At 43.7% G+C, this 72,089-nt stretch overlaps 3 protein-coding genes across 8 annotated transcripts; all 3 read left to right on the top strand.

Annotated features, from left to right (window-relative positions):
* The first annotated feature begins 15,403 nt into the window (after positions 1-15,403).
* On the top strand, positions 15,404-22,520 carry LOC105946283 (fetuin-B). Its single transcript, XM_031895216.1, has 4 exons — positions 15,404-15,516; positions 18,992-19,105; positions 21,102-21,191; positions 22,023-22,520. The coding sequence occupies exons 1-4, from the start codon at positions 15,433-15,435 to the stop codon at positions 22,485-22,487; spliced, it is 753 nt and encodes a 250-aa protein (XP_031751076.1). The 5' UTR covers positions 15,404-15,432; the 3' UTR covers positions 22,488-22,520.
* Positions 15,555-61,808, top strand: MGC69493 (protein). 6 transcript variants are annotated; one of them, XM_031897495.1, is made up of 8 exons: positions 15,555-15,573; positions 44,835-45,069; positions 45,359-45,487; positions 45,831-45,918; positions 47,029-47,195; positions 48,490-48,603; positions 60,733-60,822; positions 61,317-61,808. In XM_031897495.1, the coding sequence occupies exons 2-8, from the start codon at positions 44,869-44,871 to the stop codon at positions 61,773-61,775; spliced, it is 1,248 nt and encodes a 415-aa protein (XP_031753355.1). In that variant the 5' UTR covers positions 15,555-15,573; positions 44,835-44,868; the 3' UTR covers positions 61,776-61,808. The 6 variants fall into 6 exon arrangements, with proteins under 6 accessions (XP_031753355.1, XP_031753352.1, NP_001004786.1 ...); XM_031897492.1 differs by lacking the exon at positions 15,555-15,573 and adding an exon at positions 30,288-30,377 and having other exon boundaries at positions 44,735-45,069; NM_001004786.1 differs by lacking the exon at positions 15,555-15,573 and adding an exon at positions 30,314-30,377.
* LOC116408409 lies at positions 40,511-42,097 on the top strand. Its single transcript, XM_031895215.1, has one exon. It carries the CDS (start codon positions 41,104-41,106, stop codon positions 42,061-42,063), a length of 960 nt encoding a protein of 319 aa, XP_031751075.1. The 5' UTR covers positions 40,511-41,103; the 3' UTR covers positions 42,064-42,097.
* Positions 61,809-72,089: the final 10,281 nt, after the last annotated feature.

Below are 72,089 nucleotides of genomic sequence, written 5' to 3'. Positions count from 1 at the left end.
TTTTGACGTGCGCTGAATATTTCAGCGACTAATTTTCTCGGAAGTTTCGCTAAATGATTCACCAATGGCAAAATGTGGAAATTTGCTGAGAATCTATGTCTGGTGAAAAAAATTGCTCATCCCTGTAGCTCAGATCTCATGTAGTCCTTGCCTATGTCACCTTGATGCACTTGTGAAATTGCGCTAACATTGCAAAACCGGTTCACGCAACAAATTGTGGTGATACAAAAGAAAATGTATTTTAAAAAAAAACATAATTTTGTATTATTCTGGCCCAGCCATGACTACTGGGGTAGTGATGTCTGACATTACAAACCAAGTGCCCTATTGTAGTTATATAACCCCATTATCCCATGCCCTTTTCCGCCTGCCTTTTCAGCCTATGGGCTGCAGTGATAGTTACTGACCTACATCCAATTGTCTCAGGAACCATGAATACCATATATACAGGGCATCCATAAATACATCTGCTCGGTCCTCATTTAGGGTTACTGTTGTTTAACCAAAATAGGCAATCCTTTCTGCCTCTATTATGCTTTGCCATTTATAAGAATAAGCAAATACAGGGGCCAAACAAGTTATTTTAGAAGCTTCCTCCCCAAATCACTAACCTTGCTGCCATATATGTGTTTACTGTTATTGCCCAGAAATGGCCATTAGCTGCATTTGGTTGGGTTACTTGAAGTCTCATTTATGCAACTACACACCCAAATTAGTCTTAGTAATAGTGTTCAAAGTCCCATTTCCCATATTAGAAGGGTGTCTTTCTCAAGACCTGGTTACTGTATATACTCGAGTATAAGCCTAGTTTTTCAGCACACAAAATGTGCTGAAAAAGTCACCCTCGGCTTATACTTGAGTTGGGTGCCATGGGTCCCTCCAGACTAGCACCCTCTCTCCTTTGTGTGCAAATTAGGCCACCCGCAACCAGACCCTCCAGTGCCCTGGCTCACTCTCAAATTCACCTTCATCTACCAACCTCACCTGTCCCATTCTGCACTATACATTGCACTTTATATTCTATAGAAACCATAGTTTTGAAGGATTTTAACTCTTTGTGTTTTAGCTTGGTTGCTGATTGAGTTAAGGGGGCAGTACTCTTAAGGCATCATTGTTGATACAATATTGATTTTGTTGACCTTCTTCTCCACTTACAGAGCTAGTTTAGTGTTTTTCTTTGTAAAAAATATTTAGAAACATATACCCCACTGATGCCTCATTTAATGTAATTTTATTGGAATTTATTTTGATTCTTGAAACTTAGAAGCTGCTGCATTTCCCACCCTAGGCTTATACTCGAGTCAATAAGTTTTTCCAGCTTTCTTAGGTAAAATTAGGTACCTCGGCTTATATTCGGATCGGCTTATACTCGAGTATATACATATATAAAACTGGTGACAGCTTGCTGGTCATGGACACATCATGAATTCTCAGTAATGTATCTTTTAACTTCAGGAAGGATTCAGGAAGGCGGCAAAAACTGGAACCAAGGCCTGTTGTTACGACTGTGTTTCATGTTCAGAAGGGGAGATCTCCCATGGAACTGGTACATATTATTGCATGCTTTGGGTATCTGGTAATTATAGTTGTAAATGGAAATGTTCTCTTTACTCAAGTAAGTGCACAGTATGTGTAAGAGTTACAAAGTGCCATTGTGATTGGATTAGTGGAAGAGTTACATAGTGCCATTGTGATTGGATTAGTGGAAGAGTATATATGCTGAGGACTTCCCATACCAGTCAGTTGTATTGGATTAGTGGGAGAGTATATATGCTGAGGGCTTCCCATACCAGTCAGTTGAACTGAAGAAGCTGCTCGGATGAGTAGTGAAACATCTTCAATGATTACTTAGCAAGTCCAGTTGCTTTAGATTTAGTTATACTAGATATATTGTGACCTGGATGAATGAAAATCTTCATAAGTGTAAGGATGTATTCCTTGCTGTGTTTCAAGATGTAGTCCCCCAACCGGACTCCAGTTTCTCTGTCTTCCACAATGTACTGCTCAACTTACATTATCATGCCAAAGTATCAAAACACCATTTTATTTGCTTTAGTAGCTACTGAGTGTTGCTGCCTAGACTTACACAACCTGTTATCCACAAATCCCCCAGATCCTTCTCAATTAAGGAGGTCCCAACACACTACCATTTATCATGTAACTAGCATTAATGTTATTTCTACCAAAACCTTCCACTTATTAACCTTATTGTATAATCTAATTTGCCAGTATGCTGCCCAGTGAGGTTCTATATTGATAATTGCAAAATAACCTGAATAACGTTCTTGACAAATCTGTGCTTCTTACTTTGTGGGAACAGTTGGGAGATGTCCCTTTCCTTCAGGAACATTATAACCCCGTGCACAAAGTAAGATTAATTCAGACCTGAACCCAAATGAACATTTGTGGATGAATAGTAATTCAAGCCAGGCCTTATCACCCAACATCAATGCCCAACCACTTGGCAAAAAAAAATGGTAACCATTATTACATGATTATATACATTACATATGTTATGGTTTGACTCAAGACCACATATCCTTTATTCATATTCCTCAGAGATCCAGAAGAAAGTCTATCTAGTTTATTCTGTGTAACCAATCAGAACTCTGGAAACTGTACCAATACTCTTGACTTGAAAAATGGCTAAATGGCTAATATGTATCAGTGCTGATTAGGTTTTATAATTATTTTTTGATTGGCTCTTTTATACTTTCAGCTCTTTCTTTGCCCCAATACAAAGTCTAGACCAGTCCAAAGCTAATTTTCAGCAATTAAGCTGAAAAGATGACCTTCTACATAAATCAATGAGAGATGTATCTTCAACATTTAATCTAAACGTTTTATTAAACTTGTAAAAATGAATGAAACCATACAATTTTCATATAGCACAGCATAAACCTCTGCCCATAGTTGCCCCTGCCTGGTGATTCTCTTCCCTCGGGATTTAGCTTTGTGCCAATACCACCTCAGCCATCATTCTTCATGGAACATCAGCTCAAGGCACATCAGCCAAAATACTGGGCCTTGAAATAGAAGTCCTCACTTACTGTTGGATGTCTGGGTATTAAGTCATTTATAGTAAAAGAAAAAATTATTTATCTTCAATGGCTGATATTTAAGTAAGAATCTGTGTTTTGGAGAACCTTTTCATGAGGGAATTTCATGATGTTACAATTTATGAAGCAGGAACGTAAGATATATAGTTTATACACATGTAGGAGATGTTCGGATTTACATTAAGATAGAATTCTGATGTGGACCTGTAAAATAAATTATTATTATTACTAGTAGTAGTAGTAGTATTGTTAGTAATAATAATAATTGTTATTATTATTTCTTGTCTATTTTACCTAAGAGTAAATTCTGTTTCCCTTGCTACAGACAGTGAAATCTGTATCCGATGCCCAGATATGGAATGGCCCAATGAGCAGAAGGACCAGTGTATTCCCAAAATAGAACAATTTCTTTCCTACACTAATGATGTGATTTCTGTGGTTTTATCATCCATCTCAGTTCTGTTTTTCCTTATAACCCTGCTGGTACTGGGGCTTTTCATCTCACACTGGGACACCCCCATAGTGAGAGCCAACAACCGGAGCCTGAGCTTCCTCCTCCTTGTCTCCATCAAGCTGAGCTTCCTCAGTGTGTTTCTGTTCCTCGGTCGCCCTGTGGATATAACCTGCATGCTGTGCATCATCACTTTTGGAATCACCTTCTCCATAGCTGTCTCTTCTCTCCTGGCCAAGACTATCATGGTTTGTGTTGCTTTCAAAGCCACCAAGCCAGGGAGCTCATGGAGAAAATGGCTGGGAGTCAAACTGTCCAATTCTGTAGTCTTGTTCTGCTCATCCATTCAAATAATCATCTGCATGACTTGGTTGGCCATTTCTCCTCCCTTTCAGGAACTGGACATTCACACTTCCCCTGGAACCATCATCATTCAGTGCAATGAGGGCTCAGCTATTGGCTTTTACTCAGTTATTGGGTATATGGGGCTTCTGGCAGATGTTAGTTTTGTTTTAGCATTTTTAGCTCGGAGCTAACCGGACAGTTTTAATGAGGCCAAGTACATCACTTTCAGCATGCTGCTCTTCTGCAGTGTTTGGATCACAATGATCCCGGCCTATCTGAGCACCAAAGGCAAAAACACTGTGTGTGTGGAGATATTTGCCATACTCACCTCAAGCGCGGGCCTTTTAGCCTGTTTATTTCTGCCCAAAAGTTATATCATTTTGTTGAAACCTGAAATGAATACAAAATCCAGTTTACTTTACAAAGTCTAATAATTTTAACCATGTAAACCATTGAAGTTTCTAAAAATACTCAAACATTACTCAGAATAATATAACTTTCTCCCAGCATTCAATCTCATGTTTAAATCACAAACTACTCAACTGCAGCTCATTTTAGCTACTTTCTGGAGCTTCAACCCCATTTCGTTTCTGGGCTGTATACAATCACTTGGACCTGCAGCCTTGTGCCTTTATATAGACATGGTACTCCTTTGTGGTCTCTAATAGTCTTATATGTTATACCATGGATTCATTTATATTATTTATGCCTCCACGGATTCAATATAATGGTTTAGTAGTTGGTCTTTATTCTCAGGTAGTATATAGAAAATGACAGTGTTTGGGTTTGATGAATGACAAACATTGTTTCATAGAAATAAACTTGCTTTGTCTTTATCAGTCCCATTCTCTAATGATAACCAGTGGACTGTTTTAAAAATACAATGGAAATCTGTGTATGTAAAGCTACACTTCTACTATAACATCATTGGATTCACATCAAAGTAAACTGCCTTTTAATAGCTATTCTTTATAGACCAATACCCTAAAACACTTAGGGGCCCATTTATTAAAGCACGATTTTTCGCTACTAAAAAGCACGATTAGAAAAATTCGGAGTAACCACAATAATTTCTGATGTGCGAAAATTGCACTAAAATTCTTTTCTTGGTCGTATGAAAATATTGTGGTTGCGATCCGAAAGTCACGAAATTTTCATATCTGAACTCTCATAAACGGCGCAAAAACCTTTCTGGCTTTGAAACAAAATGGAAGCCTTCCATAGGACTCAATGGCACTCTACAGACCCAACATGGCAAAATGATAGTCACTATATCAAAGTTTGAATCATTAACGAAATTTTCCTAGTCATTTTGACAAATACGACTTTGTCATGGAAATTAACGCCAACCACAAAAAAGTTGTGGACATAACGCAAAGGTCTATAAATTAGAAAAATTCTCAAAAAAAAAAATTGTTTGTTAACACTTTAAGTGCCAGCAGAATTTGACATTTCGGTTCACCTCAGTGCCAGACATTTTCTTAACATTTTGTGCTCTCTCATTTTAGTGGCATTTACTGGGGCAGGGTTAAGTTTAGGTAGGCAAACTATATATTTTTTTTTTAGGAGAACCTGAGCTTTCCAAATATGCCTGAGTTTTTGTTTATTTCCACTTCTGGAACAAGATTTAGAGCTTTAAATACAAAAAAAAATGCTATTTATACCAGAAACATATTTTATGGACAAATATTTAACTGATTCGGAAAGCCTCATGTCTCCCGAACGTGCCAATACCTGATATGTATAGTTTTATTTAGATTTCTGACTTCTATAGATCAAAAACTCCCAGAGGTAAATTACCAAATTTTCAAAGCATTACTTTAAATTCCAAAGCCAAAAATCCTGAAATATTAGGTTTACCCCAGGAGATCATATATTTTTGAAAATATATTTTTGAAAACTCCTAAGTACCAAACGGCAATGCTTTCCTGAATTTAGCAGTTTCTATTAAAAAAAATGAAAGTTCTAAAAAAAATCCTCAAATCTTTCACTTTCAAGCATCATATCTCCCACATTACATTAGGTACCAAGAAAATACATCTAAATATGAAAGCCAAGGGTCCGCTGAACAGTTTGATACCCATTGTGCATAGGATTACTAAAGTATCTGGAATTTAGAGACCACAAAATTGCCACGGAGATCTCTTTAGCTACTGAAAATTCAACTTTGACCCCCCAAAACCATACATTTTGGGAAAGTACACATTCGGGCAAATTCAAAATTGGTACCCATGTCTTTCTACTCCAAACTACAGAGTCACAATGCTTTCCCAAAATTGCTGGTTTTGATGAAATACCTGAAAATTACATCAAATCTTCCACTTTCAAGCACCTTATCTCCCACATAACATTTGGTACCAAGATAACACATCCTAAATATGAAAGCCAAGGGTCCACTGAACGGTTTGATGCCCATTGTGCATAGGATCACTAATGTATCTGGCACTTAGAGACCCCAAAAGGAAGTTAGTGCATACAAATTGCCCCAGAGATCTCTTTAGCTACTAGGTAGCTTTGCTGACTAGTAATCTACTTTCTACTGCTCTGTATTAGCACATAGGGAGAGAGCTGTGCAGGGATTTGAGGGACAGTTTAGGTAGCTTTGCTGACTAGTAATCTACTTTCTACTGCTCTGTATTAGCACATAGGGAGAGAGCTGTGCAGGGGTTTGAGGGACAGTTTAGGTAGCTTTGCTGACTAGTGATCTACTTTCTACTGCTCTGTATTAGCACATAGGGAGAGAGCTGTGCAGGGGTTTGAGGGACAGTTTAGGTAGCTTTGCTGACTAGTGATCTACTTTCTACTGCTCTGTATTAGCACATAGGGAGAGAGCTGTGCAGGGGTTTGAGGGACAGTTTAGGTAGCTTTGCTGACTAGTGATCTACATTCTACTGCTCTGTATGTAGCTGCTGTGGGCAGCTGTCCTGATCATTTGCAGTAACCCAATAGTCCTTGTAAGTAGTGATGGGCGAAAAGTTTTGCCAGGAAACAATAGCCGCGAGACAAAATAATAGCCGTGGGCGACGAAACAATAGCTGTGCGACAAAATAATAGCCGCGGGCGACAAATTTTTTTTGTCGCACAACATTTTCGGCGTTTCACAAATGTTTCGCCATTTCGCGGATCTTTTGAAAGATTCGCGAATTTTTCGGCGAAGCGAGCACAGAACAGATTCGCTCATCACTACTTGTAAGGACTGCTTTTATTTTCTGATTACTGTTACTCTTCTTTTCATTGTGTACTGCAGCTCCATCTGTGTGTGTTGGAGACAGGTGTGCTGCTCATAGTAGTGCACTAAGCACCAACCACACATTCACATCATTTTTTTTATTTGTGTTTTTTTACTTTGCTACTGTAATTTATAGAGCCCAGTGCTATTATTCTAGCTGCGTTGGGGACTGGTGTGCTGCTCCTAGTAGTTCACCCCCAGCACCAACCAGAGATCACTTTTTTTTATTATTATTTTTTTTTTTAATTTAACTTACTGTTCTTTAATGTGTCCAGTGGAGAAAACACTCTGATAATTCCCACAATCTCACATTGCATTTTTACTTGTTCTACATTACCATCAATAGACAAGGCACCAAGGACGTCTGTTTACAGGAGGTGCCCTGCGTGCAGCAGATTCTGGATAGTGAGAAGCAAAGGAACCTGTACGTAGAGTTATCTTTAGCTGGATCATTGTCATTGAACTAGAAGAATCTGAAGTAGTTCCTATGATCTTCTCTCAAAAGGAAGCTGTGGAACATTTGCTGGATGTCTGCTATGAAGGCAATAGGATCTCTATGGAAGTGTATGAGAGTTTGTTGTTGAGGTCAGCACCTGTTAAAAGTACCTCATTTAGGGAAACTCCATCATATTTGGAACTGGAATCAAACACAACTCTGATCTGACCTGGCCTCTTTGGCTGTATACACCAAAAATTGGCAAGTACCAGCATTCTTCTTTACTTTTAATACTAGGAGCAATTTCTACATGACCATTCTCAAATATTTGATCATGAATGTAAAGAAGTGTTCCATCATCTCTGGTTTCCTTTGTGCGAGTGAGGGAAGTAAAACATTTCAGTGCTTCTTCTCTGTTATTAGGAAGGGAATGTCTATGTGGTTTGAAGGGAAGTGGAGCTACCCAGCTGTTGGCATTGTCTTTACACATACCTTGATCCATGATCTCCAGGAAGATTTTGTCTTCTATGGAAAGGGAAAGTTGATTCTCTGGAAAAAGGTGCAACCTAAGTGATTTTCATGCTTAGTGCAGGCATAGTTCTCACAACAAGGAAGTTGCTTAGATGAGTGTTACTCTGAATTTCTTTAATAAGAAAATGAATTGGACATGGTTAAAAAAGAGAAGTGCGGCCATTTGGTAATGTCTAATATAAATAAATCTAAAGCAACTGGACTTGTTAGGTAATCATTGAAGATGTTTCACTACTCATCTGAGCAGCTTCTTCAGTTCAACTGACTGGTATAGTAACTATGCTGAGGACTTCCCATACCAGTCAGTTGAACTGAAGAAGCTGCTCGGATGAGTAGTGAAACATCTTCAATGATTACCAAACAAGTCCAGTTGCTTTAAATTTATTTATACTAGATATACCATGACCTGAATGAATGAAAATCTTCATAGACATTTGCTAATGTGTTAGTATACAGAGTGTTGATGTTGGTTGGCCTGTGAATATCTCCCAGGCATACATCACCTATGATGACCCATCCAAGGTCTGGCTTCTGAGCATAAGGTGCATAATGAGAGCCATTGCCTTACTTTGTTGACCAGTAGGGTATCCCTCCCAAGGAGAATCATTATCTGAGTCTTAGGGATTAAGTATATTATGCGTTTCAAGTGCTCGTGGTGTAGGGCTACATATGGTGTATTATGCAGTATCCTGCACAGGTATTTAGGGAGTAAGGAATGCTTGGGCCCTTAATATTAAATATATCAAAGAAGGCTGGACAGGCTACAGATCTGTTGCTTTGATGGTTCATGATTGCATCAAGTTTAATGGCTTTGTCCCTTTGGCCTGTCGGGTATACTTTGACTAAGCAAATTTTAGAGCAGGATCTGCCATGAATGGCTCCTCTGCATTGTGAAGTGACCTCTGGTGTAGTTGTAGCAGTGTCACCTTCCTCCCCGCCATACTCTCTAGTACCCTTGTTGTGTGGTAATGTCCATGGGGCTGGCCCAGGGTGTAAAGCTGTATTGTGGGTGTGTGCTGTCACATTCTGTGCATTTTGCACTGACCTTACAGTCCTGTTGATGAGCAGCACTTGTAACAGATGCTGTTTTCCTTTAAGAAGGCTCTGTGGTCCTTTATGGACTTTCTTCAGAAAGCTCTGCATTTCAGAAAAGAGTAAGGCTTTCAGTGTAAGGGACACTGCTTACCAGCATCTTTGTTCTTTGTCTCCTCCTGAGAGCTGTCAGCAGATCTGTGGAAAGAATCTGAAGAGGAGACATTCATTTTGTGAACTGTTACTGCTCTGCGAGTATTAGGTACTGAGTGAGATCAAAACTGGGGTCATTCCTCAGCTTGGCTTGCTGGTATACAAAGTCCGCAAATACAATGAAGGGAGGAAATGTGACATTGAATGATTGTTTGAATTTAGACCCATGTGCCATCCACCGTTCTTGCAAGTTGTAGGGCAGCTTTTGCACTATGGGGTTAACACCTCTGGCTGTGTCAAGGAATGCAAGTCCTGGTAAGTCCCTTTCAGCTTTAGTAACCTGAAGTTCCATTAACAGGTCACTCAGTTCCCTAAGTTTTTGGTAACCTTTATTAGATATTTTAGGGAAATCATCAATTCTTTTGAAGAGTGCATTCTCTACTACCTCAGCTGAGCCATAACACTCATTAAGTCTGTGCCAGATCATTATAAGACCAGTCTGTGGGTGGTTTATGTTGATCACCCTGATCCTTTTGGCATGCTCTGCAGACTCAGTGCCTAAGTATTTGATTAGGAGGTCTATCGCCTCACTGTATGATAGGTCTAAGTCTCTGATAGTGGTTTTAAAGGAGGATCACCAGGCTCTGAAGCCTTCTAGGTGGCCAATAAACTTTACAAGTCCTTTGGTGACTAGCTCATGCTGGGCAAAAAACTTGGCAAAGTCCATTGTGGCCTGGTTGGCACTAGGGTAGGTAGGAGGATGAGTGTTATAGTGAGAAGGTGTTGTGTAATCATACCTGTCTGGAGGTTCTCCTTTAGGCTGATTTGTGACATACCACTTTAACATAGCAGAAGAAGTGGTTGTAGGGTTACCTGTAGGCTTGGGTACTTGGCTGATGTGGGTATCATAAGCAGGATCACTTTGCTCTGTGGTGTCTCTTTGGTGTACTTGTGACTTGCCACTGATTTCTTGAGTCATATAGCGTTGTTGGTCTGGATCCCAGGTAGTGTGTTGATCTGGTTCTTGTGCTGAAGGAGAATCTGTGTCCTGCTTGGAGTGTTGGTGGACAAACTCAGAGGTGCGCTGCAGCAGGTCTTGACCCTCAATCTCTAGAACTGGCATCCTGCTGTGTCTTTCACTGTCAGAGTATCTAGAGCTTCTGCTTCAGCTATGGATGGTGCAGCTTCCCTCTCTATGGCCAGCTTTTCTAAAGATGCTTCTAAGCGTGCATTCTTTGCATCTAGGTGTGCTTTCTCTGCATCTAGACGTGCTTTCTCTGCATCTAGACGTGCTTTCTCTGCATCTAGGCGTGCTTTCTCTGCATCTAGACGTGCTTTCTCTGCATCTAGACGTGCTTTCTCTGCATCTAGACGTGCTTTCTCTGCATCTAGGCGTGCTTTCTCTGCATCTAGGCGTGCTTTCACTGCATCTAGGCATGCTTTCTCTGCATCTAGGCGTGCATTCTCTGCATCTAGGTGTGCTTTCTCTGCATCTAGGCATGCTTTCACTGCATCTAGGCATGCTTTCTCTGCATCTAGGCGTGCTTTCTCTGCATCTACGTGTGCTTTCTCTGCATCTAGGCGTGCTTTCTCTGCATCTAGGCGTGCTTTCACTGCATCTAGGCATGCTTTCTCTGCATCTAGGCGTGCTTTCTCTGCATCTACGTGTGCTTTCTCTGCATCTAGGCGTGCTTTCACTGCATCTAGGCATGCTTTCTCTGCATCTAGACGTGCTTTCTCTGCATCTAGGCATGCTTTCACTGCATCTAGGCGTGCTTTCTCTGCATCTAGGCGTGCTTTCTCTGCATCTACGTGTGCTTTCTCTGCATCTAGGCGTGCTTTCTCTGCATCTAGGCGTGCTTTCTCTGCATCTACGTGTGCTTTCTCTGCATCTAGACGTGCTTTCTCTGCATCTAGACGTGCTTTCTCTGCATCTAGGCGTGCTTTCTCTGCATCTAGGCGTGCTTTCTCTGCATCTAGGCGTGCTTTCTCTGCATCTAGGCGTGCTTTCTCTGCATCTAGGCATGCTTTCACTGCATCTAGGCATGCTTTCTCTGCATCTAGACGTGCTTTCTCTGCATCTAGGCATGCTTTCTCTGCATCTAGGCGTGCTTTCTCTGCATCTAGGCGTGCTTTCTCTGCATCTAGGCGTGCTTTCACTGCATCTAGGCGTGCTTTCTCTGCATCTAGGCGTGCTTTCACTGCATCTAGGTGTGCTTTCTCTGCATCTAGGCGTGCTTTCACTGCATCTAGGCGTGCTTTCTCTGCATCTAGGCGTGCTTTCACTGCATCTAGGTGTGCTTTCTCTGCATCTAGGCGTGCTTTCTCTGCATCTAGGTGTGCTTTCTCTGCATCTAGGCGTGCTTTCTCTGCATCTAGGCGTGCTTTCTCTGCATCTAGGCGTGCTTTCTCTGCATCTAGGCGTGCTTTCTCTGCATCTAGGTGTGCTTTCTCTGCATCTAGGCGTGCTTTCTCTGCATCTAGGCATGCTTTCTCTGCATCTAGACGTGCTTTCTCTGCATCTAGGCATGCTTTCACTGCATCTAGGTGTGCTTTCTCTGCATCTAGGCGTGCTTTCACTGCATCTAGGTGTGCTTTCTCTGCATCTAGGCGTGCTTTCTCTGCATCTAGGCATGCTTTCTCTGCATCTAGGCGTGCTTTCACTGCATCTAGGTGTGCTTTCTCTGCATCTAGGCGTGCTTTCACTGCATCTAGGCATGCTTTCTCTGCATCTAGACGTGCTTTCTCTGCATCTAGGCGTGCTTTCACTGCATCTAGGCGTGCTTTCTCTGCATCTAGGCGTGCTTTCTCTGCATCTAGGTGTGCTTTCTCTGCATCTAGGCGTGCTTTCTCTGCATCTAGGCGTGCTTTCTCTGCATCTAGGCGTGCTTTCTCTGCATCTACGTGTGCTTTCTCTGCATCTACGTGTGCTTTCTCTGCATCTAGACGTGCTTTCTCTGCATCTAGGCGTGCTTTCTCTGCATCTAGGCGTGCTTTCTCTGCATCTAGGCATGCTTTCACTGCATCTAGGCATGCTTTCTCTGCATCTAGACGTGCTTTCTCTGCATCTAGGCGTGCTTTCTCTGCATCTAGGCGTGCTTTCTCTGCATCTAGGCGTGCTTTCTCTGCATCTAGGCGTGCTTTCTCTGCATCTAGGCATGCTTTCTCTGCATCTAGACGTGCTTTCTCTGCATCTAGGTGTGCTTTCACTGCATCTAGGCGTGCTTTCTCTGCATCTAGGCGTGCTTTCACTGCATCTAGGTGTGCTTTCTCTGCATCTAGGCGTGCTTTCACTGCATCTAGGCGTGTTTTCTCTGCATCTAGGCATGCTTTCACTGCATCTAGGCGTGTTTTCTCTGCATCTAGGCGTGCTTTCTCTGCATCTAGGCGTGCTTTCTCTGCATCTAGGCGTGCTTTCTCTGCATCTAGGCGTGTTTTCTCTGCATCTAGGCATGCTTTCACTGCATCTAGGCGTGTTTTCTCTGCATCTAGGCGTGCTTTCTCTGCATCTAGGCGTGCTTTCTCTGCATCTAGGCGTGTTTTCTCTGCATCTAGGCGTGCTTTCTCTGCATCTAGACGTGTTTTCTCTGCATCTAGGCATGCTTTCTCTGCATCTAGACGTGTTTTCTCTGCATCTAGGCATGCTTTCTCTGCATCTAGACGTGTTTTCTCTGCATCTAGGCATGCTTTCTCTGCATCTAGGTGTGTTTTCTCTGCATCTAGGTGTGCTTTCTCTGCATCTAGACGTGTTTTCTCTGCATCTAGGCATGCTTTCTCTGCATCTAGGCGTGTTTTCTCTGCATCTAGGCATGCTTTCTCTGCATCTAGACGTGTTTTCTCTGCATCTCGGCATGCTTTCACTATTTTTGCTTCCATCTCCCTTTCTGCAAAGGAGACTAGGCCTTGGCTGCTTCTGCCTTTGCACGGGCAATTGCAGCTGCATTGATGACAGAAGAACACTGGGAGGAACCCAAAACTTGGGACCTTGTTATTAGTAAAGGTGTCTGCTTCTGTGGCATTATGCTGTGTGGACAAGCATTTACTATACAGCATAACAACACAGCAAATTACAGTAAACATTGTGGTTCATATAATGTACAATCATACATGAAGGAAAAGAGGCACCTGAGTAGGAGGCCTAGATACCTGGCATAAACAAGGCATAAACAAGAATATATCTGCTTGTATTAATAACCTAGGGGCTAGGGATGGATAATACCTACCAACGATGCTTCCACAGGGCTGGATGGGGTAGGATTAATCCAGATTCAATTTATACATTAAGAAACCACTAGGTGGCACAATGAACCAATAAAACAGTGCTGGAGGCAAAACAATCCATATTGGAAAAAAAAAACATACAGATCCCCAAGGTGTTACACGTTACATGTTTCATATGCTTCTGGTACTTAGTCATAGGCAGTTATAACCCCATGAGTACAGAACACTCTTTAAAGGGAAACTACACCCCCAGAATGAATACATAACCAACAGACAGTTTATATCATATTAAGTGACCTATTAAAGAATCTCGCCAAACTGGAATATATATATCAGTAAATATTGCCCTTTTACATCCTTTCCCTTGAGCCGCCATTTAGTGATGGGCTGTGTGCTCCCTCAGAGATCAGCTGACAGGAAGTGATGCAGCTCTAACTATAACAGGAAGTAGTGTGGGAGCCAAAGGCAGAACTCTGCCCATTCATTGGCTGATGGGGCCTAGCATGTATGTGTGCCTTGGCTTGTTTGTGTGCACTGTGACTCCTATGATCCCAGCACTTAATTCTTAAAATGGCAGTTTCCTATTTAGGATTACCCAATGGCACATACTGCTAAAAAAGTATATTTATATGAAAATGGTTTATTAAATGAAGCAGGGTTTTACATATGAGCTGTTTATGAAATATATTTTTATAGAGAACTACATTGTTTGGGGGTATAGTTTTCCTTTAAACCCCACGTTATCCCCACCCATTGTTACATAAACCCAATCAGAGAGAGGCACAACTCCCCTAAATATGATGCATAGTATTATACAAATACATTTGCAGGGTTCAGGGCTGTACAGAGCTTTATTAACCAGTATAAATCAGGCTTCAATAGACAATTAGTAGAAGTCATAAAAAATCTTTTTTTTTCTTTAACTGAAAATTACCTTGGTCATTAAAAATTGAGCCGGTTACATGCAGCTCTGTAAAACATACACCCTGCAAATGTATTGGTACAGGTATGGTATCCCTTATCCGGAAACCCGTTATCCAGAAAGCTCAGAATTACGGAATGCCCGTCTCCCATAGACTCCATTTTAATCAAATAATTTAGAATTTTAAAACTGATTTCCCTTTTCTCTGTAATAATAAAACAGTACCTGTACTTGATCCCAACTAAGATATAATTACCCCTTATTGGGGGCAGAACAGCTCTATTGGGTTTATTTAATGGTTAAATGATTCCCTTTTCTCTGTAATAATAAAACAGTACCTGTACTTGATCCCAACTAAGATATAATTACCCCTTATTGGGGGCAGAACAGCCCTATTGGGTTTATTTAATGGTTAAATGATTCCCTTTTCTTTGTAATAATAAAACAGTACCTGTACTTGATCCCAACTAAGATATAATTACCCCTTATTGGGGCAGAACAGCCCTATTGGGTTTATTTAATGGTTAAATGATTCCCTTTTCTCTGTAATAATAAAACAGTACCTGTACTTGATCCCAACTAAGATATAATTACCCCTTATTGGGGCAGAACAGCCCTATTGGGTTTATTTAATGGTTAAATGATTCCCTTTTCTCTGTAATAATAAAACAGTACCTGTACTTGATCCCAACTAAGATATAATTACCCCTTATTGGGGGCAGAACAGCCCTATTGGGTTTATTTAATGGTTAAATGATTCCCTTTTCTCTGTAATAATAAAACAGTACCTGTACTTGATCCCAACTAAGATACAAATAATCCTTACTGGATGCAAAACAATCCTATTGGATTTAATTGCTGTTTTATTGATTCTTTAGTAGACTTAAGGTATGGAGATCCAAATTACGGAAAGACCCTTGGTCCCGAGCATTCTGGATAATGGGTCCTATACCTTTTTTTTTAATATCTTTATTTATAAAGCGCTACTTATGTACGCATCGCTGTGAATGTTGAAAGTGCAAGGCCTGTCTGTATATTCTGTGAGCAGTGCAAATGCATTGCCTGTCTGTGCAGCCCCAGCTGTATATAATAAGGAGATCCTCTGGCTGGCAGGATTCAGCTGTAGGTGATAGGAAGGTAAGTTCTCCCCCCTCCGTGCCTTGGTAGCTCAGACGGAAGCACTAGGAGTATCAGGTAAAGTCACAGTACAGGTTTAGTAGCTTCAAACTGATTCTTAATTCAGATGGATTATTTTTTCTGGAATCCGGCTAATATTAAAGCTCGGGAGCTGATGTGTTGCAGCCAGTGTGTATGTTGGGATTCTGACCGTTGCACCGGACTCCCCTGTAAAACAAAGTCTTTGGAAGGGCCCATTGCAGAGTAGCAAACACCCATCCCTTTCCCCTCTCCCTGCTGATGCCTCTACCCAGACCCCTTTGCATATAAATCCCTACCAGAGAGCCAGCGGCGAGTTGAATGCAACATTAGAGAAAGCGGACCCCATGTTCTGGGCCTGTAGCAGAATGCTCTGGGGCTGGCTAATGTACCCACCAATTGTAGCAAAGTGGGGGCGTCTGCAAACATAACTGCTCTGCTCAGAAGCATATTGGATTTGGAAACTTGAAACACTGTTCCCTAAGGGGTTAAATGAAAATTGCAGTTTGTCTTTTTTTTTTGTAATCAGATAATCCAGCACTGGGGGGGATAACAGAAATGAAAGTAAAGGTAACAGCCCCACTGGTGAAAAGGAGTTTTTGTTTAATAGTTGCTCTGCGATACAGTACATGAATAAAAGTGTTTCTGTTTGATTATATTTGAGTTTCACTAATATAGGCTCTTAGTGACACGGTCAGCTGACATTTATACTCTGGATATTGCGAGAATGGCCTTCTGCAGAAATTTATATTGGTCGTTTTTATATTTTGACTTTTTAAAAAAAAAAAACGTTTTTGTGCTGGACTTTTTCACAAACAATGTGTTCCTGAATAGGATTGGTGGTGCTTAATTATCCTGCCAATCACTCACCTACTGATAAGCTTTGGTTTTCACTGAAGGAATATCCTGACGAAGGGAGGGAGTGCCCCCCCGAAATGTAGGGTTTTTTTGTTTTTTTTTGTGGTACATTGGCATAATAAATGGGGTTAAGCTCCCCAGCTGAAATTTTGCTTGAGTGCAGTCTCTATTTCTGCTTTGTTCTATATAATGTACCCACCAAGCCTGAATGTGTATGCTTAGACATATTGGTGGCTCTGGGGCCGGCTAATGTACCCACCAAGCCTGAATGTGTATGCTTAGACATATTGGTGGCTCTGGGGCCGGCTAATGTACCCACCAAGCCTGAATGTGTATGCTTAGACATATTGGTGGCTCTGGGGCCGGCTAATGTACCCACCAAGCCTGAATGTGTATGCTTAGACATATTGGTGGTTCTGGGGCCGGCTAATGTACCCACCAAGCCTGAATGTGTATGCTTAGACATATTGGTGGCTCTGGGGCTGGCTAATGTACCCACCAAGCCTGAATGTGTATGCTTAGACATATTGGTAGCTCTGGGGCCGGCTAATGTACCCACCAAGCCTGAATGCGTATGCTTAGACATATTGGTGGCTTTAGACATATTGGTGGCTCTGGGCCGGCTAATGTACCCACCAAGCCTGAATGTGTATGCTTAGACATATTGGTGGCTCTGGGCCGGCTAATGTACCCACCGAGCCTGAATGTGTATGCTTAGACATATTGGTGGCTCTGGGGCCGGCTAATGTACCCACCAAGCCTGAATGTGTATGCTTAGACATATTGGTGGTTCTGGGGCCGGCTAATGTACCCACCAAGCCTGAATGTGTATGCTTAGACATATTGGTGGTTCTGGGGCTGGCTGATCTACCCACCAAGCCTGAATGCGTATGCTTAGACATATTGGTGGTTCTGGGGCTGGCTGATCTACCCACCAAGCCTGAATGTACATTTTTAACATCTCTCTGGTTCTGGGGTTGGTTAATGTAACAGCCAAACTGAATGTATAGGATTAGAGATCTCAGTGGTTGAGGTTAAAGCAATAGCCAAAGTGTGTGTATGATTATTCTGGGTCACATTTGCTTATACATCTTGCAGGGTTTTACATAAGCATGTATGGGGCCCTGTGTAGTGTTTGCATTCACAAAAAGACAAGGTTTTGTTATGGAACGCACTGTTGGTGTATTATACACAGGCTCAGACCCACGCGACAATTTTTGTTCGACACAGTCAACAATTTTTTGCCGCGAATCCATGGCTGCCAAATTATTTGGCCCATCGCTATATATAATTATACACGTGCCTAAATGCTTCAGTCAGGCTGAGTAAAGGTATTGTACCTGTATAAATGCAGCAGACAGTATGGGCTTAGATGCCCAGCCAAGTAATACATATACACAAGCATGTTTTGTGGTGTTGTTTATGTACTTAGGGATGGTTTATGTTGAGTTTTTTTGCATTTAAAGAATTTGAGTTATGGTTCGAAAACTCGAATGTCTGGTATTCATTAAGTGCAAAAAACATGAAAACTTGAATGTAAAAATTTGCCATCTAATACCTTGCGAGTTTCTATTGAAGTCAGTGGGAAAGTCATAGGCAAAGTCACGCCACATTCAAGTTTTTAGGGCTCGTACGGATACTCAAGATATTCAAGTTTTTTTTGTATTAAAAAATAAGCAGCCATTCGATATGCGAGTTTATTTGATTTAGAAAGATAAACTCGAATTCATAAATTGATAAATAAGCCCATTGCTATCTATATCTGCCCATTATCATGTCACTGTGATGTTTGTTGGGTGCCAAGACTCACTGGGGTATTTAGTGGTTGGTTTGCTATGGGGGTATAGCTTGACAAAGGTCTGTTGTTGGAAAGAGATGGTTCCTGAGCCAAGCAAAGTGGTCTTCCATAAAGGGTGCGCTCCTGAGTACAATATGGAGGCAACCAGTGTAAGTGAGTGTGTTAATGTTTTGGGGGTGCAGGGTCGGACTGGCCTGTGACTGTGCCAGAAAATTCAATGATGGGTTCTGTTCTGAATGGGTCCCTTATGGAGCACAGAACCCTTTAGTGACTTTTCCAGGTTCTGCTTGTGGTTTCATTTATTCCCAGTGGTTTTCTCTGAATTGAATGGTGAGGAATTCTCAGGGGTGCTTGTCAGCTTTGTGGGTTTCACCCCCCCAAAACAGTGTGTCTGAGTGGCACCAAATTATAAAGGATATAACCATATGAGAAAGGTAGGAAAAGCATATGAATTGCACCTGGGCCGGCACCCCCTTGGGGACCTCAGGAGACGTGATGGTGTCTTATTGCAGGCAAATCTATGGAGAAGTTTGCGAGCCCACATGTCAAAAGATTGGGCACACTTCCAGAGGGGAGTCCAACATTCTGTTCAATAAGCTCAATAGTATGTTTAGGCAAATTGCTAGACATTCAAACCAGAAACCCTTGCAAGGTTAGTGTTCATTCCATTAGGTAATGGGGTAAGGGGCTTTGTATGCCTTTTTGCATGCAGAAGTACAGGAATAAGTTTAAAGAAATGTATAACACAGGCTGGGGAGAGATATTCACTACAGGTCTGGTGTCTGTGGTTCTGGTTTGCAGTGGGTGATTGGACCGTCCTATTTCATCAAGTTTACCATAAAGGAAACCGAGTGCCGGAAAACCAAGAGGAATATGAATCAGATTGACTGCAAGTTCCTGGAGGATGAAGATGCAGTAAGTGATGGGGTATAAGTGGGGCAGAGAGAGAAGTGTAACCCAATGACTGCAGGTTGGAATATGGGACAATGGATCAGTAGATAAGGGGCAGGGTAGAATCTGTTGGTTCCTATCAGCCAGGCTGTCTCTCTCACACAGACAAACTCTCTGATTAAATACAACTGACATAGAATCTAATAACAGACTTTTTAGAGTTAAACTACATTGTGTAAATTATCTCCCCAGTAACCACGTGGGGACTGGGTGCAAATGCCCCAAACCTACAGCTCAAGGAGAGGGATCAGACAATGAAAGAGTATCGGGCACTCGCACACCCCATGGACAGGCCAAGTAAGAGAAACAGAAAACTTTATTTAACAAACAAAAGACCAAAAGCAGCTTGACGCGTTTTGTGCACCAGGGCAAGTAATCATTGAGTACAATGTACAGGATATATACCCTACCCTGCCAATCACAGTTAGGCACCTATTAGGCCAATAGGAAAAGAGGAGCTAAGGGGAGGAACATTAATTCCATTGGATAATAAAAGAAATACAAAAAATTTTGCAAACGTACGAAAAAATACAATAACTTAAGTTTCAAAATGGCACCTTCAAACAGTTATTCATAGTAACAAGCAGGGGTGTTTCTGGGGTCCTTGCTGCCCTGAGGCGGCCTTTCAGATGCCACCCCCCTCCCTTTCACACATGATGCTTTACCTTTCTGAGTGCAAGGGGAGGATCACATCGCTAAAGAGCAAGTGCACTTTCTGCAATTTTAAAATTGGAATTTTGGCTCTTAAAGTTACGAAGAGCAGCTATTTGCCCCCCCCCCCATGCATTAATCGTGTAGAAACCTTAAGGAAGATCCTATTTAGATGGTGTCTTTCTCCTGTTACAATGGCCAAAGTGAGCTCTAACTGCCCCATACATGGAGATGATGTGGCCAACCAGCTAACGTATATATCACATGTGGTGGACATGCTCCTATGAGCAACCATCATGGATTACAGTGTTCCAACATATTTCCACATTCTCTAAAGTACAAATCCATCCATCCCCAACATTACCTTTACTGAATATTGGCATGGATACCATCCCCAGACCCACGAGAACGGTAGTGTTGTGTATCCTATCAGCAGCATGGACCCTTATAGCCTCCACCTGTAGTGATGAGTGAATCTGTCCCATTGTGCTTCACCATAAGATTTGTGAAACACATTTGCATCGCAACTTTTTTGTTGCCCATGTCTTTTTTTTTTTTACAGCAACCACGCCCGTTTTGACACAACCGCGCCCATTTTTGACACAACCGCGCCCAATCTGATGTGACTGTGACTTTATTTTTCCGCTGCGAATTTTCACTGAAGTTTCACGAGACAATTTGCCAATTGCGAAATGCGGAAATTCACTGCGAATCCATGTCTGGTGAAAAAATTCGCTCATCCCTATCCACCTGGAAACCCAATAACACTCTCACAATTGACACTCTAATCAGCCGCTTTAACATCCAAGCTTCCAATGAACAGATGTCCGACCAATACAATGCTAAATTCATCAGTCAAAAAGACTGGAACTCTTGGCCAGTATTTGTTCATGATATGTATCTCAGGAATAATCTACTTTATATTCTAGTTTTTTTTTTTATAACCTGGACACCTGAATGAGTAGGTATCAACATATATATCAACACCACTAACAACCACCGCTTGTAGCACCTCTAAATGCCTCAAGACCTTGATTGACGTTATTTCTCTTCTCATTTTCTTTCTTTTCTTTCTCTATATTACACTGACCGCTCCTTATTGAAGATGTTGACTATGGAACAATAGTTGTGGGAACTTACAAATAAAGACCATTGAATGTGAAAATTGCTTGGAGTGTGTGATTTCCCAGTGACACTTGTCCTCCTACTTCTCTTCACTTCCAGAGGCTCCTTTGCCCTTAAACCTTTCTATAAATAATGAATTTGCCCCAACCTAAATATCCAGCTTGTTTGTGTGTTTTTCTTGCAGCGCGTTGGCTTCTGTGAGGGCAGCATAATGACCAACTCCCGTACGGGCGAGGAACACAAGCAGGTTACCTGTGAAGTCTATGAACCCAAGGTATGAATAGCTATTCCATTGGGTTGGGTTTATTATGCTGTGGCACATAGTAGGCTAGGGGTGGGCAAACTTTTTGGCTCAGGGGCCTCATTGACTTACAGATGGGCTGGGCCGGGTCAGCGATACGCCCAGGGCTGCCATCAGAAATCACGGGGCCTCTCAGCTCCCCCCCCCAACATCCCACCCAGCATCCTCCAACCCCACTCCCCAGCATCCTGCAGCTCCACTCCCCAGCATCCTGCAGCTCCACTCCCCAGCATCCTCCAGCTCCCCCCCCCCCCAGTGACCTGTGGCTCCCTCCATCCTCTGGTTGCTTCTATCTCCCGACTCCCTGCTGCATCCTTTTATATGGTTGCACCCCGTGCATGCTGACATCATGCACACACACGGGGTGCAACCAGTCAGGGCCTGTAATTATTTTAAGGGGGCTGGAGTCAGCTGGCTGGATTAAAAAGGCCAGTGGGTCGGATGTGGCCTGTGGACCGTAGTTTGCCCATCCCTGTAGTAGGTGCTAATGGACACTAAGGGACAGATTTATCAAAAATTGTTTTGATTCAAGAAAAAACTGTGCAAAATGTGACCGTGAAAATGAATGGATTGTTTTAATGATTTTTTGGCTTCTAAGAATGCAGGCCATAGGCCTTAGGCCACACAGACTTAGTATTTATATGGAACAAGAAATGGACGATAGGACGATGTTAATTATTAATCAGAAGGTTGGTGTCCCTCTCACAGCAGATATAAATGAATATGAGCAGATTAGAGCATGGAAACATCCCCACGCAGACAGTCTAGTACAAATCTGAATGTTGCCATTTCTGTACTGTTAAGGTGGACAGGTCTCCTGCTGCCAGTTTTCGCGGATCTTTTACGTACGTTGGTAAAGCAAAGGTGCGGTTTCATGACGAGGGCCAAGAAGAGTCTGGAGCAGCTGGAAAAGCCTATGATGAGCCTCATCCTTCCCAAAATGGGATAAAACCTGACCATCCTCCAAAAGATTCTTCTCACAAGGACCATAGTGGCTCCTCTGAAGAGCACGGGGAGAAGAAACCCAGTGTCAGGAAGCCAAAAGGTTTAATCCAGAACTTCCGCCTGAATGATTCTGATGTTCTGCCAGCTCCCGCCATCACCATCAGCATCCCCCCATTGCCCACTCGTCCTGAGGTCAGATCTGAGTTCATTGAATTCCCAGAAACAGATTCCCACCTGCCCACCTGTCCTTGGACCAAGGAGGACAAACCTGAGATTTTACAGTATTTACCTCGTAAACATAATCAGGTCTCAGCCGATGTTTAGGGCGCAGAGAATAAAGTCTTGGTTGTTTATACATTTGTGCTTTTCTCTGTGTGGGATTATTTTGAGAGCCCTATTAGTGAGTGCAAACCCACAATTGGTTGGGAGCCCTGCCACGGTATAGGTGGAACAGAAGCTGTTGTAGCTTCTTCGGTACATATCAGTGTAAACCCACTCAATCACTGCCACTGGGAATAATATATATATATATATATATATATATATATATATATATATATGTATATATGTAGGGACCCATAGGGTTAAATGGCCCCTATGGCTTTAAATCCCTACAGGTTCAGTTCCCTTAGTTGCTGGGCAGAAGGGAATGTATCTAAGTGAGTTCATTAACATGTGTGCTATTGGTTAGAAGGTATGGTGACCACATCCTGCCTGACTTTGGAATAGTGCTGGGAGAGGAGTGGCACCTTCCTGTTTGTTTGCTTCCACCTTAGGGACAAGGTGGGTGGTGCTGAGAGTCCAGGCCCAGTGAAGTCGGGGAACAGGGCCCTGTGAATGAGGCATTAGATAGTGGCAGGTGTAGCCCCTGTACCAGTACCACTCTAGGGGTGTAAGGCAGTTAGGGTTTGGCCCCCGTACCAGTACCACTCTAGGGGTGTAAGGCAGTTAGGGTTGGGCCCCCGTACCAGTACCACTCTAGGGGTGTAAGGCAGTTAGGGTTGGGCCCCCGTACCAGTACCACTCTAGGGGTGTAAGGCAGTAAGGGTTGGGCCCCCGTACCAGTACCGCTCTAGGTGTGTAAGGCAGTTAGGGTTGGGCCCCCGTACCAGTACCGCTCTAGGGGTGTAAGGCAGTTAGGGTTGGGCCCCCGTACCAGTACCGCTCTAGGGGTGTAAGGCAGTTAGGGTTGGGTCCCTGTACCAGTACCACTCTAGGGGTGTAAGGCAGTTAGGGTTGGACCCCCGTACCAGTACCACTCTAGGGGTGTAAGGCAGTTAGGGCTGAGCCCCTGTATCAGTACCACTCTAGGGGTGTAAGGCAGTTAGGGTTGGACCCCCGTACCAGTACCACTCTAGGGGTGTAAGGCAGTTAGGGTTGAGCCCCTGTACTGGTACCACTCTAGGAGTGTAAGGCAGTTAGAGTTGAGCTAGAATGAGCAGCACTGAGCTCCTGCATAGGATTTGCAGTTTTTCTAGAGATATTTCTCCCAGGCCACATTGCCTGTAGTGTAGGGATCCCAATGAATAGGGAATCAGGATAGAGAATTCCCTGAGGGATCCACTGCAGGGTGTCGCAGAGGTGAAGTGAGATTCCTGCCAGTCTGCCCACACGAGAGTGTCACTTGGTATGAGGTGTTGCCTGTACCAATGGCCCCTGAGAAGCTGTATTGTGAGTAACCCTGTGGATGTTTAATAAACACTTATCATTTTGTTATTTGCAAGAACCTCTGGCGCCCTCTGTTTGTATTTTTCTGCATAGCACTTAGGGAAGGCCCATTCTGGGTGAGAGAGTACAGTGTAACCCATATTCTACTGGTACTAGTCCGGGAAGCCAGCTATTGAGCTGAAATAGAGGTTACATATATGTAACCCTATTTAGGCTACGGTTGTACTTTTAACACGCAATCACCTGCGTGTGGCGCTACAGGAGCCCTGAGCCCCCGCTTATTTTGGGGGACAGGTATAATATAAATGAATGGCGTGCCTCCACCCAGGGTAGGTATAGGTAGAACTATATGTCTCCTCCCTGGGAAAACTATGAGGTCCTCCTTGGACCAGGACTCCCAGCAACTCCCGGTACCTTGCCCCTCCCTTGGGGTAGCTGCTTACCAGGCAGTTGAGGATCCTCTGTATATGAACAGCCAAGTCACCAGTTATGATGATGAACCAGATGAACTTGCTTTATTGATGCAGGCAGAACACTTCAGAGGATGTCACACAGACGGCTCAAGTCATACTCTCTCTTTGGGCTACCCCGGTACTCCCGCCGGATGATCCCACCTAGGAACTCACCCCGGCCCACGCGTAGGGCCCCTTCACTGGGAACACTCCCATGCGCTGACTTGGCTCCTCTTACTACAGACTACAGGACCTGAACTCCAGCCATGAATGCCCCTCTCTCTCCTGTTGGGGCTATCGCTGCACGTTCTCTCTAGCCTGCCTGTCACTCCTAGAGTGACCTATTACAGAATCTCCTGTACTAGAACACAAGCCTGTTGCTGACCTCCTTACAGAGGGGTCCCAGGCAGAAAGACCTTCACAAAATGGGTGTCATCCCTTTTTATATTGCAGCACACTGCCACCTAGTGGTTGCTGCTGAACAATAGGGAAACTCCCTTTTCACACATAAACAGCTAGGACCACCTTTAGGTGTCCAAATCTCATAAGGCCGCCCTCATGGTGCCTGTCTAAAGGGGAACTAATACTGAAGGGGCCCCATTCTTTGGGGTCCCTACATATATATACAGTATATATCTCACCACATACCCCAATAAACTCCATAATTCATTAGGGTAGAGAGGAGTTAGAGAAATATATGCAGTACCAAACCGTTTATATTCCTGGCCAGGTAACCCCCTACATAAATATAGCTAAATATATTAATACCCTTTATTGTGTATTAATTGAAATTCAAATAATAATTAAGTTGATTTATACATGTAGGGGATTTGAGAACTTTTTCCCTAGTTTTTCTGTCTGTGACATCTGGGGCAGGTAGCGCTACCTGGGGGGGATTAACAGCTCTTGGGGAAGGGATTGAACTGAGAAGAGGGTTTTTGCCTATCTGGACCGGGCACCTACAGAGACTGTGCCAGGAATGGATCGACTGCAAAGGTTCCTCAGGGCAGGATAATCAGTTATCCATATAGTTGTTCTTTACTTTATTTTATTTTTATCCTTGCTGCAAACTGTGTGTGATTATTTCCTAGTGGAAATCCCCTTGAGGTGTGCTCCTCAGTGTCAACTAGGTGGCGACACTGCGCTATAATCCCAGTTCCCAGTACCTTTCACTATTGTAAGGGGGGGCTCAGCACAAGCCAGATAAGTGAGTGTAACACAACTGTGTGTGCCGAGGGTTACATACATTAAGAAATTTACCTGAATAAAATGTCTCATTAACCTTCAGCTCATATTGCTGAAGAGCTTCCCTGGTACCTGTGGGTTATCTCCCTGTATTCATGGGATACACAGCTATATTCATGGGAAGAGACATGTACAAAATAAGACAAAATTGCAAATTTAAGGCCCACCCAAACAAACCAAAACATTATATTTTCGCGTGCAAGTGCAAAAACGTGTGATACCGATACAGAGCAGGAATAATGTGCCGACAACCCATACCAGCTTTTCTCCAGTCACTGATATCTATTTGGCAAACCCAGCATTTTCCAATTCCCAGTTCTAGTGCCCACCGCCAGTTTTACAATAATACTTTTGCTTTTTAAACAATTACTGTGCTGTACTCAAGTGCCCATGTGCATTATTGTGCCTAATTCCCATGCAAAGCCTGTGTTTATATATATTACGCCAAAGTGCAATTGGGCATGCAGCCACTTAATTTGCTAACCTGACATAGTTCAAGTTTAAAATTTTACCGATATTATCGTATGATATTCAGTGCTTGTATGGCGGATCGACAAGATGACCAAAATTGCAGGGAATTTGATATCGATCACCTCATCAATTGGGCAGGACGAAAGACTTTGCTAGGGTGCCGTTGAAGCAAATTCTGCATTTAGAGCTGAATGGTCAGGTGGAGATAGAATCCCTATTGTTTCTACCTTCATATTTGACGATTCAGCTCTGAACGTCACTGGAGGGAATGAACAATCATTGGTTGCAGGAAAGATCGTTATTGTAAAGTGTATGGCCAGGGGGTAAGATTTACTTTCCTCAGCCTTTGCAAGAAAAAAAGCCGTTGTTGAGCTTTAATAACCAAAAAGGCAGAATTAAGACCCCCCATAACCATAGAGCCATTTACTGTATATGGAGAGCCTTACGGGTACAAGGAGTCTAAAATCCACAATAGAAGAAACAAATTATTATCAGTGCGCCAGTTTGCCAGTTGTTCAGCCTCCTCTCTATTTGCTGATTTATTATTATTACTATTATTATTATTATTATTATTCAGGAACATAATAGAGTTGTGTCATAAGCAGATTTAATGATGTAATTAGAACCAAATTGGGCAGAACAGCCATTATTGTGACCAGCAATGGGGAGAGTACCCAGCCCTGTGGGGAACCGGTGCTCAACTTGATTGGGTTGGAGAATTTGTTTCCCATCCTGATTGGCTGTGGCCGGGCTATTAAAAAAATCTAAAATCCAATTAGAAAGCGTTATACTTACTCCCAGATTCACTCGTTTATCAGTTGGCTTTTGTGGAATAATCGTATTAAAAGCAGAAAATCAATAAACAACATCCTGACATAAGTGTTTTTATTCTCCATAAGATGCAGGGCCCCCGGGAAAGCATCGTCTGTAGCCGGCAAACTGGGGCAGATCTAAGCACTTTGGGAGCCTATTTTTATATATAATTATTCTCTCAAAGCATTTCGTGACGATCGGCGTAAGAGCAACAGGTCGATTTAAACAGGACGCAGATTGTTTTTTCAGCACTGGATTAATGGTGGTAACTTTAAAACACTCAGGAACCAGAGATTGTTCAAGCGAGATATTAAAAATATCAGTAAACACCCACTAATTGATCCACGAATACTTTTGTATGCAGGGTCGGACTGGGGGCTGAAGGGCCCAACAAGCTCCGGCCCCAGGGGCCCCCTAACCCCCCTCACAGCGCCCCCCACCCGATGTCCTCCCCTGAGCACGTACATTTAACGCGTCAGGGGAGGAGTGGTCGGGCAGGGGGAGCGCAGGTAAGGGTCGGGACTGGTCTGCCGGGGCCCACCGGGATTTTTTCTGGTGTCTCGGCAGCCCAGTCCGACCCTGTATGTATCTTTTGTGCATATGCCCGCTTTGCTGCTTTAACGGCCTTTGACGGATTAACCCTTGCAATCCTAAGGGATTCTCCATCGCCAGCCCTATAAGCTGCATTATGGGCTCCCAGTAACGCCCTACTGGTTAGCCAGGGTTTCTCATTTGCTCTTATTGGTCCCCATGTTGGCGGAATCTTGGAAAAGCTGATAGGATGTGCAGATTGAAGTCTCCAGCACCAATAAACCCCCCTTCAGGATATGCTGTTTATACCTTATTAATAGCCGCATACAATTCAGCATTTGCACTAGGAGGGATGTAAACAGCCATAATGATGATAACAATTGGAAATTCTCTTGGCAGGTAGAAGGGTCTGCATTATACAGAGAGGAGCTCCACAATCTCTGAGCAATAACATATAATAACTGTCACATTTGTACAGCAGTGATTGTTGATATAGACACACAGACCTCCTCCACTACTCTTTCCACATAACTTAGGCTTTCTATCAATGTGTGACAGGCAAATAGTCCCCCAGCTGAATAGCGGCACCCCCCGGATGTTACTGTGTAGCCCTATTACAACAAACAAGGACACAACAGTCCCTTATCTCACATTGTGTGTTCCTGCATAGACTTTGGCCAGTAACGTTGGCAAGGAGAACACATGGTAACGTTGGTCTGACTGAATTATTACATCATTTGACTTGTATACCATCTTGCTCACCCCATTTTTGCTTCTTTTTGCTTTCGATGGGATTTACGCTTGACTGCAGGCTCACAATTTAATGGTAATTAAACAGCCTTATATACCATCACTCTCCTCCTTTTGTTCAAGCAATTTGCCCTCCAATTTGCTCTGATATAACAATATAACTTAATCTGGCCATACACGTGAAGATCCGCTCGCTTGGTGATGTCGCCAAGCGAGCAGATCTTAACCCGATATCCCCACCTACGGGTGGGCGATATCAGGAGAACATGCAGGCTAATTTCATCTTTTGGCCCTGGGCCCTGAGTTATAATGGCGGCAATGGGGCAGTCGGTTCGGGGACCGCATCAACGAGACGATTCGGTCCCCCATTCCAACTAAATCTTTTAACCTGCCCAATCGATATCTGGCCAATTTCAGGACCCTTGTTCCTGCCCCTATATGGGCCGATAAGCTGCCGAATTGGTCCAAGGGGCCGATATCAGCATCTACAATTGGCCCATGTATGGCCACCTTAAGTCTCTCACAGAGCACACACTCACAGAGCACACACTCAACACACGTCATGACAACCATGATTATCCGGAGACTAAGCTTGCTAAGTCCATCTAGTGTCCCCCACATCTCCTCCACCAACATCCTTCCATGAACTGGGTTACCCCATATTGGCAATAACACATTTCGGCCATACACCCTCCTGTACTTACCCCCTGGCTCCTATGAAGGAGCAGCGGCCATTGCTTCCCAAATACAGGCAGGGGCTGGTTCTTTCTCTCCCCCAAGCAGGGTTCCCCCATGACTCTTTCAGGTGGAATGAAGTGCACCTTCAGGGGAGACATCTGCAATATACACGGGGCACCCTCAGCTAGAAGCAATGAGGCGCAGGAGGCACCCGTGACACTATCAGTGTGAGTGCCAAAGAGACAGTCACCTCCGGCAGGGAAATCAGAGGAGCTTGCACACCTGAAGCCAACAGACCCAAAGCAGCCACTGTGTCTGTCCGTGCCTCCATCTTGTTGACGCATAGCAAAAAGAAGTTTGCACCAAACCAGTATTGCGATTTTTCCGCCATTTCGTGTTTTTATGCAGTTTTGCAAATTTTTTGGCAGGCAAGGAACAGACAATAATGCTCCCTTTGCTTTAAACCCCACCCCCAGTAGAACAAGACTAAAGGTGGCCATACATGAGCAGATTCAGCTGCTGCTTTGGATCCTTTATACCCATTCAGCAGCTTATCTGCCTGAGTTGGGCACCCTGACAGGCCTACCCCACCAATATCTGATCTTGATTGGGCAGGTTTGATTTTCTCATTGGATTGAGGACCACATCAGCTTGTTGATGCTCTCCTTGCTCCAACAGCCCATATACCCACTGTTTTAATTTGATTCTTTGGCCCTAAAGCCAAACAATCAAATTAGCCTGATATTGCCCACCTAAGGTGGGCATATGGGGGGAAATCTGCTCTTTGGCGGCCAACCGAGCAGATCTTACCGTGTATGGCCACCTTAATGCACTTTTCACTCAAGACACTTTCTTGCCAACTGTCATGCCAGGCACCATATGGCCTGGACCTGGCAAAGGGTTAACCCCTATCACTATCTAGTCTCCTGCAGAGACCCTTAATTAAATAGGCATTCAGAGGCTGCGGGAAGGGGGCCACTCAAACAGAGGGAGCCGACTATCCATATCCAGCCATTTGGTGGGCGGGAAACCTGGGGCTATTGCTTTCTTTGATCTATGATCAAAGGGGCCAACTGGGGACCCAGAGCAGCAGGGGGGTGCAGCTATCAGAAAATATGGATTATAGAAATGGATCCATATCTCCACTGCTTTAGGGTCCACATCCTCATAAATCACATAGGATTTATGAGGAGGCCCCAGGCTTCCCAATGATACCAAAAAGGGGCAGCCTATACCCCTCTCTGAGCAGGAATGGGTTCTGGGGGACTGGGACATGAGACACCCCCCATGTTTGGTATCATTTTGATCGCCCATATATAGGTTACGACAAGTCCCTATTGTCATAATAATATTGGGTACTGGTAAGTACCAATATTATATGACCAGAAACTGGCAGGAGAAGTATAGCTCTCTACAGGGGGAGGTCCTGTGACACACACCTGGGCACTCCCCCTCATGAATACAGGAATGAGGGAGGGGCCCAGCAGTAGGATAAAAAAGGGCACAGACCCAGGTGCCAGTTAACTCATATTGTGGGGCATCCATGTTCTTTTGGATTGTGAGTTCACTGTTCCTAACTCTCGCCTCCGGAGGGCACAAGATCCCGGTAACGTTTCTCTGTGTTTTTATCCCCTTTATTTTATTTACTGTTTGTACATGTCTCTTTTGTAATATTCTTTTAATGCACTGTTTACCCTGTAATATTAAATATAAAATTTAATAAATTTAGTCCTTTGGCTCTATATCAATTCCCATGTACCTTGTATGACTGCTCAGGCCTAGAAGTGTACTAATTGTTTGGCTGTGTGCATGCTATTAGTTAGTGGACTGTCAGTAGGACAGTGTGTATGTAAATTAACCGTGGCTGCTGGTGTGTGTGTGTGGAAGTAGTAGAACTATCCCTCACTGCAGTAGGAAAGTTTATGTATGAAATAGTCAGGTAATTGGGTTTCTATCGCCTGTTAATGATAGATGGTGACAGCGAATAGTTATTTGGGGAGGTGGTTTGTTTGGGGGTGCTTGATGTTAGTCTAACCTGTGTGAAAGGTGACTGAGTGTAACCCCCTTGTTCCCCGTCCCGGTGTCAGGCGCGTCTCTGTTAGTGGCGTTTCCATGACACCAACACTCCTCTGTTTTTAGGTGTACCCCACTCTGACTCCCCCCATTCACACAATCAGCAAAATTATAGTTAACATTTTGTGATACAGATAAATATGAATGAAATTTGGAAGGCTGATTACACTGGTTTATGTATCGGCCACGTTGTACAGCACCGACTATTTTAAAGTGAATTTGTACTTGTTGTTAACCTTCAACTTGTGTATACACAGTGTATAGATATGTCTAGTAAATCACTGACCATTATCACTAACTGTACTTATGAGCATCCTAGAACTTAGTTATTCTCACATGTGACAAGAGGAGGGACTGTGGGCGTCTGGTCACCGCCCGGGTCTAGTCCAATCTGAACTGGGCATTAAGTTGGATAATTTAACTCTTAGAATAGAGAACATTAATTAATATAGAAGAAAGGGGTAGCTGTGTAGGACTATTTGCCCCTATTGCCTTCGCTGCATTCCGGGGTCCCCCAGCTGCTAGGATGATTTATTCTCTTCAAAATCAATCAGTGATGTATTCATTTCTACTATATTGCTTTGTTTAATCATTTTACTGTAGTAATAAACTAGTGCATCTCTTACACCAGTCTTACTAGTACTTACACCAGTGACAATCAGGATTTTGTGATCTGATCATGTGACAAACTTTGTACTGAACCTTGTCATTACTGTGCCATGGTCCTTGGGTCTGGCTATATGGTTATTTATTCAGTAAAGGCTCTAAATATTGCCATAATAATGCCATGGGGATCTGGCAGATAATCTTCTATTATTATCCTATAGGAACAGCGCTGATTCAAAAGTAAAGCAGCTCACAATGTTTTGCAAATAAACCATAGTTTGTCCATACGGCAGGGCAGTGTATCAGAGACTAATCTCCCCGAGTTGCCTACCCCTGCCATCCCACCGGCGAACATGTAAGTCGCCGGCGGGATGGCAGACGCGGCGGGGCGATTTTGGGAAATCGCCGAAAAAGACTCGCGAGTCTAAAACATTGCTATACATTATTTACGTTAATAAGGATGATTTCATAGAATATAATCTATTTGCCCCAGAAACCACATTTCCACAAGTGGTTACCCCTGCTCAGAACGTATAGGGCACTGCCAGAACATATAAAGAAAGAACGACTCAGAACAGGGGCGTCTAAAACCTGAAGACATTGACGGTCTCATTTATTACTGTAAGTGTGTGCATGAGTGTGTAAGTGGATGTGTGTTAGTGTGTAAGTGTGTGAGTGAGTGTGTAACTGTGTCCGCGAGGTTGTGCATGGGTGTGTAAGTGTGTGCACGAGTGTGTTAGTGTATGCGTGGGTGTGTAAGTGTGTGCATGTGTGTGTAAGTGTGTGAGGGTGTGTGAGTGTGTGCGTGAGTGTGTGCATATTTGTGTAAGTATGTACGTGGGTGTGTAAATGTGTGTGTGAGTGTATAAGTGTATGCGTGGGTGTGAAAGTGTGTGTACGTGTCTGCACAAGTTTGTGCGTTAGTGTGTAAATGCGTGCGTAGGTGTGAAAGTGTGTGAGTGTGCAAATGTCTGAACGAATGTGCAAGTGTGTGCATGAGTGTGTAAGTGTGTGTGTTTAGGTGTGTGCATGAGCGTGTAAGTGTGTGCATGAGTGTGTAAGTGGGTGTGTGTTAGTGTGTGTGTGAGTGAGTGCATGGGTGTGTAAGTGTGCATGAGTGTTTAAGTGTGTGCATGTGTGTGTAAGTGTGTGTATTAGTCTGTATGAGTGTGTGCATGGGTGTGTAAGTGTGTGCACGAGTGTGTAAGTGTGTGAGGGTGTTTGAGTGTGTGCGTGAGTTTGTAAGTGTATACATGGTTGTGTAAGTGTGTGCATGAGTGTATAAGTGGTGGTGTGAAAGTGTGTGTGTAAGTATGTGTGTGGGTGTGAAAGTGTGTGCATGAGTGTGTAAGTGTGTGCACGGTTTTGAAAGTGTGTGCATGAGTGTGTACATGTCTGTACAAGTGTGTGCTTGGGTGAGTGTGTGCATGGGTGTGCATGAGCATGTAAGTGTGTGCATGGGTGTGTGCATGGGTGTGTGAGTGAGTACATGAGTGTTTAAGTGTGTGCATAAGTGTGTGAGTGTGCAAATGTGTGAACGCATGTGTAAGTGTGTGCATGAGTGTGTAAGTGTGTGCATGAGTGTGTAAGTGTGTGCATGAGTGTGTAAGTGTGTGCATGAGTGTGTAAGTGTGTGCATGAGTGTGAATGTGTGTGCGAGTGTGTAAGGTGTGCGTGGGTGTGTGCGTGAGTGCGTAAGTGTGTGCATGAGTTGTGTGTGCGTGAGTGCATAAGCATTTAATTGTGTGCATGAGCTTGTAAGTGTGTGCATGAGTGTGTAAGTGTGTGTGTGAGTGCATGGGAGTGTAAGTGTGTGTGTGTAAGTGTGTGCATGAGTGGTTAAGTGTGTGCGCGCGAGTGTGTGTGTGTGTGTGTGTGTGTATGTGTGGGCATTAGTGAGTAAGTGTATGCGTGGGTGTGTAAGTGTGTGCATGATTGTGTAAGTGGGCGTGTGTAAGTGTGTGTTTGAGTGTGTATGTGTGTGAGTGAGTGTGTTAGTGTGTGTATTAGTGAGTGTGTGCGAGTTTGTGCATAGATGTGAAAGGGTGGGTGTGAAAGTGTGTGCATGGGTGTGAAAGTGAGTGTGTAAGTGTTTGCATGAGTATGTGCATGAGTGTGTAAGTTTGCATGAGTGTGTAAGTGTGTGCATGAGTGTGAACGTGTGTGAACGTTTGTGCACGTGTGTGCATGAGTGTGTAAGTGTGTGCATGAGTGTGTAAGTGTGTGCATGAGTGTGTAAGGATGTGCATGAATGTGTAAGTGTGTGCATGAGTGTGTGCTTGAGTTTGTAAGTGTGTGCATGTCTTCATGTTTTGGGGGTGCAGGGTCGGACTGGCCTGTGATTGTGCCATACAATTCTGTTCTGAATGGGTCCCTTATGGAGCACAGAACCCTTTAGTGACTTTTCCTGGTTCTGCTTGTGGTTTCATTTATTCCCCTAAATTAAATAGTGAGAAATGTTCACTGTGCTTGTCAGCTTTGTGGGTTTCACCCCCCAAAATTATAAAAGAAATCAATGTGAGAGGTTTTTTTGGAATCTGTTGGGGGGGGGGGGCAGGGAATCGATAGAAGCCATATGTATTGTCTGTATAGATTGGCAGGGGTTCTGCTGCTTGCCCATTGCATCTCCTGCTCTGGCACAAACTGCTAATATGTCTATGCCCAATGCATGTATAATTATATCCATATTGTGGGGAATTAGCTGGTAGCAGCCGGTAGCGGATGGGAATCTGGGCTTCACAGACGAGACAAACAACTCTGGTTTGCAACCAAAATGATCAGGCTCCTGCCTGTGCTTTATTTCCCACAGTAAAGCGGTATATATCACAACTTGTTATGTGCAAGTAAACAGTTCAAGAAAACGTAAGTCTCACCAGACTGTAGTTTCAGCAAACGGGATACCCAAATCCTCACTGCCAACGCCCGGCAGTGCTTTTCTGGAGTCCCAGAATCAGGGGAGCTTGTCGTCAGTCCAGCCTGCCCCCCTCAGTCTCTCTCAGTAACTCAACTCTCTGGTCGTGACTCCCACTGTTCCCTCACAGCGGCAGGTGGCACCCCCAGCTCCTCTGGGAGTCCCCAACACAGGCAGCCCCCCTGCTCTGAGAGTCACCTTCACTCAGACAAGGATTAACCTCCAAGTCTCTCAGCAAAAAACTGACCTCCTGCTGCCCACCCAGGCTCACCTTAAATGATTCAGGTGTTGCCTAATTGGCTCCAGCATTCCCTAATTGGCTCCAGCATTCCCTAATTGGCTCCAGCATTCCCTAATTGGCTCCAGCATTCCCTAGCCATACTGCAGGGCACTAGCCTCTCCTGCCCTGGAGATTTAAAGGAGCCAGTACCTCAGCCTGGGTGCTATATACCTGCCATCCAACAGACAAGTCTCACTGAGACAAACCTTTTTGTCACATACCTCCCCCCTCTGTTCGAGCCCGTGGGTTCGGACACGGATTCCCTGGTGGAAACACACCAAATAAATCTTTTCCATTGCCTCTCTCACATATCCCCCCCCCTTTGTTTTGACCCAGGGGCGAAACACCTTGCAATCCCACTAGAAACTCTCTTTCTCTTAAAGGGATTTCTATTTCAAGTCTCTCCACTTTGTGTTTCGTTAAAGGGATAGGGAGAAGCTTTTCACTACAGCAGGAGGTGCCAATCATACCCCCTATTAAGCATGACTTTTTCCCAGCATGGAAAAAATCCAACACCCTCATTTCAGTCTGAGAGTACACACACATGCTTTTCTGCAAGTCCTTTCTCTCAGGCACTAGTGACCCTCTTTCATACTCCTGCATCGTTTCCCTTAACAGGGTTATCACATCTGAGTTAGTTGAACCATCTTTATGAGGTACAGACGCGCATTCTGCCAGTAAACTTGCCTCTGTAGTTTCTGGCTTATTTTCCACTTTATTACCATCAATGGAAAGTGGTGGGTCACCTTTGGAAGAACCCTTTAAGGCAGCCTTATTGCCTATATCACCGGGATCTAACACATGTGTATCTATGCGAGTAGCCACACACACTTTCTTCTTCCGCTTCTCATCTAATGGGGAGGAAACAGCGGCCAGACTTTTGCTAACTCTGACAGACACACACGCCTCACCATTTTTGTCAAAATCATGCACGCACAGCATTTTATCACTCACCGCTGCAAAACCTACAGTGGGCTCTTCCTTGACCTGCAACACTAGGTTTTCAAGCAAACATTTGTCTTTGCCTTTAAGCTTTTGCTCCCCAGATGCACCCTGCCCTCTGGTAGCATTTGTCACTTCTCGCACACTGTCTTGTGTCACACAGCCTGGTACACACTCAGTGTTCACATCCAGCACACATTTAGCATTACTTAGATTAATACTCTCTGCCAGACTCACATTTTCTGTGTGAACATCTCCTTCCATAGCATTTGGCAAAGACCTCACTACTTTGCCTTTAAGACATTCCTCAGTCACTTGATTCACCACAAGGTTCTCACTGCAGACAGAATGTGGGGGCCCAGAACCTCACAGCGCTGATTAGGGGGAAGCTTCAAAGTAACTCCACTTTCCTCCACAGTCATTCCATCTGGCTTACTCCCATTGGCAATGTGGCTGCCACTTACCTCAGAACACTCAGTTCCATTTTCACTCAAAACCTGACAGTCAGCTCAACCCATTCACCTGTCTCATCAGGTACCTCTAAGAGTTTGCTATTAATGGAATGGGAACCTCCGCCTGCAGCATCTTGCGCACACAATGACTCTTTAGTTTTAAAGTACCGTTCCATTGTCTCCACCAGCTGGGCAGCTACAGTGGCAGACTGCTCAAAAGCACAAGAGTCAGCAGTATGACCTGGGGCATAGCAATAGGTGCAACTTACTGGGTCCACTTTGCACACACTCTCAGACAAGTCATACATGGTGCAGGGCTTGTGTTTCCCCTCACCTTTAAGGTACTCCCAGGCAGACTCACAACCACCCAACAGGGAGACATTCTTACTTTGCATTAACCCTTCAGGTAGCAAAGCACACTTTTCAGTCATGACATTTTTCTCTCCAGCACATTGTGTTCCCACTCTCACACAATTCAGCTCACTGGAGCCCAGTTCTGTGGCCGACACATCCTCACACACAGAATCAGGAGGTAGTTTTACCTTTTCCTCATTTACCTCCTCAGACACACTGTTTGGCTTACCACCATGTTACTAATTTTTACTTTATCGCCATCAGCTCTGTTCACACACACAGCTTGACCTTTAATAAGTGCAGGAAGTTCCCCTGACTTCTCACTGAACCCACTTCCAAGTGCCTTACTGCCCCAGCACTCCTTATAGGCTTCTAGTGACCTTTGCATTGCCGCATATACAGGGCACAGTAACATGCCCAGTAACATAACAGTGGGTGCATCTTTCCCTTTCAATTAGCTCAGCCAATCCAGCTATAGCAGTTGACAGAGATTGCTCATTAGTACACTCATCCCCTTTAAGACCTTCAGGAGATGAGCTGCAGCTGGGCAACAAAGAGTTACTCTCAACACATGGTTTTAACCCCTCGTTCACTGAAGAACTTGAGCACTCTCTGCTCAGCAGTTCTACATGCAGACTCTTGCTTGCATCAGTTGCAGCATCTTTTTGCAACAAAGCTGCACAAACATTACCATTCACACTGGTAACATTTTGTTCTGTTTTAACAGACTCAGAACAGTTTACACTCACTGCATCAGTCACACCTGCTAGGGACACATTTACATTGGGGGTCACACCTGCTAGGGACACATTTACATTGGGGGGCCCCTACTCCCTGTACCTCAGGCACAACGCTAGCACACTTTTTACTTAAGAAATTTTCTTGCAAAAATTCCTCCTTTACATTCAGCTGTTTCCCACTGTGAGTTGCCTCATTCACACTCTCTAGGGGAACATTAATACCAGGGGTCACCCCTAAACTTTGTACCATGGGTGTTACCCCACACCCCACAGTCACACTCTCTAGGGGAACATTAATACCAGGGGTCACCCCTAAACTTTGTACCATGGGTGTTACCCCACACCCCACAGTCACACTCTCTAGGGGAACATTAATACCAGGGGTCACCCCTAAACTTTGTACCATGGGTGTTACCCCACACCCCACAGTCACACTCTCTAGGGGAACATTAATACCAGGGGTCACCCCTACACGTTGTACCATGGGTGTTACCCCACACCCCACAGTCACACTCTCTAGGGGAACATTAATACCAGGGGTCACCCCTACACGTTGTACCATGGGTGTTACCCCACACCCCCCAGTCACATTCTCATTACCCACATCAGGACATTTCTCAGCAGAATTACAGTTAACATTTTGCATAGAACAAACATTAGCCAACTGGTTTGTTTGCCCCTCAACCAAAGATTTGTCATTCCCCCATAACTCCCAGAATAGGGGAAAGTCTGTTCCCAGAATGATTTCCACATCAAGGTCATCAACAACCACAAGTGAGTGGTCAACTGTCCCTCTTGTTGTTTCAAAAGTCACACAGACAGTTGGTTTATTAGGCAGCTCTTATATCTCTGGGATCTCTTGCGGGGATAAAACAAACATCAGAGTTTCATGCAAAACCTTAGACGTGGGTAACTTAGCATCCAGTGTGACCCATAATTGGATCCCATCCACTTTTACTTCAATTGATTTTTCAACCTTCCCTTTAAGAGACACAGTGCACTCTGACCAGGCACTTAACTCTTTGCTTTCTTTCTTTACCTCAGCTCCCAGGACCTTGCCTTTAAGCACACAGTCCCAGTCCTTCACCCCACCAGCATACCGTTCCCTTTCCACCACCCCTTTAAGAACAGTCTTACCATTCCTGTAGGGCATATTTTCTGGAACTGCTGGGGATGAACTCTGGCAAACCTTTCCAGACCAGAATCCAGCATAGCCTCTCTCCTTGGCATGCTGCACTTGTGCCAACTGCACAGGATCCAACCTTGGGGCCCCATCTCCTTGGCCTTTTCCAAAACCTTGTTGGAACGCCTTTCCAAGCTTGCATCCAGATGAAGCGGTCTCCTTTACCACTCACGAAGTCTTCCTCACTTCCTTTGCCATCTGTTGCAAGTCCACACGCCGCTGTCCCTTTAAGGAATCCTGGAACAAGTCTCGCTGTAGAACACAAAACTCAGTCTCTTGGTTAGAAAACACACCGGGAGCCTTTCCTGCTCCTTGCAATGCAACACTTGTTGCCTCTTTCCCTCTGGGCTCACAGACTCTCATCCAGTCTGCTAGACACTGCGACCACCAGTCATCATGGTGCAGTTTTGCCACTCTATGGCACATCTTGCCGCTTTAGTAAAAATGTGTATGTCTCTTTAAGGATCTGTCTGCCCGCATCCGAGCACCAATTGTGGGGAATTAGCTGGTAGAAGCCGGTAGCGGATGGGAATCTGGGCTTCACAGATGAGACAAACAACTCTGGTTTGCAACCAAAATGATCAGGCTCCTGCCTGTGCTTTATTTCCCACAGTAAAGCGGTATATATCACAACTTGTTATGTGCAAGTAAACAGTTCAAGAAAACAGAAGTCTCACCAGACTGTAGTTTCAACAAACAGGATACCCAAATCCTCACTACCAATGCCCGGCAGTGCTTTTCTGGAGTCCCAGAATCAGGGGAGCTTGTCGTCAGTCCAGCCTGCCCCCCTCAGTCTCTCTCAGTAACTCAACTCTCTGGTCGTGACTCCCACTGTTCCCTCACAGCGGCAGGTGGCACCCCAGCTCCTCTGGGAGTCCCCAACACAGGCAGCCCCCCTGCTCTGAGAGTCACCTTCACTCAGACAAGGATTAACCTCCAAGTCTCTCAGCAAAAAACTGACCTCCTGCTGCCCACCCAGGCTCACCTTAAATGCTTCAGGTGTTGCCTAATTGGCTCCAGCATTCCCTAGCCATACTGCAGGGCACTAGCCTCTCCTGCTCTGGAGATTTAAAGGAGCCAGTACCTCAGCCTGGGTGCTATATACCTGCCATCCAACAGGCAATTCTCACTGAGACAAGCCTTTTTGTCACAATATGTACACACACACTCACTTACACACTCACTTACACACACACACTCACTTACACACTCACACTCACTTACACACACACACACTCACTTACACACACACACACACACACACTCACTTACACACACACACTCACTTACACACAAACACACACTTACACACACACACTCACTTACACCCACACACACACACACACACACTCACTTACTTACACACACACACACACACACACACACACACTCACTTACACACACACTGTCATGTTGGAGCAGTAGGCTCCACATAGATTTTGAAAGTTTCAATTTAGAAGTCTGCGTGGAATCCACACTTGAAGGAAACCCCTCACGGTAGGGGGGGGGGTCTGTCTCTTCTTAGCAGATTCTTAGCTAATATTTCTCTGGGCCCATAGAATAAATACCTTTTACTAAAGATAAAAATCATGGCGCCCAGTCATTAGCTTGTAGCTAGAGCTCCCCCCAGACTCCAAACACTCCCGTGTTATGATGATCCATTGTGGGATTATCCCATATTCTGATAAAACCAGAATAATATGGGTTGGGGTGTTTGGTGTCTATGAAAAGAGAATTCCATTTCCCACATAATGCACATGGTTCTATAATTCTGGGGAATACCCATAAGTATTTAAGGATAGCTGGAAAATAAAAATGTCAGTAGGACAGCCAGTTGGCAAATCTTGACCCGCCCTCACCTTTCTCATTGGATGGGGGTGTGAACTTTGTAAACTGGGGGTATGAACCTTGTGAACTGTATATCAATGGCCCAGACAACTGGGGAGATATATGCCTTTGCGGGCGGAGCTGCTCGGGAGGTAGATGTCGCTATTTCTCCGTCCCCCCGGAAACAGGAATTACATAGGATCATTCAATTGGTGATGTATGTAGGTTTCTGCATTTTTATCCCTTTTTATTTTTATAACTGTTTTGCAACATGTATGTCTTTTTGTAACATTCACTGTTTTTATATAACAAATGCACTGTCCACTTTGGAATATTAAATATAAAATTTAATAAGTTTTCCTTTGTGCTCTATTGAACCTTTATGAGTGTGTATGTAAATGTGTTTAACCCCTGGCTAGTTATAAGGAAAGTGTGTCTGCTTAACCTTTTGTTTGCTGGCGGGAAAGTTGTGTGTTGTCTGTAGAATAACTTGTATAGTCTGCGTGAGTGCTTAGCTAGGAGTCTGGGGTGATTTGCCTCTGGGAAGTGTCAGTGTGCAATAGAACCTCTAGATTTGGGTGCTTGCGGCCTTTAAACGCGGTGGTGGCAGTTTGTTAAGTTTAGGCGGGTTGGGGCTGTTTGGGGTTTGATTGCATGAGTTAGCGAAAAACTGTGTAGTTGATGTGTTAACCCTTACAGCCGCCCGCCTGGTCACGTGCGTCTGTGGTGGCGTTCGTGACAAGTGGTGGCTAAAAGCAGTGGGATACTTTTGTTTTTAGAGCATTAGTGCTTGGTTTATCTAATTAACCCTTGCACTAAAGGACTGCATCCTTGCGAGGATAACCGGTCCTCAAAGATAAAACTCAGTGCATATTTTTTTTTTTTTAAAAAGACATACCTGCAAACAGTTCCCTTCCCTTCTTGTTTTCTTTCCTATCTTTTATTTTGGCAATTGTCACCTGGAATGGCACCCTACAAGAGGCAGAGCAAAGCTGAGGACAGCAACAGGTCCCAGAGGGGTACAGGAGCATCTCTGCAGCTTATTCTGCAACACCAGCAGGCAGAGGCGGCAACAGCAGAACCCCAAGCAGAGATGGAGGTACAACAGCTTGTTCTGGACCGTGAGCCTACAATGGCAGATCAAACAGCGCAGATTGCAGACACACATAGTCCTAACAAATGGCCATACAGGAAGGGACCTTCTCTACAGCGATCACCAAGCAGGAAGGAGCATCACACAGGGGGTACAGCACAGCATGCCCAGTCCGGTGCAAGTCCTTTTTGTGGGGGAGCCAGTGTCAACAAAGATCCTGGAGCTTCCCGCAGATGTTTTCCCTGCAACCAGGTGGGCCATGTGAGGGTTGCCTGCCCAGAACAGAAGGAGCCAAGCCCCCCTGTACAGCCTGTGGTAATGTTTGTGTCTGTTAAAACAGAAAATCTCTCTCACCATATGCAATCGGTGATTGTGGGTGGCAAAGTAACTCGGGAACTAAAGAACTCAGGGGCTTATTTTTCTCTGGTGCGTCCAGAGATCATCAACACTGGGGACATTATTCCTGGGAAGACTTTGTCCATAAAGGGGGTGGGTGGGGACCACCCAAAGGTGCCTGTGGCCAAGGTTTACTTGGATTGGGGTGTGGGGAGAGGTCTAAGGGAAGTGGGAGTGTCCAATGAGATTCCTCTCGATATATTGTTGGGGAATGATTTGGGTTGCATGGTAACTGCTTTTGTGCCTTATGACCAGGTCTCACTAGGTCCAGCCGCGCTGGAGTGTGGCCACCCACCTCAGCAAGTAACTGTCACAAGTAAAATGCAGCAAAGTAGCTGGGAGGGAGGCCTGGGAGACCGTGTCAACCAGTGCCTGAACCAGTGGTGTCCCAAGGTGGGAACCAGAAGGGAGATGGGGAGGAGCATTTTCCCCTAGGAGTCTCCCTGGTGCAGACAGGTAGTGTACTTGTAGTGAGGGATTACCAGCGTGTAGTCTCTGATCCTGTATCCAAACTGCCTGAGGTCTTGAGTGGGGGTCCGTGGATAGGCCAGACTCAGGAGTCAGTGCAGGAGTGTTGGGGACAGGTGGTTAGGACTCAGAGTAGGGTCCTGGTAAGTAGTGCCACTCAGACTGGGAGCCAGGTATAGCTCCAGTGCCAGAACCAGTGCTGGGAGGGGGGCTGGTAGTCAGAGTCCAGGAGGGATTGCTGACAGTACCGGTTGCCCCTAAGGCAGCTACTAAACAGAGGGTGTGCCCGGAGGGGCAGGTCATGTGGGTAGAACCCAGTAGTTTATGTCGGTCTGGGACTGAGCAGGTCAGTGCAGACCAGGTGGGCATAGACTGGGTGGGAGGCGGCCAAAGAGTGTCCGAGTTCAGGCCCAGGGAATGGGGGACTAGGGACCGGCAGGAGGGCCCCACATGCACTAAGGTAACTGCAAGGACAGAAAAGAATCAGGTGGGAGAAAGAGATCAGGTGCCTATGGTAGGCAGTTACGGTTTGTGGCCTAGTACGCAAACTGACACCCCTTGCAGTAAGGGTAAAAACAATAAAGGGGTGAACAGTGTCTGTATATCTTTCCTCTCCAGTGCCATGGATCGGGTGGATATAGACCCTAAGGAAAGGGAGTTCAGGCCTGGGAGGTAAACTAATTTCTACAATTTTTTTTTTTTAATAAGTATGAATTTTTGGTTATGACCCGAATCTATACAAAGGATGAATGCATACTGGTAGTGGCAGGGTTATTATTGGCCTGTGGGGCCTTACAAACCTTGCGCACTCTTAAAGGGGGAGGTGTCATGTTGGAGAAGTAGGCTCCACATAGATTTTGAAAGTTTCAATTTAGAAGTCTGCGTGGAATCCACACTTGAAGGAAACCCCTCACGGTAGGGGGTAATTCACAAATACCCCCTAAGTGACAATGAAGTCGAGCTGGCTGGCGAGGTGTGAAGAGCCAGAATTAATCAACAAGGGAAACCAAATTATCCTACCTGTGCTATAGTGGGGGGGGGTCTGTCTCTTCTTAGCAGATTCTTAGCTAATATTTCTCTGGGCCCATAGAATAAATACCTTTTACTAAAGATAAAAATCATGGCGCCCAGTCATTAGCTTGTAGCTAGAGCTCCCCCCAGACTCCAAACACTCCCGTGTTATGATGATCCATTGTGGGATTATCCCATATTCTGATAAAACCAGAATAATATGGGTTGGGGTGTTTGGTGTCTATGAAAAGAGAATTCCATTTCCCACATAATGCACATGGTTCTATAATTCTGGTGAATACCCATAACTATTTAAGGATAGCTGGAAAATAAAAATATCCGCAGGACAGCCAGTTGCCAAATCTTGACCCGCCCTCACCTTTCTCATTGGATGGGGGTGTGAACTTTGTAAACTGGGGGTGTGAACCTTGTGAACTGTATATCAATGGCCCAGACAACTGGGAAGATATATGCCTTTGGGGACCGAGCTGCTCGGGAGGTATATGTCGCTATTTCTCCGTCCCCCCGGAAACAGGAATTACATAGGATCATTCAATTGGTGATGTATGTAGGTTTCTGCATTTTTATCCCTTTTTATTTTTATAACTGTTTTGCAACATGTATGTCTTTTTGTAACATTCACTGTTTTTATATAACAAATGCACTGTCCACTTTGGAATATTAAATATAAAATTTAATAAGTTTTCCTTTGTGCTCTATTGAACCTTTATGCCTTAAGAAGAGTGTGTATGTAAATGTGTTTAACCCCTTGCTAGTTATACACACATAAAGTGTGTCTGCTTAACCTTTTGTTTGCTTGCGGGAAAGTTGTGTGTTGTCTGTAGACTAACTTGCATTGTCTGCGTGAGTGCTTAGCTAGGAGTCTGGGGTGATTTGCCTCTGTGAAGTGTCAGTGTGCAATAGAACCTCTAAATTTGGGTGCTTGCGGCCTTTAAACGCGGTGGTGGCAGTTTGTTAAGTTTAGGCGGGTTGGGGCTGTTTGGGGTTTGATTGCATGAGTTAGCGAAAAACTGTGTAGTTGATGTGTTAACCCTTACAGCCGCCCGTCTGGTCACGTGCGTCTGTGGTGGCGTTCGTGACACACACTCACTCACACTTACACATTCACTTACACACACTCACTTACACACACACTCCCACACACACTCACACTTACACACACACTCACACACACACTTACACACACACTCACTTACACACACACACACACACTCACTTACACACTCACACACACACATAATGTTTAGGTCCCTAATGCCCCCCCTATGCTGCCCCGCAGGGAACAGTAACTCTACGTTGGCCGCAGGGCTGGCGCTGAGACTGATTTGTATGTCTTGTGGCTTGAATTGGCTCCACTGATACTTTATGACCAACTGAAACCTTATGTTGATAATGTCCATCTGCATGGTTGGAACAATCCAATAAGAGTTACCCAGTTACCCTCACTGGAATGAATGGGTAGGGAAGCCCCTGCGGTTTGATGGCTGATGAGCTAAGAACAAACAAAGGCCAATGGAATCTGCTGAAACACAAACAGTAGTAGATAGTAGTAAGAACAGGGTGTTGCTACTGAGGACCCTGACCTGTTGCCCTTTTGTTATTTTAGCAACTCAGCCCCCACGTACTCATTAACCTTTTATATGAGACTGTGCAAAGAGACCCCCCTCTCCACCCCAGAGTGCAACACTATATAATTCCATCCCCAGGAGGAGACGGTATCAGCAGTTGAGTGAGGACACAATGGAGCGGCTGTGTATCCTGGTTCTGTGTGTGCTGGTTCCCCTGTGCCGGGCTGAGAGCCCACTATCGCCTGTTGTGAGCCCAATAGCCTGCAGTGCTACTGAGTTTGAAGCAGGGGTAGCGCTGGACTTGATCAATGAGGATCGGCGCACTGGTTTTGTCTTCAAACCCCTCCATGTAGTTGAGGTGCATAAGCAGGAGGTAAGTGCCCTTGGGGTCCCTTTAAGATAAATCAATGTTGGTTCATTTGGGGGGTTTATTATGGCAATGGTCATGCACATTCTTTGTACTGTTATCATCATCTACCTCAAGGGAACCCCTGGGACACCCCAGCACACTCCTACTGCCCCCCAGTTGTATTGAACCTAGAACCCCAGCACCACGCTCCCCACTGACCCACAGATAGACAGAGAGAGATCCAGATTACAGACAGATAAAGGAACAAGTATTCATTGCATAATATGATACTAAGAACTGTTTCTGGATCCAGGTCCAGTCCCATTTATACCCAGCGAGTACCATATATTACCTGACCATAGACGTCCTGGAAACCAACTGTTCTGTCCTGAGTAGGAGATCATGGAAAGACTGCAGTCAGATTTCCTCCTTCCATTTGTGGGTAAGTTGCACTATGGCACCACTGTTCTTCCCAACCCTCTGCCCAGCTGCCCCCCTACGGCTACTGAATTCACAGAGGACTAGTGGCCAAAAGCTTGAGACTAATAATGAGCTGCACTTACTTACACATGATGATGGGTCCAGGGGACCTGATTGTCCCACCTCTACTGGCCAGCCAGCCCAATGCCATACAACTACTTTCTTATTGTACATTATGATTGGACCCCAAGACTTGCCCCCCCCCCCATTTCCCTGCTGCCATACTGATCAGATATGTGTATATTCGGTATAAATGGAAGGAGTAAGTAGAAGGTGCAGCTGCTTATGTCTATTTTGTGCCGTAGGTGTTTGGACAGTGTAAGGCTATTATTCTCCTATCCCTGCCCTGGAGGGTACAGAAGCTGCTGAACTACAACTGCACCACTGCATCAGGTACAGACTGGGCTCACAGGTGCCCATTCCCTCCTACATGTTGTTCTTATTTCCATTTAATTCAGTGGGGGTGTTGCCCCCACTCTGGGTTTTCATTGACATCTGCTGAGTGTAATATAATCTTCAACTCTATGTCAATTGGCTCCACCAAAGCAGCAATATGGAAGCTCCAATCAAAAGTATGGAATCATATATACAGAGTGCCCCTGCTCTAATAGCACACAGTGACCAATCAGATGCTAAGTGTCAAACAGGTGCCTGCAGGTTGGTTACTATGGGTTACTAGATGTGGTTCAAACTTTTTGGGCATTTATAACATTTCCATGCCAGTAATAAAGAGAAAAAAACAGACAATCTACTGAGTTGTGAGACCTCCCAAAGACCCTGTGACCTCCATTTGCTTCCCCCATGCAATGTACTGCATAGGGCGATGGAACATCATTAGTATTTTAGTGAGTCACTGATACTTACCCCAAGGTGAGTTCTCTTAGACTTTAATACAAAAGCTAAAGGTTATTCACAAGTACATAGAAAGCCACTGACAGCAGCACTAGACATTTAGCCATGGGTAGCCAAGGGTAGTTCACCTTTCAATTAACTTGTATGATGTAGACAGATTTATTCTGAGACAGTTTGCAATTGGTCTTCATGTGAGTAAAGGAAGGGTATGATGGGTCTCCCTTAGTCTTGGGATGGGGGGACAGGTAGGCACCATGCACAGGTTAGCAAAGGGGATGGGACCTAGTGAGTGGGGATTGGCCAATTTAGGGAAGGAACCTACGGTGAGGCAATGCAGTAGCAAAAGGCCATTATGGCTTGGTAGCCAATAGCTTCAGCTTCACAACAGATTATAGTGGGGCAAGTGGCCCTTTACATGCTCTACAAAACATCCAGCATCAGAGCAGCTCCTTAAGAGCAAGTGCAGTGTGTGAAAGTGAGTGTAAATGTAGCAAGTGGGGCAGATTCTCTACATTGCCCTCATACCATGCCCCGGTCCAGTCCCATCACCAGACCTTCACATGGAAGTTATTTCATCCCATTCCTAAATGTTCCTCCCAGTTAGAAACCAGCAATGGGATATCTAAGATTATTTTGCTCCAATGTTCCCAGTTCCTCTCAGCGTCATCGTCCAGACCTGCCCCGACTGCCCAATCCCCACATGGGGAATCCGCTCTGAAACAAGAGAAATGGCCGAGAAACTGCTTGGGGACTTCAACAAGGAGAGCAACAGCACCAGGCACTTCAGATTGGACCATATAGAGAGTGAGACATTCCAGGTAGGATTGGCCATCACATGAGATTGTCCTTATGCCTTAGGTCTAATCTCATCCTGTGGGTCCACCTCACAGTTACATAACCTTTAGTGCATTTCGGCTGTGGAATATTGCTGGACTCATGGCAATTAAAGGGTAACTCCATAATTCTATGCAATTTCCCAGTATCCATTTATGTCATATTTTTATTGATTTTCACACTATATGTGTATGTAATGGAACAGATATAGTGTACTGGTGAACAGCTCGCCACATGGGAGCCACATTTTATCATAGACTTCCATGTCATTCTTTAGCATCTACTTAAGCTTTTCATTGGAGGTGATTCTTATTATTTTTGCTCTCAAGCTGCTGAGTGAGAGTCTGGGCTTCTTCCAGTTACTGGCTATTAGCAACCTTGCTGCCAGCAGGATATGTGGCTCAGTCTGTACATCGAGTTGGTTCCAGTTATGGAACCAAGATGGATTTTTAATAAAAAAATGTGAGCCGGATACGTAACATATCTATCGTAATTTGGGAGGTCTCTTTGAGGTATAGGGGTTAGTTCTGCTATTCTGGATGCCCAGTAATAATTTACCAAATTAGGAGCTGATAGACCCCCATTATGTATGTGCTTTATGTTATCACATTGGTTTTTTAGCTATTGCTTTGCCATAGAAAGGCATTCATCTCAGCTTGTGTAAAGGTGCCCATACACGGGCCAGTTCTAGCAGCCGATATATCAGTTCCTTAGACCGATTCGGCAGCTTATCAGCCCATGTAGGGGCATTAACGATGGAAAAATAGTCGGATCAGGAACCACATCAGCACTTTGATGTGGTCCCCGAACCGACAGATGCCTATCCCCGAATTAGCCTGATATTGGCCACCCTTAGGTGAGAATATCGGGAGAAGATCCTGTAGTATCAATAGTATGGGTGAAGTCCTGAACAGGTAAAGAATTTTTGGTAATAGTGCCAACCGATCCAAGATATGGTATGTTTGTTCCATTTCAACAGATTATGCATGAAAATTAGTCTTATAAAGGCGTAAGTTTAACACCCAGGTATTGTAGATATTCTTAAATCCAAAAGTCAGTTCAATAAGCTTCATGGTATGTTTGGGCAAATTGCTGGGCAGCATCTCCAACTTGGCTGGGTTGATAGTCAAAGCAGAAACCTTTGCATGGTTAGAGTGTTCATTAGACTAGGTAATGGGGTAAGGGGCTTTGTATGCTCATTTGTATGCAGGAGTAAAGGAATGTCTGGCTGGGGAGAGATATTCACTACAGGTCTGGTGTCTGTGGTTCTGGTTGCAGTGGGTGATTGGACCGTTCTATTTCATCATGTTTACCATAAAGGAAACGGAGTGCCGGAAAACCAAGAAGAATGTGAATCTGATGGACTGCAAGTTCCTGGAGGACAAAGATGCGGTAAGTGATGGGGAATAATGGGGCAGAGAGAGAAGTGTAAGGTGCAAGCCAGGTTGGAATATGGGCCAATGGTTCAGTAGATAAGGGGCAGAATAGAATCTGTTGGTTCCTAATCAGTCAGACAGGCTCTCTCAGCATCACACAATCACTTATAAACTCACTTTAAGTCTTTGGTTAAGAACAACTGGCCTACAATCTACTGAAAAGGCTTTTTATAGTGAAGCCATATTGTGTGGATTAGCTGACCAGTAACCATGAGGGGTCTGGGTGCAACAGAGAACAATATACAGGATATACACCCTACCCGGCCAATCACAGTTAGGTACTCGTAGGAGGCGCTATGGGGAGAAACCCTAAAACCATTGGATAAGAATAGACAAAAAATATAATATTTTTGGTTCAAAGAAGATGTGGCACCTTTATTGATAGAAATAAGACACATTAAAATCATTATTTAGACCCATGGGTTGTCTAGTCCTCAATATAAAGATCCACATTACTTCATTTTTAATTCAAAATAGTTATTAATTCCATCCCCTAGGTCCCAGTATTATCCTCTCTATACCTGTTACAGATGTTCCCATCAGAGCAAAAGAAAAAATGAAAGATATTAGTCCCTTTGTTCCATAGATGTTCTTTAAGTGGTTTGACCTACGTACTGCTGGCACCCACATATGCCAGGTATAGTTTACTACACCCTATACATGATTCACTGGTACAGTATGGGAAGATTCTAGGACCCATTTTTGAATGCACCCACAATTGTGGTTGTGCAAAAATGGGCTCTCCGTGCGTATTTGCACCGTTTGTTCTGATGGATCCTGTACCGTTTCCACACTATACTGTGCCTTGCGTAATATAGGTTAACCAGCCAGCTTAACACACTCCACATAAGACTCAGCAAAGAATACTCAGACTGCTCTGTGAGTTGAATATCCTTATGAAGAGTTTATTTTGTAAAACTGTAAAACAACATAATAACATTGCATCACAACCTGTACAACATATACACATATGTAAACACATACAGGAAACCTAGCATCTTACTTACAGACGGTTATGTAACCAGGGCCTGTGTAAAGGTGAAGGATCCTAAGGTCTGTCCCTCTGCTTGTGAGCTGCCTGTGTGCGCTCAAAATGGCTACTCTTCCACTTCCTGTGAACTTTAGGGGGAGGTTTAACCTTGAATGATGTGTATAATTAACATATGGACAACTATCCCAAAGGGGGTCACTAGGTGGCAGCACATAGCAGCTAAACTAATATTAATGCATACAATCTAACATTAAATTGGCATCAGATAAGATATAAACAGCACACTCCCTGCCTGGCATATCTCAATGTGCCACTATATAACTTACTGCTATGCAGAACACAATTCAAGTATTATCAGAAACAAGAACAACAATGTCTGAAATTGGCCTTGTATACGTTTTGGCAGTCCCTTGTTTGACAATCTTTACTTCCACTTTCCTAACCCTGCCATCTCTACTTGGCAGAGTGTTGATGATGAGTCCCACAGGCCATTCATTCCTGCTTTCTTGACTGACTTTCACTAACACGACATCACCCACTTGGATGTTTGGGCGATTTTGGGTCCACTTTCTGCGGCTTTGCAAGTTAGACAAGTACTCTCTTTTCCAGAAAGTATCAGCCAGATTTTGAACTTGCTTCCATTGTTTTACATGAAGTCCTGTTGTTTCAAATTTACCAAAAGGGGCTGACAAAGAGTTCACTTTCTGAGTCCGGAGCATTGCAGGAGTAAGAACCATGGGGTTGTCGGGGTCAGAAGAGATTGGTACCAGAGGTCTAGCGTTCATAATGGCCATAACTTCTGCCATAAAGGTACTCAAAGTCTCATGGGTTAGACGTGTATACTTATCTTGGAGTAACATTGCATCCAAAATACGCCTGGCTACACCTATCAATCTTTCCCAGGCACCTCCCATGTGAGATGAATGTGGAGGGTTGAAAATCCATGTGCATCCTCTGTTCTGAAGATAGTCTTGTACTCCTGAGTCAGCTATGCAAATGTCTAATTCTTTACAAGCTCCTACAAAATTTGTTCCCCTGTCAGAGCGGAGCAACTTTGCTGGACCACGAATTGAGAAGAATCTCCTTAAAGAATTGATGAAGCTGGAAGCTGACATAGTTTCGATCAGTTCAATGTGTACAGCTCTTGTTGACAGACATGTAAAGAGAACCGCCCAACGTTTGTTGTCAGCACTACCTCCTCTTGTGCGGCGGGTTACCACTGACCACGGACCAAAAATATCAATGCCTACACTGGTGAATGGTGGTTCAGGAGTCACTCTGTATTCGGGCAAGTCTGCCATCTTATGACACACTTGTAGATCACTGCGGATATCAGACGCTTGCCGCCAAGGATCCAGAAACCTTCAGCTCTGATTGCGCCTTCTGTTATGTGACGCCCTTGGTGTGCCACTTTATTGTGATAATGTTTCACAATCAACTTGGCAATGTGATGATCATGAGGTATAATGACAGGCTGCTTCTCTTGTTCAGTCGGTGCCGCAAAGGACAATCGGCCGCCCACTCTCATCAGTCCATTTCTATCAATAAAAGGACTGAGTTTCTTAAGCCTACTTTGCTTCGGAAGTGCATTATGCTCACTTAAACAGGTATACTATTTTTTAAAATATTCGTGCTGAACAGAAGAGATTATTGTAGCTTTATATATACAAAAAAGAGAACTTCATTTGGTGACTTTGGCATTAAAATATAACCTTTAATTTCATTAAGTTAAAAAAATGATCAATCTAAAATTAGGATCCACCAAAACTCAGAAAAATCAATGATTCATTAAAAACAATTCATTTATAATGAGAGCGGATAATTTCAGTATTTATAATTTCACCATTTCAATCCCAATTATTAGATTATTTCTCACAATTCATTTGGGATCCAGCGAAGATAAATAAATAGCTCCACATATACTGATTCCACTCTCAGGAGCGCTTATGCTTAAATAGTTAATTAATTAATTATTCTATTTAAAACCACATTTAATACGGGAGATAATTCATTAGGGATAAATTCCACGACATTATTCTCATTTAATTGCATATGATAGGAGATTCATAGGTATTCGCAGGGTGGGGAATCATATCCACATGAGGCAAACACTAGTTTGTTAAGGTATCACACAGCCTGGTTCCTATCCCCCAAAAATCGCTGCCCTACAGCTTTCTCCCACCCCCAGGCTGTATACCCAAGCAGTTACCATTAAATCAACCAATCAAATGGGGGGTATCAACACATCAAGGGCTATCAGAATTTAGACCAACAGGAATACGCAGTCTCATATATCTACACGCTCAGCGTGGTATATATTGTTTAAATTGGTTCTCATTAAAGGTTGTGTTGCGGAGAGACAGACCTCCATATATATATTGGCGCAATCACACCCAAACCGCATTCAGCCCCCTTCCCACCGCTTCTCCTAACATACTGTCGCTCAGTCCCGTTCTCCCTCAGAGGCTATCATAGACCGGCGCACCTAGTTTGACGTCACTAGGTAGCGCACAACTAAGCTTCCCTAAGCGCTCCTTCTCCCATGACCCGCCCAACGCGTTTCGTCACTAGCATGTGACTTCATCAGGGGCAATCATTGGTTCTTTTTCCTTCCTAAAGGTGTTTATATAGAAAACTCCAAATTCAAAAATCGCCACCCACTTCTGACGTCTCTCATAGCTTCGCCTTAACAGCCCTTATTCTGCATAAAGTACAACATCATGTTTAAAGAGGGCATACCAACGAGCCCTGGAGACAGATAGAAAGGCCCTTATAAATGTTGATACTGGGACTGTTGTTCCTTCCTCAAAAGAAATTAGATGTGTTGGGACCTATAATAATCAGTGGTCAGAGATAAAGTCAATATTGGCAAAGCACTGGGATATACTTAAAAGTGACTCAGATCTTAGGGATGTGTTGCCAAATAAACCTGTGATGGTAGCTAGAAGGGCTATGAGTCTATCTGATCTGTTAGTGCATAGTCATTATGTGGATAAAAAACCAGCTGGACCGGTACATTTTTTAATTCCAACTATAGGATCCTACAAATGTCATCATTGTGAGGCTTGTCAATATATGAAACCTATGAAGAATTTTAAACATCTAATCTCGGCAAGAAATTATGAGATTAAGCAGTTTATAAACTGCAGGACTTCTGGTGTAATTTATGCTGCTGTGTGTAAATGCCCAAAAATGTATATTGGAAAAACCTTTAGAGAGTTGCGAAAGAGAATTTTGGAACACGTAGGGACAATTGTCCATAAAAAAGATACTCCTCTTGCTAGACATATGAGAGATTTTCACAGCTCAAATCCTTTGGAAATATATTTCTTTGGAATTGAGAAAGTAAAATTGTCAGAGAGGAAAGGTAACATTGATAATATTCTCCTAAAAAAAGAATGCCAATGGATTTTCAGATTAAAAACGAGGTCCCCTATGGGCCTAAATGAGGGGTTTACATTTACACCCTTCATTGCTAAGAATTAGATGTCCAATGGATTAAAAGTAAAAATAATTCATATCGTTGTTATTAAAATATGAAAACCTTATTTTTAGTAATTTTTCTGTTGAATTATGAGATTTTGGGCTAAAATAAAAATCATATATATATGATATACTTTATTCCAATATTAATATTGATTTAATATACTTAATTGGGAATTAGTAATTAATATATTTAATGATGTTGTACTTTATGCAGAATAAGGGCTGTTAAGGCGAAGCTATGAGAGACGTCAGAAGTGGGTGGCGATTTTTGAATTTGGAGTTTTCTATATAAACACCTTTAGGAAGGAAAAAGAACCAATGATTGCCCCTGATGAAGTCGCATGCTAGTGACGAAACGCGTTGGGCGGGTCATGGGAGAAGGAGCGCTTAGGGAAGCTTAGTTGTGCGCTACCTAGTGACGTCAAACTAGGTGCGCCGGTCTATGATAGCCTCTGAGGGAGAACGGGACTGAGCGACAGTATGTTAGGAGAAGCGGTGGGAAGGGGGCTGAACGCGGTTTGGGTGTGATTGCGCCAATATATATATGGAGGTCTGTCTCTCCGCAACACAACCTTTAATGAGAACCAATTTAAACAATATATACCACGCTGAGCGTGTAGATATATGAGACTGCGTATTCCTGTTGGTCTAAATTCTGATAGCCCTTGATGTGTTGATACCCCCCATTTGATTGGTTGATTTAATGGTAACTGCTTGGGTATACAGCCTGGGGGTGGGAGAAAGCTGTAGGGCAGCGATTTTTGGGGGATAGGAACCAGGCTGTGTGATACCTTAACAAACTAGTGTTTGCCTCATGTGGATATGATTCCCCACCCTGCGAATACCTATGAATCTCCTATCATATGCAATTAAATGAGAATAATGTCGTGGAATTTATCCCTAATGAATTATCTCCCGTATTAAATGTGGTTTTAAATAGAATAATTAATTAATTAACTATTTAAGCATAAGCGCTCCTGAGAGTGGAATCAGTATATGTGGAGCTATTTATTTATCTTCGCTGGATCCCAAATGAATTGTGAGAAATAATCTAATAATTGGGATTGAAATGGTGAAATTATAAATACTGAAATTATCCGCTCTCATTATAAATGAATTGTTTTTAATGAATCATTGATTTTTCGGAGTTTTGGTGGATCCTAATTTTAGATTGATCATTTTTTTAACTTAATGAAATTAAAGGTTATATTTTAATGCCAAAGTCACCAAATGAAGTTCTCTTTTTTGTATATATAAATTAATAAGGTAGTAAATACCAGGTGTTCGGCAACAATGAATTTTTGAAGCTATTTGATAAATTGTGTTATTGTAGCTTTAGACTGCGAGATCTCCTCTGAGTTGACTTTCTCTGGGAAACATTTCCAACCTCTACAGTGTATATTGCTTGGCTCTTTCTGGAAACTCTTAGCTACGTGGATAAGTCTGGCAATAGTCTTAAACAGCGACATCCAGTCAGAAAACCTCTCAAAGACATGTGAATGGAGGAAGGTGTCAGAAGCTTTGGTGTTGAAGCTTGCAACTGTAGGTTTAATTTCAGGATCAGCTTCAGGCTCTATAAGTGGGTAATTTTCTGCTGAATTTCCTAACTCCTCTCTGTCTGTGTGGTAGAGAAATGGAGGGCCTGAGAACCATATAGAATTCTGCAGGTGAATAGTTTTTGTAGGCCTTGAAGCACAGTCTGCAGGATTTTGTTCTGTTGGCACATAAGACCACTGATCAGGATGGGTTACTTGACTGATTCTATTCACTCGGTTGGCTACATACAAGAAAAACCTTCTGGAGGTGTTGCAGATATAACCTAGTACAGTTTTGCTATCTGTAAAGAATCGCACAGCAAGTTTTTATCTATTTCATCTCTGATGAGCTCGTACAACTCTACTGCTAGAACAGCCGCACATAGTTCCAGACGTGGAATTGTGTGTGCTGGTTTGGGGCGTAACTTAGACTTCCCCATAACAAATCCAACCGAACATTTATTGCAAACATCAATTGTTTTCAAGTAGGCTACAGCACCTATCGCTGTGTTGGATGCATCTGAAAATACATACAGTTCTTTTCTACTTACTGCTGACAGGGGAGTAGACACATAACACCGGGGTATCTCTATGTGTTCCAAAGCTTGTAAGGATTCCTTCCATAGAAGCCACTCGTGTAGTTTTTCTTGTGGGAGTAATGCATCCCAATCACATTTTTAAGATGACAGTTCACGAACTAGTGCCTTACCCTTTATAGTTACAGGTGCTACAAACCCAAGAGGATCGTAAAGGCTGTTCACTGTAGACAGGACTCCTCTTCTAGTGAAAGGTTTTTCTTCAGAAGATACCTGAAAGACAAAAGAGTCTCTTTCTAGGTCCCAGCTCAGTCCCAAACTTTTCTGAAGGGGCAGGGTGTCTGTACCCAGGCAAAGGTCCTTGAGGTCTTTAGCTCTATCATTAGCAGGAAAGGAGTTCATGACCTGTGTGCTATTTGATGCAATTTTATGAAGTCTCAGATTAGACTCTGCCAACATCTGTTTTGCATTGTTCAGAATGTCAATCGCTATCTCCGGGGTGCTGGCAGATGCAAGTCCATCATCTACATAATAAGAAAACAAATAATAGCCCAAAACTTAAATAATATTTATAATAAAGTAAAAGTAAACAATAACGAATGAAGCCCCAAAAAATCAAAACCCGTACCAAATGAATAAGTAAGGTCCAGGTGTAAACACCCCAGACCTAGCGTAATTGCAGAGAATCTCCGAGGGGCCCCAAATAAAGATTTATAAATAATGCAGAATCAGAAAAAGCTCACCAGAGTCCACAAGTGGTCCGGGTGCTCAGGGCCCCGAACCCGTAGCTGGAGGGAGAATCTATATCACACACAGTTGAGCTCCAAACATCTCCGGACACAATATGCTGCTAAAACCAGGTCTTTATTATTCCATCTAAAAGCTAGACGCCTGACGCGTTTCTTGCGCGCATGTACTTACTCATAGGCAATGTGTGAGTAAGTGCGTGCGCGCACGAAACGCGTCAGGCGTCTAGCTTTTAGATGGAATAATAAAGACCTGGTTTTAGCAGCATATTGTGTCCGGAGATGTTTGGAGCTCAACTGTGTGTGACATCATCTACGTAGAAGTGTCTCAACAAAAAGTGTTTGGCATCTTGTCCAAATTGTTCTGCACTTGTCAGAGCAGCTTTAAGCATGCAGTATATAGCAACAGCAGGAGAGGGACTGTTTCCAAAGACATGGACCCTCATTCTATATTCAACTACTTCTTTGTCTATGTCATGGTCCTTGTACCACAGAAAACGTAAATAATCTCGGTGGTCTTCTCTCACCAAGAAACAGTAAAACATCTGTTGCACATCTGCTGTAAAGGCAATAGGTTCTTTCCTAAAGCGTATGAGGACCCCTAACAATGTGTTGTTTAAGTCAGGGCCACTTAACAGTACATTATTTAAAGAGACGCCTTCACACTCAGCACTGGAGTCAAATACAACTCTTATTTGATCAGGTTTGTGTGGATGGTAAGCGCCAAACATCGGCAGATACCAGTGTTCTTTACCTTCTTCCAGTGGTCTTGCAATCTCAGCGTGGTCATTGTCCAGCATCCTTTTAATGAACTCTGTGAAGTCTCTTTTCATTCCTGGCTTACCATGCAGAGTTCTGCGAAGTGAGGCGAGACGTACCATGGCTTGCTCTCTGTTGGAAGGCAATTTACTCCTGGGTGTACGAAAAGGCAATGGAGCGACCCAGCTGTGGCTGTCGTCTTGATAGGTGTCTTTGTCCATGATCTGAAGAAACACTTGATCTTCTATGGATAGAGCTTGCTTATCATCATTCTTTGATTTTTGAAACACTGTTGTTCCTAGCTTATCAGTCAATGGATTGAAGCTGATGTCTTCTTGGCTGCACACAGAAGAGTCACTGAAATGTGTTAGGTTATCAAAACTTTCTTTGACTGTGAATCGGTTCTGACATGGGTTCAACAAGGTGTTACGCCCATTCAGCAACACAGACGTTCTTAAGGTACTGACTCTATTAGTCTGGTGTGTAGATCCCAGGCAAACTTCTCCTACTATTACCCATCCTAATTCAAGTCTTTGTGCGTAAGGGGCATTAAAGGGACCATTGATTTTCTCATGCACCTTGTGTGCTTGTAAGAGGTCTCTTCCTAAGAGCAAAAGTATGGAAGCCTCAGGATCAATAGCCGGTATGAGGTTGGCAATTGAACGGAGGTGGAGATGGTAATAAGCTACTTCTGGAGAAGGGATTTCTTCCTTGTCATCTGGTAACATATCACATTCTATTAATGCTGGCAAAGGGAGCTGTGTTTTTCCGTCAAATGATTTGTGGCTCTTCTGCCTGCAGTCTCTGTAACGCCTGCACAAGTCTTCAAAGTGTATGGAGCAACAGTAGTTTTAATGTTGAAGATGTTGAAAAAGTCTGACTTTGCAAGAGATCAGTTGCTTTGTTCATCAAGGACTGCGTACATTTTCACTGCTCGCTCTTTGTCCAGAGGGGAACACAGTCACTAAACATATTTTAGAGCATGATCGGAAGCTCTTACCTGTGCCACAGATTTCAGTGCACTTAGACATTACTGGAGGAGGTGAGCTGTCACTAAGCTCCCTGCCGTGATCTGTCCCAGCTCGTACAGTCTCTGCTGGTGGCGCAGGTAAGTCAGGGTGTAAAGCTGCAATATGTTTCTCGCTGCCACATTCTGAGCACTTCACTGATATTTTACAGTCTCTGGCTATGTGTTTGGTGGTTTCACAGCACTTGAAGCAGATGCCGTTCTGTCTGAGAAAATACATTCTTTCACCTATAGGTTTGCCTCTGAATCCTTTACACCTTTTTAAAGGATGGGGCATTCGGTGAATTGGACATTGTCTATCAGGGCTCTCTATACTGCCCTCCTTGCTGCTGGCTTGAGAGTGTGAGGTTTCTGTAGGGACAAATGTTTTGTGTGTGGACACAGAGGTCTTTCCGTGGTATCTGTAAGGCCTTTCAGGTTTAGGTGATTGATCGCGGTTGCTGTAAAAGGCAAAGCTGGGGTCATTCTTCATCTGTGCTTGTTGCTGCACAAACCTGGAAAACACAAAGAAAGGGGGAAAATCTTCTCCTGTTTCTGCTTTATACTTCGTTCCAACAGATGCCCACTTTAATTGCATGTGGTATGGTAGCTTCTCCACCGTGGGATTAAGACCAATAGCTTTGTCCAAGTATGTTAAACCTCTCAGATATCCCTCTTCTTTGGCACACTCTATCTCCAGAAGAAGATCTCCCAATTGTTCTAGTTTTTTGGCATCTTTGTTGGTCAGCTTGGGGAAGGCATCTAACCTTTTTTGTAATGTTCGCTGAATTACTTCTGGTGAGCCATATTTTTTCTCTAGTCTCTGCCAAGCCATATCAAGTCCTGCTGAAGGGTTGAACAAATGCACTCTGCGCATACTTTTTGCATGTTCGGCTGACTCTGTACCTAGCCATTTTATCATCAGGTCAAGCGTCTCTGAGGCTGAAAGGTTCAAATCTTTGATTGCATTCTGGAAGGAGGACTTCCAAGCCCAGTAATTTTCAGGGGAGTCATCAAACTTGATGAAGCTTGAGTTGACTGCTTCTTTGCGTAGCAGATATTTAGTGATATCTTGTATGCATTGTTGCTCAGGTGCACAATCTTTAGGCTGAGGCAATGGGAAACTCTGAATTCTGTCTCTTGGGTATTCTGCTGGATATTTTGACATCACTGGTGCTGTAGTGCTGCCTTGGTGTACTTGTAACTGCTGCCGGCTTAGGCCTATATACTTCTGCTGGCTCAGTTTTAATCGACCGTTCAGTGGTTGGCATACTAGAAACCCGCTGAACGTACTCACTTGCGCGTTCTGCAGTGGAAAGAGGTTTCTCTGGCATTTCTGGGCCTTCATGGGTTCCCTCACTCTCTGATGAATATGATTCTAGGTAGGCCGCAGCTTCAGCTGCTGCTGCGGCAGCTTCTCTCTGACACTGCAGGATTTGCAGCTCTGCTTCCGCTTCTGCCATTTCTCTTTCTCTTTCTGCATTTTCTCTTTCTCTTTCTGCGTTTTCTCTTTTCATGCTAGCCTGTTTTTCTGCGATTGCTCTTTTCCCCTTAGCTTCTTTTTCTGCAAAGGCTAGCTGTACACGTGTGGCCTCTGCCTTCGCTCGTGCTTTGAGTGCTAGGGAACTCGCTGCAGACATCTTGCTAGACCTAGATGATTTGGATGCATGTGACCGTAACTCATCTTGCTGGGCGCTAGCTTTCTCCCTGCCATGCTGTCTCATGGGGGGCTCATCCTCAGGTATATACTTCTTCCCCGATCTCAGACTCATGTTTAGGATGCAGTCGCTTCTGTATACAGGTCTGCTGCAACCGTCTTTTTACTGTACTGTTTCCACACTATACTGTGCCTTGCGTAATATAGGTTAACCAGCCAGCTTAACACACTCCACATAAGACTCAGCAAAGAATACTCAGACTGCTCTGTGAGTTGAATAACTTGAATGCTTTATCCTTATGAAGAGTTTATTTTGTAAAACAACATAATAACATTGCATCACAACCTGTACAACATATACACACATGTAAACACATACAGGAAACCTAGCATCTTACTTACAGACGGTTATGTAACCAGGGCCTGTGTAAAGGTGAAGGATCCTAAGGTCTGTCCCTCTGCTTGTGAGCTGCCTGTGTGCGCTCAAAATGGCTACTCTTCCACTTCCTGTGAACTTTAGGGGGGAGGTTTAACCTTGAATGATGTGTAGGATTAACATATGGACAACTATCCCAAAGGGGGCACTAGGTGGCAGCACATAGCAGCTAAACTAATATTAATGCATACAATCTAACATTAAAATGGCATCAGATAAGATATAAACAGCACAGATCCCATGCAAGGATGCCTATTGATGAAGGGGAAACCTGGAGCCACCCTGAAGGTGCCAGTAGTTCTACCACTGTGGGCTGCATCAATAGAGGCACTAGACTTCTATCTAAAGACACATAGTAAGGACAAATTCATGAAATGACTTAAGCTGGCCATACACACACCAATAATATCCAAGAAACCCCATTTCGTACGATATTTGGTGCGTGTATGGCAAGTCGGCGAGGCAGTATCGCAGGAGGCTGCTGATATCGGTCGACTCGCCGATCGCCAGGTTAAAAGATTTTGATCGGGTGCCATAGAAGGTGCCTGATCAAAATCTGCCTTCAGGGCTGAATCTGCAGAAGGAGGTAGAAATCCTATTGTTTCTCCTTATCTGCCGTTTAAGCCCTGAATGGTTAGTGGCCGATTGTATGATCTTTAGTGCGACCGATGGTTGCACGAAAGATCGGAAATCGCCACGTGTGTGGCCACCTTTAGTCAAAGCAAAAAAATGTTCTTGCATTGGATCCATAAAAAGGTGCAAACGAGCCCATGGACATTTACTGCATACGGTGAGTCTCTACTGAGGGAATAGGCAGATGGGCTTATAATCGCTTGGTGTATGTGATTAGAGAATTCCCATCATGCACAGCGTAAGAACTCCCAGGTATAGAAGGAATAAAAAAAATGACTTGCTTGTGTGTTCTTCTTGCAGCGCGTTGGCTTCTGTTGGGGCTGGCTAACGACCAACTACTATACGGGCGAGGAAGACAAGCAGGTTACCTGTGAAGTCTATGAACCCAAGGTATAAATATTTTGTTCGGTTGGGTTTATTATGCTGTGGTACATTAGTAGGCGCTAATGGACACTAAGGGACTTAGTGTGAGAATTTCTCGGAAACCTCGAATACCATACCTGTACTAGAAGAATAAAGAGAAAAGAAACCTATTAATGAAAGGGAAAGTTCTAGAAAGCAAAATGGGAAGCAGAAGCACAACTTGGGTTTGGTCTACATAGTGGAGATCAGTAGATATGAGCAGAAGGGAGACTTCTGTGTGGCCCATGGGAAACCTAAAGCTGCAGTCACAATTATAATTTACATTTATAAGCAATAGGTTTGGTTAAATATAAATCAGAAGGTTGGTGTCCCTCCAACAGCAGATCTAAATGAATATGAGGAGAGTATTATAGTAATGGAAATGTGAGTAGAGTATTGGAGCAAAGAAACGATGAGCAAGAAAGATCACCGTGCAGACAGTATTGTGTAAATCTGAATGTTGCCATTTCTGTACTTTTAAGGTGGACAGGTCTCCTGAAACCGATTATCATGGACCTCATGCATTCATTCGTGGAAGAGAGATCCAGTTAGAGGGCCAAGAAAAGCCTGGAGCAGCTGGAAAAGCCCATGATGAGCCTCATCCTTCCCAAAAGGGGAAAAAACCTGACCATCCTCCAAAAGATTCTTCTCACAAGGACCATAGTGGCTTCTCTGAAGAGCACGGGGAGAAGAAACCCAGTGTCAGGAAGCCAAAAGGTTTAGTCCAGAAATTCCGCCTGAATGATTCTGATGTTCTGCCAGCTCCCGCCATCACCATCAGCATCCCCCCATTGCCCACCCGTCCTGAGGTCAGATCTGAGTTCATTGAATTCCCAGAAACAGATTCCCACTTGCCCACCTGTCCTTGGACCAAGGAGGACACACCTGAGATTTTACAGTATTTACCTCGTAAACATAATCAGGTCTCAGCCGATGTTTAGGGCGCAAAGAATAAAGTTTTGGTTGTTCATACATTTGTGCTTTTCTCTGTGTGGGATTATTTAGAACAGTGGTTCTCAACCTTCCTAATGCCGCGACCCTTTAATACAGTTTCTCATGTTGTGGTGACCCCCAACCATAAAATTACTGCTAAGACCATTGGAAATATGTGTTTTCTGATGGTCTTAGGCAACCCCTGTGAAAGGGTCGTTCGATCCCCAAAGAGGTCCCGACCCACAGGTTGAGAACCGCTGATTTAGAGAGAGTCCAGCCCAATCACTGCAAATGTAGTTGTGTTCTTTTTCACAATATAACTTTGTCCCTCAGCCACTGATCTTTTCCCATCCCTAGATTGTTTTTTCTTCTGGAATAAGCAGCACTGATCCCTGTAGTTACAGTTGCACAAAACCAGGGAGAGGGATGTCATGTCAGAATAGGGGCGGAGCAATAATATGCAGCCCTGGCACATGTAACAGCAATGGGCCATTGGTTAGAACCCCAGTTCCCTGTCTCTGTGCCAAGAAATTTCTATACATTACTGAAAACAATGGTTGGGAACCCTGCCAAGATGTAGGTTGAACAGAAGCTTATAATTCCACCCAATCACTGGCCCATACCAAAGGTTTAAATAGACCCGGTACAGGAAGTGACAACATCATGGTATCCTTCACCCTATAACGTTACTACATTCCCAGTACTCTATGTTAAAAACTTAAAAAAACAACCAGAATACCATGATTCAATTTCCCAAAAAGCTACAGATCATAATCATTACTCAGTCCATATGGTGCCAGAGATTTAAGCTCATGTATCCCCCATACTCCTCTCTCTGCTCACAGTCACCTCCATATTTTATAGGTGGAATCCCTTCCAACACCATGAACTTTAATTGGTCAGAAGAATGTCTCATATCTAAAAAAATGGTTGGAAACTGGTAGACTGATGTTTCCCAAATTAATTGAGGGTTTATGCTGAGATATGCGTGACTTGGCCATCTGTGTCGTCTCACCCACGTAAATCAGGCCACAAGGGCAAGTCATTGCATATATCACATATTTGAAAGTATAGTGTCCCCGTAATTGAACCTTCTCACCTGTACCGGGATGTGCAACCTCTTCCTGAGATACCTAGGTAATGTTGCCTCTGTCCTTCTGGGTTTCCAATGATTTATTAGTAACTATTAAGAATTTTATCAATGTCCTCCATTCTGGAACCTCAATATGTCTCCTACTCCCTCCCCAGTTCCCCAGATCTTGCTGTAGAAATAGAAACCTGAAATAATATCTAATACATGTTGTGGTGCTTCTGGGATGTTTTCATTCTAAGGAGAACTTTCCCTAGGGGGTTAGTTGGACAGTAGTTGCTGTTCCTCATCACTTGGGGCAGATAAATATACATGTCTTTATAAATGTTTTATCCACCAAACAGAGAAAATAACCATAAATGAATAGTTCCAGAAAAGTCCAATGATCCCATCAGTGGCTGTGCCTATATTCATTCTACTGAGCAAATCCTCTCTCTGCTCTCTATAAAATGAGGGTTGGATGAGCCGGGCCCCTTACTCTGTTCTACACACACAGCCCAACCCTGGGGCCCCTGTGTCTCTCTGTGCTACTGACTGTTACTGGGGCAAATCCTCTCTCTGCTCTCTATAAAATGAGGGTTGGATGAGCCGGGCCCCTTACTCTGTTCTACACACACAGCCCAACCCTGGGGCCCCTGTGTCTCTCTGTGCCACTGACTGTTACTGGGGCAAATCCTCTCTCTGCTCTCTATAAAATGAGGGTTGGATGAGCCGGGCCCCTTACTCTGTTCTACACACACAGCCCAACCCTGGGGCCCCTGTGTCTCTCTGTGCCACTGACTGTTACTGGGGCAAATCCTCTCTCTGCTCTCTATAAAATGAGGGTTGGATGAGCCGGGCCCCTTACTCTGTTCTACACACACAGCCCAACCCTGGGGCCCCTGTGTCTCTCTGTGCCACTGACTGTTACTGGGGCAAATCCTCTCTCTGCTCTCTATAAAATGAGGGTTGGATGAGCCGGGCCCCTTACTCTGTTCTACACACACAGCCCAACCCTGGGGCCCCTGTGGAACTCACTGACACTGACCCTCTGGGGTACATCAGGGTGCAATGCTGGGAATTACTGCTCCATCTAGTCCCTTGAAAGTGCTGATCTATCTGATAATCCTGTGTGTGGGACCCTGCAGCTCTACAGATCAGCCCCCCAATCCTGCCTGTCACCTCAGGATAATTCAGTCGCCCATGGAATATGAATATATTCAGACAGGAGATATTATCATCGGAGGAGTTATGGCTGCACATTTATCCACACAAGATATAATTTACCCAAATGATAGAATGATGAGGCTCGTATGTACATGGTACGTCTCCGACAGGCACCAATATAGTTAAGGGGTAAATTCTAGGAGGTAAGGTGAGTAAGGATCATCCAGCACAGGATGAAAGGATTTTTCTCTTAGTCTATGTGGACCCTAATCCAACGGAAAAATCAAACCTGCTCGAATGAGATCTGGCCAATTTCAGGCTAGATGTCGGTCAGGGAGGCCCCTCATGTTTAAAGGACCGATATCAGCAGCTAAAATTGGCCCGTATAACTTAAAGTTGTGGGCCTGTGCCCCGAGGTTGGCCCTGAAGATGGTGGTGCAGCAGTTTCAGTCTTATCCTCCCCCTCTGTCTGTTAGAGAGCAGCAGAGTTATTGCTACAGGTCTATTGCTCTTTTGAAAGTAGGGGGAAAGCGCATTGGCCCACTGTCCCTCATTGTATCTCTTGGCTAACATCAATTGCACTTTATATAATAATTAATCATAACTATAATGCCCAGGTGAGATATAGACTATAGGGCCCATGCACATCAGGGCTATAACACCGACAATGTCCCCGTTCTTTTGTACCAGACAAACTAATCCAGTAATTTCGCTTCTGGCCCCTAAGTCTCTGGTGCTGATTGGTGACCAGGAACATAAACACAGGACTGAGCCAGGACTAGATCACCTTCCAGCCCACATGCTCCTTGTTATGGAACAGAATGATTATCCAATAACTATTTCCTATCGGTGTTTAGGATTCCAAATTACAATTTGGTTGAAGGCAGATATTGACCTAAATGCACCTTAGCAGTTCTGAGTGTTGTATTTAGTCGCTATGTAAGTTCTGTTATTTATTTTCCCAGCTTCAGTCGAGAACATTCCAAATATTTTCTGGATTTTCGCTATGCCATTGAGCAAACTAATAAGGATCCAACCCGGTTACCCAACCTGACCCTGGGGTACCATATATATGATTCCTGTGGGGACCCCCGGAAGGCTGTGAGGAGCGTATTACAGATATTATCTGGTACCAGGGAGCCGGTTCCCAATTACTCCTGTGTGGGAAAGAGAAACATTGCTGGGTTTATTGGGGATCTCACCTCAGAGACAACTGTACCCATAGCCCAGATACTGACTCTGTATGGATATTCCCAGGTGAGGAACATAGATCCAGATTCAATTTGATGACAGAAGCTCATCTTGTATATTTTCCCATAATACTTTTGAAGGTGCACCTTCGGTTTCTAGGCACATCCACTTGCCCCAGCTATAAGGACCCCTGAGGGCAAGTAATGTACTGTCTCTGTCTGCTGAATAAAGGCAAAGTATGCCTCTCAGCAATCCCTGAGGGTGATAGTTGGAGGGGAATAGATGGTAAAAGGGTGGGACACCACCAGTGTGAATTTGGTATGCACTGAATCCAGGATTTGGTTCGGGCCAAGATTCGGCCTTTTTCATCAGGAATCAGATTCGGCTGAATCCACACTCCTGGCCGAACCGAATCCAAATCCTTCAAATCATGTAACTTTTTGTCATGTAAACACAGAAGTTGAAAATTTTTCTCTCTTTAACCCTTCCTTACCCTAATTTACATATGCAAATTAGGATTCAGATTTAGTTTGGTATCCAGCCAAATCTTTCACAAAGGATTCGGGTTTCGCCTGGATCCTAAACAAGTGGATTCGGTGAGTCCCTAGATTCCCATGGAGGCAAAAGAACATCCTGAATCCCAAGTAAGCAATAAAAATATATACAGATACACAACTGATGATGTTTAAAGGTACCCAAATGATTTCCTTATATTATTTACTTTATGCAACATTCTGAGATATCAAGTTGAACTTGCAATTTAGTCCATTTCAAACATAAGAGCCACAAAATCCTACATGGAACTAAGGTATAGGTATAGTTCATTGGAACAGTATGCAGCAGAGTGGAGTGATAATATTATGGATTAGAGCAGGGGTCCCCAATCTTTTTAACCCGTGAGCAACATTTCAATAAAATAAAAAGTTGGGGAGCAACGCAAGCATGAAAAACGTTCATTGGGGTGGCCAAAAATGGCTGTAATTAGTTATTCTGTAGCCCCTATGTGGAAAGGCAGACTGCAGGAGGTTCTGTTTTGTAGTACCCATGGTCATTATGCCTCCAAAACTTGCCTCCAAGTTGAAAATTCAAGAATGAATGAAGACCTACTTTGAGGCCACTGGGAGCAACATCAAGGGGTTGGGGAGCAACATGTTGCCCCTGAGCCACTGGTTGGGGATCCCTGGGTTAGAGTGACAGCCATGAGCACATTGGGCATGTGTGTGCATCAGGAACTATGGAGAAGTGATAAGAAAAGAGATTGGGAGATAAAGATTACATTTCTATATTGTCCTTGTACAGCACCTCAACATATTATCTAGTCTTGCACCATTCATTCCTCACTCACAGAAATCCAAGTATCCGCCAGAACAGGACCAAGTAGTATTGGCACCCAAGGTGCAACATTTTGCACACAATCCCATACTCTCACTCCTCACCAGATGCAAAATAGTATACAGTACATGCTCCCCTACTCTTATCTACCCCAGGGAAACGATCATGGTTCTATCCCCTCGACACCTACCTCAGCACACAACCTACCAGGGAACACAGTGCCTGTAATTGGAAACAAGTTGCCCTAGATTAGTGATCCCCAACCAGTTGCTCTGGGGCAACATGTCACCAACCCCTTGGATGTTGCTCTCAGTGACCCCAAACCAGGTAGTTATTTTTGAATTCCTGACTTGGGGGCAAGTTTTGGTTGGATAAAAACAAGATTTAGTACAAAATAAAGCCCACTGTAAGCTGATAGGGTGCATAGAGGCCCCTACTAGCCAATCACAGCCCTTATTTGGCTCCTCCATGAACTTTTATGGTTCTCTTGTTGCTCTCCAAGTCTTTTTACTTTTGACTGTGGCTCCCAAGTAAGAAAGGTTGGGGATCCCTGCCCTAGATCATACCTTTGTTTAACCACCCTATTAACAGATCAGTTACGGAGCTACAGACCCATCGCTCTGTGACAGAAGGACCTTCCCGTACTTTTTCCGGACCGTACAAAGTGACGAAACCAATTATTTAGCATTGGGCAAGTTACTGAAATATTTTGGCTGGACCTGGGTTGGATTTATTACCTCCGATGATATCAGTGGGGAGAGAGAAGATGAAACCCTGAGAAAATATCTCTCCAAGGAAACCATCTGTGTTGAGTTCACAGTAAAGATCAATAGGGATCTGTCAGACCAGGTCCATCTGAGCCGGGACAGCAAGATCATTCAGAACTCTACTACTGGTGTCGTTATCATTGGTGGAACCGTTTCTCTGATTTTTGTTAGGAAACTTATTGAGCTGACAGTTGCACTCACCAAAAAGACTTTTATCCTTTCCTCGGTGTGGGGGGCCAATCATTATGTTTTAATATTCACCAAACAAACATTTAATGGCAGTTTATCTATTCAGCCACTGTACCCATATTATCTGACTGCTCCAGAGGATTTTCGGTATTTAGTCAATTTACATCCATTTAAGTATCCGAATGACACAATGCTGGAAGATATTTGGTTGATGTGTTTTGGTTGTTTGGCACAAACCCAGGCCAAGAATGACTATTACAAACAAGTTATAGTTATGAGTAACTGCACCGGGGCAGAACGTTATACAAACATCGGCTATTTCCAGTATTTTACATTTTCCCCCCGCGTGCACCTCGCTGTAGGAATGATGTCTCTTGCGATTGATTGGATGGAAGTCTCAGTCAGTGAGAAGCTCCCAAAGAACCAAAGACTTGGATACAGTTACAGGAACCAGGTGCTGATTATAGAATATTCCAATATTCTAAACCCAACCATAAAGCTGTCCCACTGCTCCCCCTAGTTCCCTATAGAAGTTGATGAAAAACATAATTACACATGGAAACCAATTCCCAATGAGAATTCTACTGACTGAAAACTTAATTAAAGATGCAAGAGAAGTGACCAATGAGAATGCTGATTCCCAGCACTGTGTCAGGCCCCTTGCTGGTACCTTACATATAGAGATAATGATGGCATTTTTCCCGTCATTATATGGCACAGGAATCAGACATGGGGATAAAGGGACAGACTTGTTCAGTGCTGGGAAACTGTGCTTATTGCTCCCAACTCCAATTGCAGGAACAGAGAACAGGGAGCCGGATTTACATCAGCTGGGATTCTCATAGGGGGTTCCTCATGGTGAGGGCAGTGAGGGGGTTGGGGAATGTTGGGTAGGGGGGTTCCTCACGGTGAGAGCAGTGAGGGGGTTGGGGAATGCCCTGCCGGGGGATGTTGGGTAGGGGGTTCCTCACGGTGAGGGCGTTGAGGTTGGGGAATGCCCAGCCATGGGATGTTGTGTAGGGGGTTCCTCACGGTGAGGGCAGTGAGGGGGTTGGGGAATGCCCAGCCGGGGGATGTTGGGTAGGGGGTTCCTCACGGTGAGGGCAGTGAGGGGGTTGGGGAATGCCCTGCCGGGGATGTTGGGTAGGGGGTTCCTCACGGTGAGGGCAGTGAGGGGGTTGGGGAATGCCCTGCCGGGGATGTTGGGTAGGGAGTTCCTCACGGTGAGGGCAGTGGGGTTGGGAAATGCCCTGCCGGGGGATGTTGGGTAGGGGGCTCCTCACGGTGAGGGCAGTGAGGGGGTTGGGGAAAGCTCCCATTTGTTAATAACTCATTGATTGGTGTTCCAGGTTTTGGATAAGCAAATCATTGCTTGATTGGGTGACTGTAATATTATTGTCACCGCCACTGGAAACACATTGTATGATATAATAGTGATATAATCACTGTAGGGATCTAAGTGCATATTATCCTCTCCTCAATAGCTGCACCATTACCTGAAGGACATTATATATTATACCCGGGATGGAAAAGCCACTGCTTTTGATGAATATGGAGATTATGTTACAAACTATGGGATCTATAATAACATTATAACTTCTGCTCTCGTTTTGCGTTATAACTTTATTGGCAAATTCACACCTTGGGGTCCCCCAGAGCAGCTAATGAATATCAACCCAGATCGAATAATATGGAAGACCAACCGCACAAAAGTAAGTTACATTCTTACAAATTAATATTAATAGTTGGTCAGTACAATTGTCAGATTTCCAGTACAAATAATTAGTGATGAGCGAATCTGTCCCGTTTCGCTTCGCCAAAAAATTCGCCAATCTTTCAAAAGATTCACGAAACAGCGGAAAATTTGCAAACTAAAAAAAAAAATTGTCGTCCGCGGCTATTATTTCGTCACGCGGATATTCCTTTGTCGTCTGTGGCTATTCTTTCGTCGCCCATGGCTATTATTTTGTCGCGCGGCTATTATTTTGTCGCCCGTGGCTATTCTTTTGTCGCGGGCGACAATTTTTGGACACGCAGCGACTTTTTCCGCGGCAAATTTTTTCATCCGTTTTGCGAAACAATCTGCCAATGGCGATACGCGGAATCCATGCCTGGCGAAACATTTCGCCCATCACTACAAATAATCAGAATAGTCTCAGGGTTTAAATGGAGCAACAATGGACAGACCCTACCCCAACTGATAAATAACTCAGTAACAATGAGCTAATTTCATCCCATTTCCCTTCGGCAGAAAATTTGTAAAACAACAGCAAAATTTGCGAAACAGTGAAAAATCCATAAAACGTGTTTGTCACGCAATTTTTTGTCACCCACAACCCTTTTTGATGCGCCTAGGCCCATTTTTACGCGACCACGACTTTTTTGGCGTGTGAAAAATTTTTTGCCGGTGAATTTTCTCTGAAGTTTTGAGAAACAAGTTGCCAATGGTGAAATGCAGAAATCTAATGTCTGCTGAAAAAATTCACTCATCACTATAGCTCAGTAGTGATGAACGAATCTGTCCCATGTCCCACAGCGAAAAATCCGCGAAACGTGTTTGCCGCACATTTTTTTTTCTGCACACATCTGAACACTATTAGTCTTAGTAATAGTGTTCGAAGTCCCATTTCTCATATTAGAGGGGTATCTTTCTCAAGACCTGGTTACTGTATATACTCGAGTATAAGCCTAGTTTTTCAGCACCCAAAATGTGCTTAAAAAGTCACCCTCGGCTTATACTCGAGTCGGGTGCCATGGGTCCCTCCAGACTAGCACTATAGACAGACTATACTCGAGTATATACGGTATATAAAACTGGTGACAGCTTGCCGGTCATGGACACATCATGAATTCTCAGTAATGTATCTTTTAACTACTAATTACGACTTTTTATTCCCTATTGTTGCAAAATATATTTCTAGATCCCTAGATCTCAGTGTTCCGACAACTGTCTCCCCGGATTCAGGAAGGCGGCAAAAACTGGAACCAAGGCCTGTTGTTACGACTGTGTCCCATGCTCAGATGGGGAGATCTCCCATGGAACTGGTACATATTATTGCATGCTTTGGGTATCTGGTAATTATAGTTGTAAATGGAAATGTTCTCTTTACTCAAGTAAGTGCACAGTATGTGTAAGAGTTACAAAGTGCCATTGTGATTGAATTAGTGGGAAAGTATATATGCTGAGGGCTTCCCATACCAGTCAGTTGAACTGAAGAAGCTGCTCGGATGAGTAGTGAAACGTTTTCAATGATCACCAAACAAGTCCAGTTGCTTTAAATTTATTTATACTAGATATACCATGACCTGGATGAATGAAAATCTTCATAGTCTTAAGTGTAAGGATGTATTCCTTGCTTTGTTTCAAGATGTAGTCCCCCAACAGGACTCCAGTTTCTCTTCAGTCTTCTACAATGCTCAACTTGAATTATCATGCCAAAGTATCAAAACACCATTTTATTTGCTTTAGTAGCTACTGAGTGATGCTGCCTAGACTTACACAACCTGTTATCTACAAATACCCCCAGATCCTTCTCAATTAAGGAGGCCCCAACACACTACCATTTATCATGTAACTAGCATTAATGTTATTTCTACCAAAGTGTATAACCTTCCACTTATCAACCTTATTGTTTAATATAATTTGCCAGTATGCTGCCCAGTGAGGTTCTATATTGATAATTGCAAAATAAGCTGAATAATGTTCTTGGCAAATCTGTGCTTCTTACTTTGTGGCAACAGTTGGGAGATGTCCCTTTCCTCCAGGAACATAATAACCCCGTGCACAAAGTAAGATTAATTCAGAATTGGGTTACAGAGATGGGAGTGGAAGAACTTGACTGGCCTGCACAGACCCCTGACCTGAACCCAAATAAACATTTGTGGATGAATAGTAATTCAAGCCAGGCCTTATCACCCAATATCAGTTCCCAACCACTTGGCAAAAAAAAAAAATGGAAACAAAACCATTACTACATGATATACATTACATTTGTTATGGTTTGACTCAAGACCACATATCTTTTATTCATATTCCTCAGAAAGAAGTCTATCTAGTTTATTCCGTGTAACCAATCAGAACTCTGCCATCTGTACCACTACTCTTGACTTCCCCAGTCCCAATCTATAGGCACATTGGGTTGAAAAAGGGCTAAATGGCTAATATGTATCAGTGCTAATTAGGTTTTATAATCATTTTTTGATTGGCTCTTTTATACTTTCAGCTCTTCCTTTGCCCCAATACAAAGTCTAGACCAGTCCAAAGCTATTACTATATATGAGACCTATTTATTTAAATTCAAGAGCATGATTTGCTAAAACCATGGCAAAATTATCTTAGTTTTTTTGTTTTCAATTTGAGTTTTCTGAACTTGAATTTTTAAATTTCAGCAATTAAGCTGAAAAGATGATCCTCTACATAAATCAATGAGAGATGTATCTACAACATTTAATCTAAACATTTTATTAAACTTGTAAAAATGAATGAAACCATACAATTTTCATATAGCACAGCATAAACCTCTGCCCATAGTTGCCCCTGCCTGGTGATTCTCTTCCCTCGGGATTTAGCTTTGTGCCAATACCACCTCAGCCATCATTCTTCATGG

Source organism: Xenopus tropicalis, chromosome 1, assembly GCF_000004195.4.
Source record: "Xenopus tropicalis strain Nigerian chromosome 1, UCB_Xtro_10.0, whole genome shotgun sequence".
Classification (NCBI taxonomy): Eukaryota; Metazoa; Chordata; class Amphibia; order Anura; family Pipidae; genus Xenopus; species Xenopus tropicalis.
Note: the sequence above shows the minus strand (reverse complement) of the source record. Positions and strands in the feature narration are given on the sequence as shown.

Bases quoted from the DNA above. Each gene is read 5' to 3' on its own strand.
- MGC69493 (XM_012958855.2), top strand. From the start codon at position 40,214: ATGAACCTTGTGAACTGTATATCAATGGCCCAGACAACTGGGGAGATA. The intron at 45,070-45,358 runs GTAAGTGCCCTT...TTCTGGATCCAG, and splicing joins TTGAGGTGCATAAGCAGGAG to GTCCAGTCCCATTTATACCC. The intron at 45,919-47,028 runs GTACAGACTGGG...CAATGTTCCCAG, and splicing joins CAACTGCACCACTGCATCAG to TTCCTCTCAGCGTCATCGTC.
- LOC116408409 (XM_031895215.1), top strand. From the start codon at position 41,104: ATGGCACCCTACAAGAGGCAGAGCAAAGCTGAGGACAGCAACAGGTCC.
- LOC105946283 (XM_031895216.1), top strand. From the start codon at position 15,433: ATGCATTGCCTGTCTGTGCAGCCCCAGCTGTATATAATAAGGAGATCC. The intron at 15,517-18,991 runs GTAAGTTCTCCC...TCTGGTTTGCAG, and splicing joins CAGCTGTAGGTGATAGGAAG to TGGGTGATTGGACCGTCCTA. The intron at 21,192-22,022 runs GTATGAATAGCT...TGTACTGTTAAG, and splicing joins GTGAAGTCTATGAACCCAAG to GTGGACAGGTCTCCTGCTGC.